The following is a 72,089-nucleotide window of genomic DNA, read 5'->3' as shown; positions in this document are numbered from 1 at the left end:
AACTCCTCCTAAAATGAGTGGACCATCTTGGAATGTTTTACATTGTATCCAGCAGAATGCGCTACGATCACAGTTTCAAATGTTTTCTATTTTAATTCCAGAATTTTCCTGACAGTTTGTGCTGCTATCAAATATGTGTGTTGTTTTGTAACATCGTGTAATTATTGTGTGAGTGCTAATTGTAATATTACATTGATAGAGATTGAAGATGTTTGAAGTATATAAAAAAAACTATAGTTATATATTGAAGTTATTGAACTAATTTTGAAAATTTATTGAACGAAGTGAGTATATTGGTCGCATAACCTAAGTAGCATACAAATCAAAAGGTTGTGTTTCTATGTGTGAATAACTATTGTTTAACAGTTTGGTCACATAAGTTCAAATAAGTAGCATATAAATCACATGATTGAATAACTATTCGTCCTCTTCCACGAAGACGTGGCATTTTTCTGTAAAAATAAAATTCTGTATAATAGTACACAATGAATATAAGTACCTTATTGAATATGTAATTTAATTAAGTAACTTCTAGATAAAAATGTATAACAACGTAGACTACGGTATCTAAAATACTAAATAAGTATTCCCTATAGGTCTGAAGTACAATAAGTGGCCACCATCACAATCGAATTATTGATATATCTGAATAGCCTATCTAAACTACTAAAATGACGATCCGAATTAGATTATAGTTATTTAAAGGCTGAAGTATAATAAGCGGCCACCATCACAATCAACTTATTGATATTTCTGATTAGTCTATCTAAACTATCTGAATTACATTATAGTTTTTTACAATTACAGTATAGTACCGAAACTGGCCAACATAATTTAATTTATCTAATATACTAAATAAGTATTCCCTATAGGTCTGAAGTACAAACTACTGAATTTCATTATAGTTACTTTAAATTACAGTATAGTATCAGAACTGGCCAACAGAATTTAATTTAAAACCAATTCCTACATTATTAACAATAGTTATTGACACATGTGATTCTCTATTAATTTAATATTTACAATAAGCACTCACACAATAATTATACGATGATACAAAACAACACACAAATTTGATAGCAGCACAAACTGTCGGGAAAACCTGGAATTAAAATAGAAAAACATTTGAAACTGCGATCGTAGCAAATTCTGCTGGATCCAATTTAAAACATACCAAGAAAAAAAACAATTTATTTATAAACAAAAAAATTAACTGATCAATCGCTGCACACTTAATATTTACGAATTTCAGTTAAAAGTGTATTTTACTAAAACTGCCAATTTTACATCTGGATAACCTCTATTGATATTCCTGATTAGCCTATCTAAACTACCGAATTTCATTATAGTTATTTAAAATTACAGTATAGTATCAGAACTGGCCAACAGAATTTAATTTAAAACCAATTCCTACACTATTAACAATAGTTATTCACACATGTGATTTGTATGCTACTTAATTTGAACTTATCTGACCAATTTTGACTGCAGATTAAAAATGTAAATTACAACAAATTATTTTAAATCCATTAGTTTTAAAACTTGATTATCTAAAATGTTAACAATAGTTATTCACACATAGGAAACACAACCCTTTGATTTGTATGCTACTTAGGTTATTTGAGGTAATGCGACCAATAATCTCTATTAATGTACTATTTAATTTTAGCACTCACACAATAATTACACGATGTTTAATTTTTTATTTTCTTCTTTTTTTGCCTGTTGGCTTTTATAAACTTATAACGCGGCCACGTAGTACACTTTTTATAACTTCATTCTATTATATTTTAATGTTATTTGCCGTATTTACTTTTGAAACATGAACCTTACAAAACAACACACACACATTGATAGCAGCACAAACTGTCAATTTCTGTTAAAAGCTAAAACTTCCAATTTTATATCTGGATAATCTCTATCCTCCAAAGTGAGTACAGGAATATATTGAAATAAGAAGTGGTGTTATTTGTATATGTTTATGCTTACTCTATGCTTTTCAATACTATTATTGATTAAACTGTGTTGTAATATTATAATGTTTACATAGAACAATTGGTGAAAATTTAACTTTGCAATCTGCATTTAGACTACTGATCAAGCACTTTATAATAATGTAATCTAAATGTAAACAAATGTTTCTGCCTCTTTGGTGAACTTCAGCTGAAAATATTCACAGCTGTTAAGTATCCAGTTCACTTTGTATTACGTGTCGTAGCGCAGTCTGTCGTATCCAATATAAAACACTCCAACATCAACAACAATTTATAATTAAAAATTTAATTATATTTGACCGAATAAATAACTATAATGAAATTCAGTAGTTTTGGATAGGCTATTCAGAAATATCATTAATTCGATTGTGATGGTGGCTGCTTATTATACTTCAGCCTTTAAATAACTATAATCCAATTCGGATAGTAGTTTGGATAGGCTATCAGAAATATCAATAATTCGATTGTGATGGAGGCCCACTTATTATACTTCAGCCCTATCGGAAAACCATCTAATTTGTTTTATGTACATTCCTGAAGGATTAACAAAAAATATTGTACATTCAATAGCATTACGATAAATTAAGTTGTAAATTAAAAAATATACTTGTTATAAAATTAGTAATTTAAAATTACAGTATAATATCGAACTGGCCAACCGAATTTAATTTAAAAACCAATTGCTACACTATTAACAATAAGTAGTTATTCACACACAGAAACACAACCTTTTGATTTGTATGCTACTAGGTTATTTGAGGTAGGCCTATGCGGCCAATATAATCACTTCAATAAATTTGCAAAATGAGTTAAATAACTTTAATAAATAACTATAGTTTTGTATGCACTTCAAACATCTTCAATCTCTATTAATGTATTATAACAATTACACTCACACAATAATTATAGAATGTTACAAAACAACGCACAAATTTGATAGCAGCACAAAACTGTCGGCTGGAATTAAAATAGAAAAACATTATGGCTGTGTTGTAATATTATAATGTTTACGTAAAACAAATTGGTGAAACTTCATCTTTGCAATCTGCATTACACTACTGATCAAGCACTTTACAAATTTAAAATATGAACTTTCTAAATTTTAAATGTGAACAAATGTTTTCTGCCTCTTTGATGAACTTCAGCTGAAAATATTCACAGTATTGTTAAGTAACAGTTCACTTTGTATTACGTGTCGTGGCGCAGTCCTTGCGGATCCAATGTAAAACACTCCACCATCAACAACAATTTATTATTAAAAAATTAATTAAATAAACTATTAAAATTGGACCGAATTATGAATCTAAACCATTCTCGGATCCAACTGAAGACACACAAAAAGTTTTTCATTAAAATCGGTCCACCCGTTTAGGAGGAGTTCATTAACATACACACGCACACAAGAAATATATATATAAAGATATATATATATATATATATGACGAATCCAATAAGGGCAAACACATTTGAGTTGATCGAAGTACATTATTACCACAGAATCTGCAAGTATACAGTGAATTGAGGGAATTTAATGATAAGAGCCATGTAAACTGATTAGGTTCGCATCCACTTCTGTTGCTGACAAACAATTTGTCCTGGTACACTATCTGATACAAGACGGACAAAGACATACAACGCGGAGGGTGAGGCTGGAGTGGGCTGAACTTGGTAATCATAAGAGTAACTTAGTAGAACTCCTAGAACTTGGAACTGTAAACTGATTAGGTTTGCGTTCACTGCCTCTTTTGTTAAAAGAAAAACCTTCTTACTTCAGGTAAACCCAATTGAGAACCCCTTCTTATATACAACATGGTGCAATAGGTTTTAGGTTGGATTAATTTTTATAACGTTGAAGAAAAATTTAGACACATACCTCCAAGATACAGTTTTTGAAGACAGTTAAAATATAGAAGTTTTTTTATTACTTCACTAAGAGTGAAAGATATTTGAAGCAGAATTTGAAACATATTATAAGCAGGTTTAAAGATGATATGAACTTTGTAAAATAGTACATATTAGATGACTGGATGGAGTAGTGACATGTTATTTTAAAATATTGTTTTAAGAAAATGCTATCAAACAGAAATTTAGCTTTATTAAATGTATAAAAACGTTTAGACTCTTTTTCTCTTCTTGGAAGTTATCTTAAAGAGTTATATGGCAGTTGTACCCAAAAATGTTGTTATTAAACAGTTTAACCATATAAATTCTTATAAGATTGATTGAAAACCCTATGACTGTCATTGCGTAGTTTTAAATGTTTTATTTTAGTTTTATTTCATTACAGATTTCTAGTGGTTCTACTCATAACGTAGCTATCTTAGGAAGGGTTGATTCAATGTGACTGCTCTCCCGTTCATATTTCTGTCAGTGCAGCATGTGGGATCTGACGTTTTGACAGACTTGACTCATGAAATCTGGAGTCAATTTCGTCTGAAGAGATCCATAAAAGTTGACGAAGAAGAAACTGAAAATGAACTATTTACTTAATTTCTATATCAGAGACACCTAGTCTACAAATTATAGTGTAAGCTAGGTGAAGAGGTACTCTCATTGTCTCATCAGCTGCAAAATTGAAAACTACGATGTTATAGACACGACCTTAAAGCATGGTGGAGCAACCGAGTTTTCCACATATAACGTAGCTATGGTGGGAAGAGTTGATTCAATGTGAATATTGAGTTTAGCTTCAGTTCAATTCCTCGTAGGGAAGTATCTGGTACCTGATCGATATAAGTCGGCCAGGAAGAAGCTCAAAATAAACTATTTTCTTCGTTCCAAATTCAGACACACCTAAATACAACAGGAAGAGTAATATAGGCGAAGAGGTATCAAGAGACTCCAATTTGTGCAATTAAACTGGATCCGGAGCAATTAAAACGCTTTCAAAAATTTATATTATTTACATGTGATCTGTTTGTGCGGCAGTGCTTTGTATTAAATCAGACATAACAGTATAAAATTATGATGCAATAGCTTAAGATTTGGCCAAAAAGGTAAGCTGTAAGAAAACCACTGCTTATGTAAGATAAAGGTAATTTTGTTAATTCAAAGAAAGAAATTTCAATTGAAAACAGTTTTTCATTTGTGAGTTGAACTATTGTTATTGTAATAATATAAATATTAATGTTTTGTGGCAGTAATAAAATGTACATTGTGCTGAAAGCGTCTTTACATTAAAGATATCAGAATCTGCTTCGTATACAAATTTCTTGTTACATTCAATCATTCATGATGATACCATCCAATCATTCATTACACTAATATCCAGATTTGATGTATACTCTTAGTTGTACCAGGGGAGCATCACCTCAAAATAAAAACACGACACCAAAATGCGTTTTAAACTATTTTTGAATTGAGTAAAAGTTTGAATGGTTTTAAGCATCAGAATATGACTCTCTAAAATATAATCCTCTCTAATCCTAAAATTACTTTAATGGCTTTCGTATAAAGTTCAAACAAACTCAATATTAATAAATATTTTAAACCAAACACTTCAATAATATACTTTTTATTTTTGTAGTGTTTGTTTTCAAAGTTACTAAAAATTCAAACAAGGAAAGAGCTTCTAGAATGTACTCTAAATCTATGTTCTTCAGAGCTACTTCCTCAGACATAAGTTGCATATAAAAAATGAGAGTGAATACATCCAAATAGGCAATTACTAAGACTTCGATAGGGCATGGTTTTGAAAAATTCGCAGTGCGTGTGTTACCTTTGAACAAACATTGTCAAGATGGTTCTTCTAAATAAAACTAGGTACATTCCCAACAATGTAAAAGAGCCTGTCATTTTAATAAGTACCTCGTCGGAAAATATACTAGGGTGGCTATACGCTTTCATGCTGGCTAAGGAAAAATTCCTTACAATTAATTTGGATTTTTTTGTTTAAAATGCATCTCAAAAAAGAGTTCTGTTCGAAAAAAGATTTAATTTACACAAATCTAAAGAGTTTTTTTGAGAAAATACAAAATTATTTCATCGGCATACTGGACCATTTGTTCATATAAGGAATATAAATCGTTTACATATTATTAGAAAAAAGGCTGGACTGAGAATAGATCCCTGAGGGGACCGTAGCGCAGACTAACTTTACTTAACATGACAGATCTGAACACTCGGGCCTCTGTTTTTCTCAGATCCAGATCCATATATGTGGCAGGCAATGTATACCATGTGGTTCCAACTTTTACAACAGTGTTTTGCGATGCAAATAGTGGAAAGCTTAAGACAGCTAAAGATGAATTTGGTCTTCCTAAATCCAAGTTTTTTCAGGACCTTGGATTTTAAAGTTTTCCAAAAACTTCATAAGATTGTCTAGAAAAACATTTTCTTAAACCTTACAAGAAACTAAAAGTATTTAAATCTGACGATAATTTCTTGGCTGCAACGGATTGACATTTTAAAAAATTTGAATGACTTTAAAAATGGAATGGCTAAAAATTTAATGTTAAAATTTATGGAAAAAATTATTGGTTGTATGATGGAAAATACAAGTTGATCAGTTTTGTCAGTGGTGTTACAATATGCTTGAAACAACTCTGTAGCAACCGCATGTACATAACATTGATGTCACTAAATCTTTTCGCATTCAGTCCACCTCCTAACCGGACCTCGCTAACAGGAGTCAGCACCATGGATGACACAAGGCCTCGTCCATAAGAAGTGACAATATTTAAAAGACGGATCAGGCAAAGCTACCGATTTTAAAAGCGCTTTCACCGGTTAAATCATCATCAGTGCCTTAACCTGTGAAAGCGCCTTTAAAATAAATTTAATGTGGAAGAATGAAAAATGTATTTTGACTTAAAACCTACTCACTTCCATCAAGAATACAAGCAGAATACAACAGAAAGCGACCGATGACAAAAATTGAGTTAACTCGTGTGTTACTTCCTTCGGTTGTTATTTGGCTTAAATAGTTTTGTCATTATGGTCAATTTTTATTTTAGACTTTTGTGAGTTTTTAGTTAGGATATTAATAATATTCCAAGTTGTTTTGGGAAAAACTGTCTGTTTTTTTTTCAGATTGATTTCATAAGCCTTCACGGCATTAATGACGTTTCTCTATATTTGTCGCAAGATTTTACATTATTTTTAAATTTACTTGTTACTTATAATAAAAAATATGACAAAACACCATTTTTTTTTTTTTTTTTAAGAACACCGCAAATGAGCTGAATTGAATGAATTGTTTTACGTGTAATTCCCTTACACAAAGATGAGAAATGTCCAAATAAAGTTCCAAACAGTCAATTAACATTGTTTTTAACCATGGCATCAAATAAGTGTTCTTGTTAATCTTATAGAAATAGTCCTAAACTCAAAAGTCTTATCATAATTCCATGAACAGTGAATTATTGACCAAATATTAATACAGTTTATAGAAAACCTCGAAGTAAAAAATACGGGGGTGGCTGGTAAATGAATGAAATGGCTCGAAAGAGTGGGGGCGGTAAACAACTGATGACTTAGGGCGCATAATTACTAAATAAGGGCATGATTCTATTGCTCATCGTATAAATAATGACAAAAACGTAGCGTTAAATCATTATACTAATGCTTTTTTATTGAGTTCATAACAAAGGATTCTCATAGAGTTTTAAGCTGTAGATTGCTTCAAATAATAGACAGTTTACCTATGGTGAGTAAAATAATTATATTTACAGTACACTTCTGAATATTGACTTCCCGACGCTGAGCCAACAAAACGGAGGGCGGAGACCGACAAAACGGGTTTGCAATATTGGTTTGGTAAGATGGAATAGCGTTAATAACTGACTGTCAACCAATGTCGAACAAAAAAATTTTAATGTACCCCATTTTGAGTCAGCAGGGCACGTAAAGAGATAAAGTTGCACAAAGAGCGACGCCGGCTCCATCGATCCGGGTCCCTATATGTGACGAGACGGTCTATTATCCAACTTCCACAGCCAACTCCGACAAGTAAACGAGAATTGTATGTTTTCTTTTGAATTACCTCAATAATATACGTAGACCTGATATAACACTTGTATAACTGGGTAATGTTGCAACATGTCGTTTCAGAAACGGTTGGAACAATTTTGTATAAATACGAGTATACTATATTAACTCCATACATGCCTAAACATATGATGACAAAAATGCTAAAATATGCGTACGTGTGTTTATGTTTTAATATAATTATTTATTTGAACTGGTAGTAGTTTCGCTAAGCAAGTGAGAAACACGGGTTCGGACCCCGGCGGAGCGAGTATTTTATGTTCATCACTCTTTATTGATATTAAAGTAAGCTTTTGCCACAAAATTTAATTAGCTAACAACTGATAGGGTAATCCTTTTTATTTTAAAGTCTTTTAAACTCCACTGAGTTTCAAATTGTTTGTTACAAATATTTTATTACAGAGTTTAATACTTATGTATTGTTCTCTGAGTTAAAACAGTTTAGTAGTTTTCTGTATGTTAGCAAGGCAAATCCTACAAATCTGTATATAAATCTTAAAATGCTTGTAAATAACTAATCGTTAAAGAAGCATCTTATAATATTTTTTAGTTTGTTTCCTTATCTTATTTGTAAGGAGAAATAAACTGTTATTCAGTTAATTCACTATCCCTACATTAACGGATGAATATTTGATAATAATTTAAAATATAGCATTATATGTAACAAAATTGAGGTTGACTACAAAATATTTTAACAAATACAAAATCCTAAAAATTGTATTTGTTTTAGTATTCAATAACATATTTCGGATATAAGGTATAAATAAACTTATATATATATATATATATTCTACCACTTCCGATGCTTTATTAACTCATGTACTGTTCTCTATGGACGAGTCTTGCAGAGTGTGTTTCCTTGTCAATTCCACGTCAAGTGTTCTTTGTTTTCAGACAACTCTATTCCACATGGGAGAGCTTCTGACAGGTTTGAAGTCGACTTTTGGTTAGTTAGTTGCATATAAAGTTTCTCTTAAACAGTTTTGGATGTGTAAACCTTTCATAGAAATTTCTAACTGGAATAATTTAACTCACTCACAGAAGTCAATTAGCTTGAAATTAAACAATGTTATTTAAAAAATTTCACACAAGTTTATTTATGAGTGAATATAATATTTTTCTTCCAAGAAGCATGGTTTTCTCTATTTGGAATTTATCTTTTAATATGTAAGGACATATTCTATTAATAATATTGTTGTTAATGAAGAATCCTACTGATTTTACGAATGTGCAAGTTTGTGATGAATTATGTTTGGATGTTTTTACATATTTGATACTCAATCATACAAAACTCTAGTGAAAAAATCTGAACGGTAATATGATTTAAGTATTTGCTCTTTGACTATAATTTGATAAAACAAACCCACAGTGAATCCATGACCATTCCAAATGGAATCACAAAGCCATAGAACAGATGCAACATGCAATGTTTAAGGTAGTAACCCACAATGGTGGGGGAGGTGAGTTCGATTCGTGATTCTGATTAGGTATCTACAAATGTGTGTAACTCCTAGACTAAACCAAGAAAATATGTAGATGTAATGCATAGAGAACGGAAAGTAAGCAAAGTGTAGCAATGAAGTGATACCGAGGTTACAAGCAAACAAGGAGCCGAATGGCCCTTAAAGCTGGCAATTTTCAACAACATACAAGTCGTTAACTTATATATGATAATATACCTAATTCAAGCCATAAATTTTCATAAACGTGTAAATTAAATCAAGTAGCGATTTCGCTTATGCTCTGATCCTATTGAACATAAGCATTGGAATAATATCAACTGCATACATGCCTATTTCAGTTTCAAAGTCTTCTTAAGGTTGCATCATATTTCAATTGCTTTCACCAAAAATACTACGAAGTTCAATATTTCTCTACACTGGCTTAAAATAATTAGAATATTAATGACATCATTGGAGCAATTCTATCAACTATCATGTAGTGTTGCAAATTTGATTTACATCATAAACACTTATAAGAACTGTTTCACTCTTGTCTTAGAAGTCTCAAATAATGTTTCTTAAACTTAAAATTCAGTCATGCGAAAAAGGAGTAAGATATGCATTGTCTTCTATTGACCATAACTTATCGCAAGAGTGTTAAGTGTGTCATTAGAGTGGTAATGCCCATAATGACACAGCCATCCAGCAGGAAATTACATGCGAAGCAGTGTAACTGCTTGCACTTGATATTTTTATTAATTAAAAATATTGTGTACAGATGTTATGTATGGTTTTTCCACATTATATTGTGTATTAAGTTTTATAGTTTTCGTCAAAGGTTTTATATATCAGATGCTGTATCAATTTTAGAGATTTACCAAATATAACCAATTTAAAAAAATAGCTTTTCATTTGCATTATGGTAACACTAGTTAATACAACTATTGTCTTTTCCACAAAAAAGGTTAGAAAAGTATAACATGAGTCAATAAACAAACAGTATTTGTAACTAATATTAGCACTCACTTAGCAATTTATGTTGTATTGCACGAAGTTACAATAGAAATTATTAAATAACAATACAATGTTTTGATACAGAAGATGAGCTGCTGGAATTGGAAAATTAAAAACAAAACTAACATAAACTTACAGATATGGATCGATGGATCCAGACCATCTAGAACCATGAGGTAGAGAGATATTTAAAACGTATATTCATCACAGCAGCTATTTGAATTTAATAAAGCTCACATCGAACAACACGTGGTCTAAGCGAATCGATGTAGCGGAATGTCTTACTTAGCTCTCGTATCTCCTCTATTGCTCTCAAGGAAATCCTGTGTAGACAGATATTGTAAATGTATTATATGCATCGTGGCAGCTATTTGTATTCAATAAAGCTCAAATCGAAAACAGGTGGTCTAAGCGGATTGATGTAGCGGAATGTACAGGTACACATTTATACACGACTCATATCTCCTGTAGTGTTCTCAAGGTAATCTTGTGTAGACAGATATTGTAAAACGTATATACACTACGGTAGCTATTTTAATTTAATAAGCTCATTCAAAAACGCTTGGCCATGCTGATTGATGTAGCAGAGTATATAGGTATATATTTATACACCACTCATCCTTACTCTAGTCTAATCATGTCCTACCAAAACACATATTGGTAAACGTTTATCCATCGCAGTAGCTATTTTAAATGATTCATAAAATACTTTTGCACTCTTTTGTTACGAAAAAAACATCCAATAACTTCTAAACATTGCCGTGTGAAGTGCATATCTAAATCTATAATAAATTCACGTAATTTCAAGCACTTTATACATTTTTAGAAAATACAGGCCTAAATGTTCATAATATTCGTGTTTATTTGATGTAATCAATAATAAAAATTACCTTGACAGTGATTTTAAATAAATAATATATGTATTTTACGAGGTCATGAAATGTTTACAAAAGATGTTGAATAAATGGCGAATTCCTCTCAACAACATAAAAGCTGTCTGCTCCCACTCAAGCGTTCCACTTCAGTACTGTAGCAGACTCCGTTGCTGCCAGCTCCGCTCCTCTAGTCTTTTCCAACTGGACAAATTACCATATTCCAGATATATTGTTCCTATATGTGTGAACATTTTTTAACATATATGCACATTATTCTCAAAAGAAAAATACAACTTCTCTTGTCCACCATAAGTGGCACAACAGTTTTTCTGAAGTTCTATGCAAAATGTAGAGTCTATAGCTATAATATCGTATGATTGTACACAGTGTGTTTTAAATATATGTTTGCTTTTCAATTTTGTTGATATCATAGTTATCAATATGACCAAATCTGGATGGCACTGAATGTTGCTTAATGAAATGAAGCTTCCTGCAGTTTGTTCTTAAGATAACGAGCTGATAGAGAGAGACGGTTATACGGAAATAACATTTTTCCAGCTGCTTGAATGATAGGCTTTACTGACGCTCTGCCAGTAAAGTAAAATCCCAATTCACCCCATAACAGATTCATTGTACAAATTTATTTTGTAAATCAACCTCAACATACTCCTACCACTTATAGTAATACCAATGTTATCTTAATTATTTTAATTTTATTATTAAATTTAGTTTTTTGGCATGTATATACGTATTGTTTTTTTTCGGACACATGATGTTTCACAGTCACAAACTGTGATAACACTAGCCTATTGCTTAATAATGTTTCATTTAACGATGGTAATATTCGAAATTTATTTTTGAAAATGGAAGGATTGTAAATAGAACACGATCTTCTGGACATTAGCCACCGTTCATGTAAAACAAAATAAGTAACTCGTAACGTGTCCACCTTGATTTTGATATACAATTATAGGATGAACATAATATATTATTTTTCACTGTTGCCTCTATATCTGTGCTATAGTCATGATTGAAGGTAGGAATATGAGATATGCCTTTAAATGTAAAAGAACAACCAGAAAAGTGAAAAAAACTTTCTTTTTCCTTTAATGCGAAAATAACTGATTTGATCTGTTCAGTCTAAGTATTCTTAATAAATGAACTTGTTTAATGAAAATTTTTTTAGTTTTAGCAAGAAGCAAATGCTATATTAAACTACTTTTAAAAATTATATAAATACGAGTAATAAACCAATAATTTAAAAACATAATAGTTGCTTAATATATAACGCTGGAGTAGATATTGAAGTGTAATTACTAATTATAGGAAGTCAATATTAATCTTCTTATTAGAATTTGAAAAATATAAACACATTTTATTAATATTTCTTTAATTATTACTCAAAACTTAACTAAGCTATTAGTACTATACTGACCCGTACGCACAGCTGTGTACTAGTGTGCCGCGCGGTAATTTCAGGCGCTTCGCCCCACAGCCAACCTTGCGAATTGTTTATCCTAGCAATGGAGTTATTTGTGTTCAGTAATGTGGCAATATTCAATATTGTGTTAGTCAGTAAGGTATCAATGTTAAATTTTATATACATAAAAGCACTACATTTACATTATACATATATGAACATTAGTAATTGTTATATTAACAATAAAAAAAAATCTTCAATTTCAGCAATTCATTCCTTTAATTATTGTTTGTTTACAACCACTGTAGAGCCTAATTATTAGAATTTATTACAAACATAAATTTTGCTCAATTTTAATTGATCAAAACAGTACCGTCATTTAAATTATCTTATAAAACATAACAGTTAGGCCGCAAATCAATCAAAACAGTGAAACAATAATGGAATTACGAAACTAGGCGCGGCAACATACTAGTGTAGCGCCTGCAATTTTCAGATAGGCCAGAATCCAGCTCTCTTTTTTTCTTCGCCATCAGTATTACATATCTTTTTATATGTAGCTGACATAGTTAAGCAAGTTTCTAGTCTCTTTGTCGTAACAATGCCATATACATTATTCATAACACCTCAATATATAACTCATTGACTAAATATCAGATTCAGTAGGCCCAATTAGATCTATGTGATTGTTAAGTATACATACAATACATTGAAACTCTCTATCGGTATCATACAGATTCAGACAGGCTAAGTCAATGTGTGTACTTATAGTATACAGATACAACATTGAAACTCTCTATCGGTATCATACAGATTCAGACAGGCTAAGTCAGAGATGTGTGTACTTATAGTATACAGATACAGAAACTCTCTATCGGTATCATACAGATTCAGACAGGCTAAGTCAAAGATGTGTGTACTTATAGTATACAGATACAACATTGAAACTCTCTATCGGTATCATACAGATTCAGACAGGCTAAGTCAGAGATGTGTGTACTTATAGTATACAGATACAACATTGAAACTCTCTATCGGTATCATACAGATTCAGACAGGCTAAGTCAAAGATGTGTGAACCTACAGTATACAGATACAACATTGAAACTCTCTATTCGTATCATACAGATTCAGACAGGCTAAGTCAGAGATGTTTGTATTTATAGTATACAGATACAACATTGAAACTCTCTATCCGTATCATACAGATTCAGACAGGCTAAGTCAGAGATGTGTGTACTTATAGTATACAGATACAACATTGAAACTCTTTATTTCAGACAGGATGTCACAGATGTATGTATTTATAGTGTAAAGATACAACTATCTATTAGTATAGTAACTTTCTATTAGTATGGTAATAGTACCAATAATATACGTATTTAACTACTACACTAACTATCATAGAACATACTACTACACGTTATCAAAAGAAGAATATTAAACATATAGGTATACGTTTAATATTTGTACGTGCCTGAAATAAAAATATAAAACCCCAGTTTTGATTGTTAATACAATAAAACTTCTACTGTTACATTTAAATAAACCCAGATGCACTTCCTGAACGTTTACTGACTCACTTTCAAAATTACGAATGTAACACACATAGCCTTGAAAACATAAAAAATTATTTTCTAAAACTGATCTTCAATTGCATGTAATTAATTTCTCCTTAAACGTATAGTACTGTAAAGTTTTGGTATTTAAACAAAAATGTTATATATGAATTATGACATAACGATACGAAAGTACTTTACGTATTTAAAAAATCTTTATTGTAAATTTCGTTGAATCAAAAAACGGCAGGAATTCTAATGGCTGTTGATATTTACTATACTAGGGTAATTAGGGTGAACTGACAGAATAGTTCTTTAATAAGCAAACTGAATGTAATTTATGATACATAACATTGAAATCGGACTTATTTTTTCAAAATTTGCAACCAAAGTTATTAATTAACTGGAACTACTACATGTAGATTTGGTTATTCGATATTGTTATTGAGCTACTTGCACTGGTCGGCTTTATCACAAGATAATTCTACAACGTGATAAGATTGATTCGAGTTATGTCAGTGGCAGATAATAACAGTGGTCTGTGAATGACAACCCACTGCCAACAATTAACGTTTTTATCGTGACGTTTTTGTGTTAAATAGGAACAAATCTTTGTATCGGTATCGGAATAAAGATATAGAAAAATAATCAATCCTTTGCTTGAAATGTATTAAAAAAATTTTGTTAGAAATACTGCATACTTTGTTAGAAATTCACAGATTAAACAAGATATATAAAACGATATTATATCTTTATATATTGATAGAAAACAAAAATTATACAAGCCTTTTTGGATCAACGCTCACGGCGGCATCGAATTGCCAAACCTAGGAACTACCATTGATGAGGCATAACACATCACTAACATATTCTTTTGACTGGAAATAGATTTGTTGTCTGTTCGCTAAGATAACAAGATAAGCTAATCCTTCGTTTAATCTCACAGTTCTAAAAGGACCTTTTGAACTACTTCCACAGTTACAGGATATTCAGGATGGAGGTAGAGGCCACATCCGTCATAATCAGCCATGTCACATAGCAAGAAGGAGAGCCTAACTCTGTTGCAGCCTCCCAGTCAAAGCAGGTAAGGGAAGTTACACTTGGTGTTTAAAAAAAAAAAAAAGGCTTAAAAAATCCTTTTAGATTAAGGGCGTCTCACATACTCGAGTAGTCGCCCTCAGCAGCAAACTAGACCCATCCAACAGACCTTTATATCTAATTATTTCGCCGTTGGCGCTTAGTGATGTGACAATCCTAGACATCCATTGGGTATCCCATAGAAAGTAACACATCGGTTTTTCTTGTAAGTTCTACTGACAGATGTATACCAGCCAGAAACGAACCCTCCTGGGATTCTAACCCTAGTTAATAAGATTAGTGAGACTTTGAATTATCTTTGCCATTGACTCTCGTATCCAACATATCCAATCTCGTTAGACAACTCTCAATCAGGGTCAGTGGCAGGTTTCAAGAAGATAGAAGAAAGAGTACGTAATTCCGTCGTGTTTTGGTTTGTCTAAACCCATTTCTGGCCGACTATTAGAAATATATATCGAAGTATTCTTTATCACAAGCAGTACAGGTCACTATGGCATATTTGAAAAACAATCTTCTTGGTTTTTGTTTACATAAAGCACATTAAAACTAAAGTATGTGAGAGATTTTTGTACAAAAAGAAGTGTTTAAAAATACATTAGGCTACGAGGCTATACGTTAGTATAGGTTGCAATTATTATTGCCCTAAATTCGAATTCAGTTAACTGGTGATTAATATTGAATTCAAAAAACTATATTTTTTTAAATTCATTAAAATTAATTAATGTATGATATGGAGAGTTACTATATTGTATATTTTTTACAATAAACATAACAATGATACATAAATTGGAATACTCGACAAAAAATAATGCATGGTTATACGCTTGAAATAGAAACATAACGCTGTCTAAGTTACATAAGAGAACGGGAACTTTTTAAACTGAATATGTTAATCATAATATTTCTGTCTAGCCGAGAAACGTCTGTTAGGAGCATGAAATACCACAGCCATTTGACTCGCTCACAAACAGAGAGTGTTGTAGTTTCTAAAACAACACACAGACATTCGGATCAAACGGTAGTAATTTTGGCCACAAAGGAAACCATCAACAGTCAGGTTCAGGAACATGGGTTACCATTGTGCCGCGATCTTACCGTCCGGATACGTAGCATTACGAGTGGATATGTTCGTATATAACATGTTTACAAATTTTCTGAACGGTTATTATTTATAACATGAAATAATACACGTTGCATAAAAAAACACTTTCAAATATTCCCCATTTTATGGCAAACAAATAGAATAGGAATGTCTTATTTACTGAAAGGAGGAAAATTTGTCTCTTTTGTGTCTTTATCAATTTCGTTATTTTGCTATAGGAACTATCAATTGTATAGTAAACAATAGAGGTTCTTTTAATTTATGGTGCATTCTGGTTCTATGTTTTTTTTTTCATTATTCCTTCACGTTTTTGTTTTTCCATTAAAAAAGAAAAAAAATATTTTTGTATTCTAAAAGGAAAATACTCCTGGTGATAAGAATATGCATTTTTATGTATTTATAGAAAGAGAATTATATACAAAAGATACAATATCCTTAAAATTGCTCAAAACAAAATCTATCAAACGTAATTTTATCAGTGATACAATTTTTTTTCAAACTATCAGTTACATTGAAAAGTGTAATATCTTGCAAACTACCACTTCCATTTTTCATATATACTGTAGAAGTTAATATCCTAATATATATTAGGCCTTTATCCTTGAGCTTCGTTAAAATGCTTCTTAATTAGCTACATTGATATTACTGATCCTATAAATTTCCTATTTGAGCGATAAAAATATTTATGTTTCTCTAGTCATCAGGGATGATATCTTAACAGGCTACTACTATAAAACTTCCATAAATAATCTAATTGAAAACCGATTGAACCACTATTATCTTAATTTAAATGTATTATTTGTGTTCCATGTTCTTTACAATTTATTAAAACTCGAGTTTTCCCTGAAAATATTATGTAACATACTATTATTATTTTTAGAGATTGCTTGAAGAGTGGTAAAAATTATAATAGTTTATTCAGAATAAAATACATAAATTATTCTATGACTGTTCAGGGATGATGTGTATAATGTACTGTCAAACGTGTGTATATAAGCAAGTTTTATGAAAACCGTTTGAAGGGTTCAACAACGTTGTTGGAAGGCTTACTTCCATACGTACAGAAGACTTATTTCAAAATGAGTTTCTTAATTTAAAATACAGGGAAATTCAAAATAGCGTAAATTTTATTATAGTAAGTTAGAATTATGAATGCAATTTTAACGCCTATGAATTTACTATTTTATATTATACATTTACAAGGCAAATTTTCTACTACGTATATCAGAAAACTATAACATTGTAACAACGTGAGATGGGTGATGAATACAAATTTAAACCATTAAAGGTCTACCTTTATACCAATATAAAACCAATGGCACTACCTTTATATCTCTCTCCTTTATTGCTTCAGTAGTCCAGCTGGTATTCTTCATATCCTTATTGGATAAATAATAACTATTGCTTCTTATCAGATTAAAGCCGTAATTTAATAGACAATTAAATTAAGTCATTGAACTTAATTTTAAAGATAAATTAAATAATCGTATACGTACCTTTGAAAAATAAAATGACGTTAAACTGTCACATGTAAACCATGTAGATTCCATTATTAATTTCTCTAATAATATACTACTCATACTAATAAATAAACCAATAAATAATATATCAGTATTCAACAGTACCTGCAGTAGTTAAAGAGTAGTGTAACTTGAAACCAACCCACGTATTTCCACAACACGTGTATCTAGATCTCACAAAATGATGATCCTCCTCAAGATCCTATACATTATGTATTGTATTGCAGCCAACAAAAACGTTTTTATGTTTTTGAATTAACAGTATTTATGCATTTCAGAAAAAAATACCATGTAGAAATAATTTTAATTTATCAAGACCACTATTTTTATGTTATTTAAATATAGAACATAGTATACAGCCCAGAACTCCCGTTCTTCTTACGAAATTTAAAACAGTAAACCTGTGTACTGGTTTTTTAACGTTAAGAAGAATTTCCCTTCTCTAAAGGAAAACAATTTTAGTCTCCACTGATATCACAAAAAGGTATACAACCAAAGTTTGTTACTTATTACATCAATATTGTACCACAATCTTTACTCATATGGGTTTCGTGTTGTTAAATACGTTATCACCCTATATTTTATAAAAAAACAAAGAGATTCTTTTTACACAATATCTTTTTTTTTCTTGGTTTTAAATCAGGAAAATGTGTAATTAAATTAATTTTTTGGAACGACAAGAAGTGATAACTTTATTGAAAACATAATAATAAGATAATAATACCAATAGAAAAAAGTCTGCAGCAGATAATTTCATTCCGAATGACATTCGTCAAATTCAGGGGCTATCTGTAAATAAGGATAGTTTTGAGACTGTTTTATGTGTTTATTAAAGCTTTCAACACTTTATTCTTAATTGATCATCGCATTATTCGGAAAAACTTAAAATGTAAGTCATACAGGAAATGGTTCTTTTATGTTTAAGATCTTATCTGCAACATCGCATTCAGCGTGGTTTAAGATGGAACTTACTTTTGTTCTGAATTATACCCCGTCTAACTGTTGTGCCCAAACTGCAGTTTTTTTCATTCTTGGTTCTCTACTATTTCTTCAATCTATGTCAATAATGTGCCTATTTTCACCTTAGTCTATTTAAATCTAAATTCTGCACCAATATGTAACTTTGCCGATACAAAAGATTCATCTTCGCCACATAAACAACACAGTTCCGACACATAAATTTGTATGACAATTCAAATTTCCGTAGACTTTAAAGAAAATTACAAACGACCTCTCCCTTGGTTGCATCGAACATCGATTTTTATATTTTGTTGTGTTCGAGGCTTGCTTTTAATCTTCTATACAGCAGACAGCCTAAAAAGTGTTTGGGTAGCTTACATGGACGCCCTCTTGTTCTATAGTATCACATACCGGTTGAGAATAAACTGGAATTTTGAATAAATCTGAGGTTATTGCGATGATACTTTATTTAATATAGTCTTTGTTCTTCAGAAGAGGTCTTACTGTAATACGGGGAGAGACACATTTTTGGATGAATCTATTACACCCTTCTGTTTTTAATATACAATAGTTTTTTTAATGAGGACCTGTTACACTTCTTTGATAATAAAAGTGACACAGATGAATAACTATGGCTATCATTGAAAATTTCATAAGGTAACTCATTTTCAAAGTTTAATATTCTCTTACAGCCCAAAACGACTAATTATCTTCCAAACATAATGAAGATAATATCGATTAAGAGAATAGAAAATGTGTAATAGGCTACCTAGCCAAGAGAATTTTCTATTGTCTTAGTGAGGATCTTATTTGCCTTAGATAACATGTTTCAGACATGTAAATACTTAATAAATTTATACTTATTCATAACACTTTCATCACCAAAAACCTAATAAATAAAAAAGTGCTTACTTTTATTGCGACGAGCACAAAACCAAAATATTACATATGTCTAATAAACATCATTGTTTATTATCAAATCATTAATCATTCAGTCACTTAATAATGAAACAAGACTTGGAAAAATATTCGCGTATAACAAAGAATAAAAACAAGCATAGGTATGAAGAATGTATCAAATAGTCATTGCCATTGGAATATAATACCACATATCATGGCTTCTCCGCTATCCCCGTTTATTTGTTTCAAGTGACTTTGCGGCATCGATCACTTTCCACCACCTGAGACCTTTCCTTCTCTTTACTTTCAGCACATTCCATTAGTTTTGACTCCAACCATTTCATTTATCCGTTATAATACAATTGTGCATTCCACATCCGTCTCTAGTCGCCCTTCTAAAGCTACAAACAGTTATTTGTTATTTTATTTTCCTTTTGGCATACTAACATTTTTACTCCTCCTTTTAGGGCGTCCATGATTTCAGTCTATGTAGTTCAAAAAGCCTTTTGATTTAAGATATTAAATGCACAGTAATTTATATCCCAGGTACAAGGTCCTACGCAAAAGAGTATTGTTTCCTTTTTATTCGGTGTTAAAATTATAGAATATAATATAGATTTGTTTGTGATAGATTTGTATAGATGTAGATGTGTGATAAACTACATAATTTGAAACATTTATTTAATTTGTAAGAGTGAACATATTTCATTAGTTATGTGTCTATTTCATTAATTTTACATCCATTTTTTAGAATATTTTTATAGATTTACAATAGAATTTTCTAAATACATCTTACTCAAAACAAAATTTATATTCATTCAAGACAGAATTTGTATTCGTGATTTACATACAAAACATTTGTTTTAAGACTTAAACATTTTATACTTATTTTTAGTTAGATATCAAAAATTTGTTTTACACTTTTTACCACCGGGTTTAGCGTACTTCCTTTTAGAATGTTCAATGTTATCTAACTATGCCAGTGTAATCTAACTTAGACCCTAATTTTGCTGAAATCCAGTGTCCTATATTGATATTATTTTCTGTTTGTTTAGCATAAAATCAACCATCCCGAAACAAAAATTATAAAATAAAATACTATAAATAGCCATCCACATGAAACTGGGCTTCATAATGAAGTTATCATTGAACTCTTAATGATCATATTAAGCTTTACTATGATCTATGTGACTTGGTGATTCCCAACGTATCCTGTCCTGAATGAGACAAGACCTGTCTTCCGTAAATACTATTTGGTCTGTTTATGTAGCTTTAAAGTTTGTGTTTCAAACCCACTCATTCACTCCCTCTTGTGTTACTTTTTGGCTAAATTTATAAATACAAAACGTTGATGGGAAGTATAAAATAAATCCAGTAAGATCACCTCCACAACCTTTACCATATGGAACAACCTTTTAGACGGAATGATCAGTTTCACTAATTCTTATTTAATATGCTAGTTTTTATTTCATTATGTAATATACATAAGTAAAGAAACATAAATTCAATAATTTAGATTACTTTCTTTTTATTTCTTCATGAAATTTAACATTTAATTAACTAAATTAAATTAACTAAAAATTAATTAACTAAAAAACTATACATTACAACTATTTAAAATTAGCTTATGTACGCCACTACACTACATAATACAATCTTCGAAAACTGAGATTTGTGACCGATTTTAAGTGTAATATAAAGAACAGTAGGCTGATTATAAAGAGGAACTCATATAATGCATGTCTATCCTGGATAAAATATGTTTCACTTAGTCGAATTTTTATAAGTTATTTAAAAATAAAATTATGATACTCCAAATTTTGATTAATCTATCCTTCCTACTTTTCTCTTATTTATCTTTATTCCTTTACCTTTGTTACGAGTAAAATAGCCAAGGACTCATAATACTTAATCTTTCACCAACATCCTGTAAAAAATACCTGGAACCATGCAATTACATAATATTGTATCTATTACAAGAGCTAATATAAGCCATATATTTAAAAATCAATAATAACTATTTGCACATAACCCTATTATCTTCACTCAAAGGTGTCTAGGTGAGAACGTATTGTATTAAGAAAAAATATATAGGACCAGAAAAATAAAATATGCAGCCACTTAATTGATATTATACGTATTAAATTTTAAACAGGTAGGCTATTATATCCTAGCCATAGGCTATACTAACGATAATTTTCATGAAGAATATTAAAAGAACAGGAAAAGTTAATGATTTTTGGGCTTAAGCATTGAAGAGGGAAAACCTCTCGTGGCAATTTTATTTTATTTTTAGTCTGTTGTACTTTTACTAATTACTAAATACAGATGAATTAATAACGTACGTACATTTAACTCAAATTCATAATTTGTAAAAGGCATGATAGTAAATTGATTTTACACATACATTACTATAGAATGATAATTAACTTTAACTTAAGTTAGTCCTTAAAACTGCTAGAGTAAATGGGACCTTAAACATTTATTTCAAAAATAAATTGAATGAAGAAAGTAATTCGAAATCCATCTTCCTGAAATTTTATCTTACGGTCTAGCCAGAGGATTATATATAGTAGTGCTCCAAGTATAACAGAACCTCGCTGAGGCTTAGCATTCTCGAACGCGCACTCAAAATCCAAATTTTTATATTTTATAGAAATAATCGTCTCTGTTTTAGACGGAATGACCAGTTTCACTAATTCTTATTTAATATGCTAGTTTTTATTTCATTATGTAATATACATAAGTAAAGAAACATAAATTCAATAATTTAGATTACTTTCTTTTTATTTCTTCATGAAATTTAACATTTAATTAACTAAATTAAATTAACTAAAAATTAATTAACTAGAAACGATACATTACAACTATTTAAAATTAGCTTACGTACGCCACTTACAGCAGCCAGATAGTAAGATTGCAGGACGGTGTCCGGTCAAATGTGTTATAGATGGTAAGTGTGCGAAGTGGTAAGAATACAGCTCCTTCAGTAATCACGGCCCTTCAGAGGAACTATATGAGTTTTTAGGCCTTTTAAATAAATTAGTATAATCCTTTACTCCAGACAGCTCAGGATTCAACTCTTCTATTCAATTGTTTTTTTCAGTATTTGTCATAAGTGAGAATATTACAACATTAGGGTGAAACACACCTTATATATTCATACTTGTACATATATTTTATATAATGTGAATTAAGAATCATGTAAAGAAAAATGTGTTGGATGTTAAGATCTCCTCCGTGATAGATTTTTGTTTCGTATGAGTCTCGATGTCCGAGAGGTGTAAGACTTCGGACTTTGAATCTGAGTTTAAAGATAGCTCAGTTTCAATAATTGCTGTCTGTGACCGTTATACTTTTATCAGGACTATCAACATTGTATTGTACGACTTTACCCTTATTCTGTTTGATAAGGCTCTCGCATACGTTACTGGCTTGTGAGGACAGGCTGAATAAGCCTTAAAAGGGGTTCGGCCTCTCTTAAAAAAATAGAAATACGGAACTATTTATACTAGTGAAACAGTAAATAACGTAGACAAGTAGACGATACCTGAACGAAACCTGACAAATACATGAATAATATATATATATATATATATATATATATATATATATATATATATATTTCGTAAAATGATACAACTCTGAACCTTTAGTAAATTTAATAATATAGGGGTCAAATAAATGTATTTCAAATATTTAAAAGCGGCAACGGTAATTTAAAATAATGCATCGATTTATGACGATTGATATTAAACTGGGTTTTTATATACAGGTATGTGAGAGCAAGTCACAGCGCCTGGTGTTGAGAATGCTCCAGAATGACGAGTGCTAGAGAGTGAGTTGGAGAGACTCTCACCGTGATGAGTGTAACACTGATGGACTGAATTGTTACACAAGAGCACCGAACAGTGAATGCATAAAGTGGTGATGTAAAGTATTATTCAATCAGCTGTAATATTAGTTCTCGTTTATTTAGCTAAAATGGGCGGAAAAAACAATTAAGCAGTAAATCTATTCAATTAATACGTTTCTGGGACATTTGGGAAAATAACTTGATTACGAGTAATGGGTCAATTCATTTATATTTTACAAAATTAGTTGCAAGTAATAAAATCTAGAGTAAAACAATATATTTATGGTTTTAAATAGAAGCTATTATTATCAAAGATTATAAATAGTTTTTTTTTTTATTCAGTAAACTATTTATGTAATTTAGTAGATTTTACATAAATACTTTTACCATGGTAAGTTAAATTAAACTTTTACATCACAAATGGAAAATTGAAATACTGTCTAAAAAGCAGCAGTGTACAGTATATATTTATTAATATGGAATATCTACTATGGACTGCTGATGGAAACTTCTTACGATTTCCACTCGATCGCATATGTTTAAAGTATTCACAACAAGGTATTCTACTACTCCTTGTGGCAATCAAATAATGTGTTGCGTACCCATTTATATTACAGGTACAGCAACATTCTTTAAACTTAGAAACTAGCCATAAAGTCATAACATAGTCGTAAGTTACGACGTTTGCATTCATAGCAAAACATTCTGCTGGACAGTTCATAACAAAATTAACTGACTGAGAAAGGCAAGATTCAGTTTGGTTCTGGCATTAAAAATCCGTTCCATGTAGCTCCTAGTTATCTAGGATCTGTAGCATTAATTGGATTTTAAAGTTGATTCAAGTTTATGTCCAGCAGACTCTGTCACACCTCAGTTGACTGAAGGTCACGTGAGAAAGCGTCTTGGATTGATTTTTCTCTTTTAAACTTCTCCTTACAATCACATCCTGAACCCGTATTAGCCCAAATAATAAAGTAAGATATGACAAATTTGTAGGAATACTCAACATATCCATATACACTACACTGTTACTGTTTATAATCTGATGTACTAGCTAGTTTAAGCTACTAACTTTTAATATTCAAATATCTAGTAAAGTTTATTTTTTACCTAACCTTTGACGTACGTAATCGAGTCGTGCAAATACATATTATTCTGGTATTACATAAAAATGGACAATTGTTGAGCATGGTTTTAGGTGCTATAACCATAGTTGTAATAATCATAATGTTAACAAGCTATAAAGAACTACAGTTAGAAACATCTATTGAAAGTAAGGGTTTCGGGAATATTTATTTACAAAGATTTGTTTCCATTTATTGGTAAAATTTTTTAAAACTACTTTATTTAGAGTATTTCTTATGTTTCTCTTAAAAAAGGAATTATTATAAATGTTTAAGTCTACGCGTACTCTTAATGTAAAGATTTGTTATAAGATAAACTTTAAATGCTCTGTAAATGTTCCTATGAAAATGTAATGGAAATTCCGGAAATGTTAATCAAAACATCATAATAATTTTTTTGTATTTATGTTTTGATTGAATAATTATTATATTTGAATCCTATTTTGTGATTGCTATATACTTATAACTAATTGTACTGACTTACGTTCCACTTATTCTTACGTTGAAAATAGTTTGAATTAATAAATTGAACACAGGTCGAAGATTGTGGAGAGGGGAGTGGGTAGACCTGATAACGGTTCTACTGTTAACGTCGCTGTGGATACTTTTAAAAGACGCGATCGTGCAGAAACTGCAAGAAGGTTCCGTACATTGTTAAAGATCGTGGCTGATATTCTTTATGGAGAGGTATAGAAAAGTTACCCTACCTTACAGTGTGTTTGTATTGTCTATTACTTGTGATATTTTATTTTTATTTTTAACCACTGACTATATGTTTCCTTACATAATTTAAAACAATATTAACAGATGAAAATCATTTGTCTATTTCCTTTTTTTAATGAAATAGACAAATGAGTTTCATTTTTTTAAATAAAATATAAAAAAATTTGTTTAATGAAATAAGGTATTTAAATAATACCTTTATTTAAAATATATTATAATACCTTTTAGGTTACATTTACTTTTATTTATTTTTAAATAAATGTAACCTCTGTTTGTATATGCATCAAACAGAGTATGTTTACTATTTGTTATTTTTAGTTATTTTTAAATCATACAATTTTAATTTTGTTCTAATATTTACATTATATATTAGTATTATTGTGATTGCAAACTCGAGTGAAGATGGACTCGGTTCTCACACACAGGCTTTTGCCCATGTGGGTACCTTCTCGTGTATATTATTATCATAATTATGTTTGTATTATATGTAAATGAGATAAATAAATGAAAAATGAATTAATGAATGATTATTAATAAACCTAATATTTTATACATCTAATTAATTGGACTTTATTATTGAAAATTAATCGAAGTTTTCTTCTTCGTAACAATGTTAATTTTATAGGCTATTGGGTTTAGGAGGCAAATATGTTTTGTACCATCCATCACTACACGATTGACTAAATAAACGAAAACTACATTACAGCCGATTGAAGATTTACATTGCCACTTTTACATTCACAGCTCAGTGCACTTGTGTAACAATCAGTCCATCAGTGTTACACTCATCACGGTGAGAGCTCTCCTACTCTCTCTAGCACTCGTCACTGTGAAGCATTCTCAACACTAGCTGTGTAACACTCTCATATAACGTTAGGCAATTACAATATTCTAAACATTTTTTACTTTGATAACGTTGCTGAAACAGGACCTTATTTAAACTTTTAGGAGAAATATATTAATTAAGGAAGCTTTGTTTGTCCCATTTGGTTAGGGACTGGTGATGCCATATATCTGATCATCCGGGTTAGCTATAAGTCAGAGGGAGGTCGGTGGCTCCCCTGATTCTGCACAGCTACTCTCTTCATTCTCTTAAGCAGGCAGAAGTTACTCCTAAATTCATAAAAAAGTGGGTTTTTCAAAAGAGAGTTTCCCAGTAATTGTTGTATCGTAGTACTCGGTGGTTCCATATACATTCAGCTGCCGCTGAAACGGTGTCCCATCTTTGACATAATATGGTGTTTAAACGTATGAATGCCAAGACAATCTAAGTATTGGTGAAGTAATAACTTTGGCTATAGCTTTAAAACACTATTAATATTTAAGAAATTGACATTAAATTTATTGTTTTAAACAACATTATAACGACCAAAATAAAGAACTTGACAATTTTAAGAGTGCAATAATTTGAAAGAGCGGAAGTTTGTTTTTAATTTCACAACCAAATCCATTTATTTTGTTACAATTTGCTTTATAATAAACAAATTCAGTTGGGGATACTTAATTAGAAGGAACGGTTCAGAAAATTAAATCTTTAATATTTGATTACCTAATATTATATATACTTATAACTACTCATATGTGGGCTATAACGTATTGTCCGTAATGTTTTTCAGTAACATTCCAATCTTCTAAACCCCTTTTTTGGGGTTATCAGAGGTATTCGTAGTCGGGAACGGTTTCGGTGGTGGTAGTTAAGCACCATCTGTTTCGGGCCTCATCGGGTTGACGATTCCTTGGCATTAGGTACGGGGGATGACTTTCTATGAGTGATGGTGGGTGAATTTATGTGTTTCTTTCCAGTTTTGTTCAATTTTTTTATTTCATGAAGAAAATTCTTTTCATTATATTACTTTATATTTGGATTATAATTTTTGAATGTACAACTTAATGTAGACTATTGTGGCTCTGTTGTAAACTAAAAGTGTCGTTTGTAAATTTATGGTTAGGTGTATGAGAAGACTTAATAGTCCTAACTTCGCAAATTGAATATGTTTTTCTTTGTGTTCAATAAAGACAACTTTAAAGACATTTTTAGTGTTGTCGATTTCAGTTGTTAAGTAAATGTTATTTCATTGTTATGAACTTTGGATCCCTTCAGACGAACATGACTCCAGATATCAGGAGGCAAGTTTACAACAGCATCAGATATCTATAGCTATAACGAACATATGCATTGAACCAACAATTACCACAATAGTGGTGTAGAAGTCTTATGTGTAGAAGACTCTGATGCTCCACCATTCTTTGAGATCGTTTCAGTTAACATCGTAGTGCACTAAATTAATTTTATAATAAATATTAATGTTGTTCAGGCACGCTTTCTTAGCGTTATTAAAATGGATCACCTCGCTACACCATCGTCCCGGAAGAGTAAGTGAATGAAGCTTTCCCTTTAACTTTGCTAAGAAACAACTAACAAAGTTGACTTTTGCCTCTCCTCTTAAGTATATTGACTTCGTAAAACTACTTGCAAATACAATCAGTGCTCTTAATATAGATTCCGGAGTATTGATATTTAATTACAATTTGTAATTCTATTTCACCTATTAATGCAAGTAACTACGGTGTATATTGCCAACTTTCCTTCTGGGTAAACGGTACATTATATGGAGGTAAATTAGGTAATATCCCTAAATTAAAAGAACAGTCCAATGTTCTTACCTTGGAAAATGTTAATTTAATTAGGAATTTCAGGCATACGTTGGCATAAATAATATCGCTTAATTTAAGTGTCTCTGAATATTTAAATCAACAAAATACTAAAACTAAAAATACTCTAGCAATTTGGCCACTTACTTTCCTAGTGCATAACTTGTACGCCAAGCATATTGTAATGACGTATTAAACTTATTCTAATTGGCTGAGCGTTAATAAAGATTATCACTCGATGGGCTGGAACCATTTTATTTCTATCTATCTGTTTGACCTCACATTTCGAGAACGAACTGACCTACAAACTTGAAATTGTGCATTAGTCTCCATTTCCGTACAAGGAATATCAAGTTTGATGATAGTGGATTTCCCTCCGCGATAATAAACATTTTACATACATCTTGTTGGTAACCATGACGGAACGAGATAATTAATTATAGAATAAACTAATGTTTGAACTGACTTTAATGCAGGCATGAGATACGTGTTATTTGGTGGATTGGTTGGTAAAATTTTCGTAACATTCTATCGGATTTTATAATACTCCACTGTATCAGTTTATGAGTAGAACAAGATAGAGTTCACTGATGCTACATGTCCATTCATGGGATTTGGTTTAGTGTTAGCAAAGCCTATAATTGAGCGTGATATATCAAGAATGAACTGAGGTATAAACTTGAAACTTTGTGTATTCATTTAGCTATATTCATTCATTATGAGCACAATTCCGTATTGTTTGTCTGGCTCTCTATTTGCATGTGTGTCTGTTTTCTGCTCGATATCCCAAATCGAATAGACTAATGAATTTGAAATTTCGCTTGTGATGTATATACGTTGATTAACCTTTAAAATAACCCTTTTATTTATTAAGTTTAAATTCGATCCTTTATTCTTAAGATGTTTTGAAATGTAACAATTATAATTCATATTTTTTTCAAAAGTCTTATCCTGGTGTGAAAAGAACTCAATACACTTTACTTCAAGTATGATTTGAAGAGCTGTAGTTAGTTGTACCTTCTGTATAAGGTGGTTTGAGTAAAAGGTAGTGATTTTATAGTATAGTAGGTCGGGTGCGTGAGAGATGGCGGATGTGCAGTATTTAGCTACTAAAGACTGTAGTCTCTGTCTCTACCCCACTCTAACAATAAAACGTGTAATCCCTCTGTAATTAGGGATAAAACGGCTTCTTTTTTAATTACGTTTCTTTGCTTGCTACCATTGCAGGGACGGTTCTAGGCCATTATTGTTTTCAGATTAAACGTAAGAAAAGCATTATCTAAATGCTTAATATCGTTATATTCTCTTAATAAATATAGAATATATAAATCAATATATTCACTGCGTTTGGTTCCGTTAAATGTTTGTTATAATACGTATGAATATAAACACCGCATGTTCCAAATTTTACGAACACTGAACGAATCTAGGAAACCATAAGAGATGCAGCGAAGATTAACTGAACAAGCTTGCATATACTAATATGAAGACCAACAAATCAATGCGGTTAAGATAATTTATTATTGGTTGCATCCTTCAATCGCTGCGCTATAAAACTTTTTTAGTAAAAATCATCACAGTTCCCTTATTCGTACATATACTGTTACGTATTTTACATACAATCTGGATGAAATTTCTTGTAAATTTTTAAAATATGCAGTGATAAAGTTTTTTTAGATAATGAAGCACGGGGTTAGGGTTCGAGTAAATGTTTTAATGCTACTATCCATTTTTCTTAACTAAAAGAAAGAAGATATTTTACTATTTTCAAACATCTCACATATGTTATACTTTCCTTGTGGTTTTCATAAAATAAATAATAAAAGCCCGTTCTATATATGGTTGTTTGAAAATAAATCTTATTCTATTACTCAGATGATTGGTAAACCTACGTGATAACATGATATTTCTCTGGTCTTATTGTTAGAATCAGCTGTTACCAAATACCCCATTCATTTTTAATAAAAGGGATTTTTTCATTCCAATCATTGTAGGGTTGGTAAACTTGTTACGTTTCATGACCAGCTGTTTAACAACGTATAAATATCATGTGATCAGTCAGGTGTACCAATTATCCTATGAATAGAATAAATTTTCTCTTCAAACAACCATATTAAAAACAGGATTTTATTATTTATTTAAACACAAGGAAAGTATAACATATTATATGGTATTTTTGAAATCAGTATAAATTCTACTTTCTTTTACTTAAGTAAAAAATGTGTGGGTGAACGACGCAATAAATAATTAACGTAACCTACTTGATTTGTCGGTCTTATTATTATGCACAACACTTTGCTGTTCCATCTTTGCTATATCTCTGGTGTCCAAGGACCCTTCTGTGCATAAAATTTGAAGTTATCTGTCTCAAATTAACGATTATTTTATGATTTGAATGTCACTATATCTAGTTTTGAGAAATAAATACTGAATAAAATTGTAATAATATTGTAGAGTTTGATATGAAATCTAATTTAAAACGCCATAAGCCATGGGATACAGACAGGCAACTGTGAGTAACTCATTCACCCCAGAGTATAGCGTCATCGTCTACATTGAAATATATTACACCAGTCCGATGTTCATTCCTATACTCTGAAACAAACTAAATTTTCGTACTAACACAGAATTATTGCATTTTTGTAAGCTTCAGATTACCTCATACTTTGAGGGTTGCCGTATAGAATCTACTAATTAAAGAAAGTATAGTAAAATAGGGGCATGTATTAAAATCAATAAATATCATATATTAGTATTAAAGTCTTGAAGGCAGCTGAAATAAACCCGTCAGACTCATACAGTTACGGAGTCAGGATTTTCAAAACGGGTAACTGGAAGTTTATAGCTATATACAATGCAATGTAATGTTATAACTATATACCTCCAAAGAATTCAATTTGTATCATGGAGTATAATTTTGTTGGTTGGTAAGATTTTGCTAAATATAGATAGCGGTAGGCCAATAATTTTAATTTTTGTTAGTCACTCTTATCCGTATATACATATTTTGATGTTGTATGTATGTGTTACTTTAAATTTTTAACTTTTGACAACCCCATATTGGAGCTTTATCACCTCTTTAGTAACTTGATGATGGAACTTTTGTTCCAAAACATGTATTGGATACGTACATTTTGAACTGTTTTAAGAAGGTGTTGCAAAGAGTATTTTAAATCAGGGATGGCACTCAGTAAAACCCTACTATTCCGTTACTACTTGTCGCAGCAAACTAACTTGGCATCAAAATGTTCATATGACAGTAAACCATCCTGGTGAATACCAATCCTTGTTAATCTTTCATAAATCCTCCCGTTTTTTAGTTATTACAGTGTGAAAATTTTGGACGGCTGCCATTTTTAAACCTGTATCATACTTTTTTGTAACTCTTTAACCTTATTTACAATTAACAGTTTTCAACTTTATATATATATATATATATATATATATATATAAGTATATATTCATATTAAGTATGCTCAAAATGTATATACACGAGGAAATATATATATATGCATATATATATATATATATATATATATATATATATATATATAAAGGCCTCTGTGGTGTAGTGGTACCGCACACACGTGGCGAGTGAAAGATCCGGTTTCGAGACTCGATTGACACATATATATAATGTCAATGCACATTGTATTGTATCACAAAACTTACTTGCTCCACTCCACCGGGACTCGAAACCGGATCTTTCACTTGCCACGTGTGTGCGGTACCACTACACCACAGAGGCCTTACTTTTTACGATTGAATTATTGTGTATTTGGCTGTTTCTGTCACATAAAAACGCCAATATTTATATGGAAACGCTAACAACCTGACTTTATTTCCATAAAGATTGAATCATAAAAAATACTGAATCACGATGCAGAAAGACATGCAGAAAAGAAAAAGAAATTCAGTTACATTTTCTAAACAATATATACAAAATTACGGATAAATAACTATTATTTGCACATATAACATCATTCATTTAGTACCTAACTGAAAAGTTTTAAATGCATTTCAATATTTTAAGTCAATTCTAGTATCTTCCATTATGCAATCATAATATTTGAAAATTTCCTGTTAGATTTAGGTTCAATTAAATTCATTACACTCCATTCTAAGGTTATTTCTTGAATTTAACATACAAATGTATTTAAATCAATATATTATGAATATATATATATATATATATTGCAAAACGATAAAATTATATATATATATATATATATATATATATATATATATATATATATATATATATCATTGTCCACAAGTATAATACTCGTCATTTAAACAGAGAAAAAAAATGACACAGTGGATATACCACGATCAAATATTTTTGTTCGTATTACTATCTGTGCATGAAAAAATGAGTCAGAAATATACAAACAAGCTGAAAACGATTTATTTTTATAATAAACAATTAAAATTGCGTATTTTTTACCCTGAAGTCTTTTAAGACTGTTTTACATAAATAATTATTAGATACCATGTCTTTCAAAAAGTTATTTTCTGTTTGTAAGATTTTAAAATATAAAGAGAAAGGAATAAGACAAATGTCATACACATGTATTTATTGGTTGGTAAAATTTATTATCTTAACGGGTGAAATGAGCTTTTAAATAGACTTATTATTTTATCGTTTTGCAATATTCTTTAACTCTTATAACTCCCAAAAGCTACAAACGCTATATTGTGTATGTCTAAATTGTGGACGTTCGATTGTGGTCTGAAAAGTTTCTGAACTAACAAAGATACAAGATATATTTTCTGATTAAAAAAGGTTTTTAAACGTAGTCTCCTTGAAACTCTACACACCTTTCCTATCGATGCTCCCATCTCTGTAATCTGTCCAAATAGTACTCGACATTTTTCTTACAAATAATTATTTACTCTCTGTCCCCGAGCGCAACTTTTAGATGAGGAAACAAAAAGAAGGCACTTGGAGCTAGATCTGGTGAGTTAGGCGGATAGTTAAGCAGTTCAAACCGTAATTCGTGGATTTTCGCCATGGTAATCGCTGAGGTGTAAGATGGTTCTTTGTCTTGATGAAAGAGAATTTTCTTTTTCTCCAAATGTTACCGTGCTCCAAACGTTCTGCGTTCATCTTCTCATGTAATGATGCATAGTATGCTCCTGTAATTGTGTTTCATTTTTGAAGATAATCGATTAAAATAACCCCATATGACTATTCCAAAAGAAAATTCACTTTCCCAGCCGCTTTTTACTCTATTGGAGCCGGCTTCCACCTTTGTCGTCCACCGTTTCGATTGTATTTTTATTTCGGTTATGTAATGGTGTATCCAAGTTTCATCTACAGTAATTATTCGGCGCCAAAAATTCGGATTTATTTCGTAAAACCTGCTAAAATAGTGTTGGAATGTTCATTCGAAACATTTTGGTCTAACGTAAACAAACGCGGCACCTAACGCGCGTACTGCTTTCTCATGCCTAAATGTTAATTAAATATATAACAAACACGTTCTTTAGACATGTTCTTAATCTCTGCTATCTATCTCACTTTAGTTCGGCGGTCTTAGTAGTGCCATTTGGTGAACTTTGGTGATGATTTTGTTGGTAGTTGCAGTTTCTGAACGTCCCGAAAGTTCAAAGTCTCCCAGCTCTTACGGCCACGTTTAAATACAGTAGCCCAAACGTTCATTGTTTTAAATGAGGGTGCAGAGTCCCCATACACAGAATCCAATTAATCTTTGATTTGCAAAGGCGTATTAACTAAAAAAAAACATATATTTAATGACAGCTCGATACTTGATTTTGTCCATAAAAAAAAAAAAAACTCATATTATCAATTCACTCAGAAGACTGTTACTTATCAACTGGGCGTTCAAAACGGCTGAAACTTTATTGAGAAACTGTCAACGGATAAACAACAGAATTCAGTAACTTTTGTTTACGAGTGATGCCATCTTAAGTTGAGGTCGGCAACTTTTCAGACCACTCCAGTATTATGATTGAACAAATATCTTCACATTCAACAAAATATATAATAGACGATGAAAAATTCCTTATTTAAGTTTATTGGATTTCCATCAAAATTTCCATCGTTTTGAAGCCATGAAAACTTTTGTAGTAGTATATAAACTAATATCTCTTGTGATATAACTTTTTGTAGTAACATAATAACAATCCTCAAGAGCACAGTAATTGAAGCTATGTTAATAAGTATTAACATAAATTGAAACTGTATCTATTTAAAATTATTTCCTCCTATAAATAATTTGCCTCATGTTAAACAACTTATTTTGCTTGACATTGAAGAATTTGTCATCTTTTTAAATGGGAATATGTGTGCTCGAAACACGAAGTAAAGCGATTTGAGGCTCAAATAATCCGCACCCAACATAAAAGTTGTCTGCTCCCACTTATACGGTCCATTTACTGCCGTACCCTCTGCCAGCTCGGCGTCATTGGCTCCATTTGTTTTAGGATACAAGCGAGTCTCACATGGTTGTGACTATCAAATAGTTAATGCAGTGTTGTATAAAGAACACAATTCGTAAATAAATAATATAATTTGCAATGACTTTGTGATCTGTTTGTAATAAGGTAACTCATTATTAAAAAATACTGAGCGTACTCGTAGATACTATGTTATATGATTCTCCAGGAGAGTTTACTTCCGGGTAATATATAACCATGTATATCTAGTCAATTTTCAATTCTACATGGAAGTACTTCGTAAAATTTATTTGAAAGTTACTCTATAAATTGGCTTCTATGTATATATAATTTCAGAGATCCGGGTTCGACTATCGGCGGAGCAAGTACTTTTTGTGATTCAATGTTTATTGAAATTAAATAAGGCTATTGCCATTTATACAGTTTAATGTAAATAAAAGTCGTTTGACAGGTATTTGGTCTTCCGATCATATGTTAGTTTGCTTATTTAAACGCATACGTGACAGATACGGCCAAATACAAAATAATTGAATCGGAAAAAGTAAGCGCTCTGTGGTGTAATGGTAGCACATTCACCCGGCAAGTGAGAGATCCGGGTTCGACTCCCGGCGGAGCAAGTACTTTTTGTGATTCAATGTTTATTGAAATTAAATAAGGCTATTGCCAGTTTATACAGTTTAATGTATATATACATATATATATATATATATATATATATATATATATATATATAATATTTTTCAATATAAAAATTAAAATATTATTGATTTTTTTCTACACTAATAATAAATTATAAAATTAACAAATATTTAATTTATTTGACAGCTAATCTCTCTTATCCTACTTACTCTTGCATTCACGTTCATAAACTGACCTTTAAATTTATTTTTCTCAATATTAATATTTGACTTACATTGGCTAGTATCATGAAGGTCATCTAGTTTCAATAAAGAATATAGAATCAAATTATAAAAAAGCCGGCAGCTTTGTTAAAAAATCCATACTGACTGCTGTTTGGTAGTATTGGTCATTGATTGGTTAAACTTTAGCCAATTACGACATGTATCAGTCCAAACACAACTTTATAAGTGGGTGTGTAGTACTAGAAGATTCGGTTTAACGTATTAACTGAATTTGACTTATCACAATGAGGTCGAAATATTTCAAGATTTGAATTTTATTACAGCGAGACAGATGTCTGTCTCCGTATGTAAAAATGGTCTATGTTTAATGTACCTTTCTTTAAAAAGTAAAATTCTGAATTTGTTTTTATATGAAAAGCCTAATTTTAATCTATAACTTAAATGAGTGTTAGATTGGAATAAGTAATTTCGTTTTTCTTATAACCTTTTATAATTCTTTATTGTCAAAAAATCTAAGAGCTAATTAACCATATAGCTATAAAATATATCAATATCTCATCCGCTTGATTACAGAGGTTTGTTAGCCAAACAAAAAACTTATCCAGATATTTCCAGTGGTTGTTGAGAAAAGGTAATATTGAAACTTAAAATGCAGTTCTCAGTAAACGCAATTCAAACCAATTTAATGCAACTCTTAAACAGTGTATTTCTGGTCCATAAGAGGGATTGTCTGGGTCCTCATCTTCCTCAAACTATTCTCCAGCTCTTTGTTTTACCAATTTTTTATTCAGACTGCTTTGATTTCTCCTGCGTTATTGATATATCAGCGGTTTTAATCCTTACACGATCAGCAAATTCTAGCAGTTAAATGCATATATATCAATATAATAGATGCTCAACCTTTCACAATACTACCCTTATTGTATCTAGGTATGACTTCACATAATATCAAATTCTACTGTTTCTCTCACAATTAAGTCGAATTTGTTAGGCAGGACCAACAGACACGGCTTTAGTGATTCACTTGCGTTCTGCGTACCGCCGTGTTTGCACTTTAAAAGTAACTGAGGATTTGGCAAGTACTGAAATATTCAGTAAAAATATAAATACAAAATTTATAATAATAATAACTTAGTATAATGATGATTATACTACAACCAATTAAACAGTGAGAAGGAGTTATCGCGTCCCTAAAACGGGTGAAGCAGAATGTGAATGTGCAATCTAAGAAATTCACATGTATGAAAGTAATGGTTAGAAATAAATAAGATTATCCTTAAAATCAATCGTAAATCACTTAGAATTATTTTTAAGATATAACCTGGAAGATTATGTTTATTAAAGATTTTAGACAACCAACAACCCTTGAAAATGGTTAGTCATGGTATTTTCATATTTTCTTTCTTTAACATTTAATATCTACTTCAAAATAAAAGAAACTCTAATTATGTTCCTCAATTTATTCTTTAAGATTAGTTCAAGCCGTGATTAATTATTTAAACCATCCGTTTAGTTTTTATTGTGCACATATTGCCTACTGTTTTTACGAAACTGCCGGAAGAAACAAAACCCTGGTCAGCGATGAATATAAAATACGTTACAATGCTAGCAATAATCAGGTAAGGGAGTATTATTATAAGTAGAATATGTATAATTACTTCATATGTATTATTTGTAATTCTTCGAAGAATATGACCTGTATAAATCTCAAAGGAATTTTGAAGGTGTATTTCCTTTTAACTAGTAAATTTGTAGCAAAATGAATGCTCATACCCGTACTCAATTATTTACCACAATTTACAGATAACAAACAAATTGTCTAAATGTAATTGTAATTCATTACTGTCATAGTGTGAACTAAAACTTAAATAATAATCATTTTTATAACGTCTATATAATTTTAGATCTTATCCATTACACAGATAAGGACCTAGAACACTTTAAGCATTAAATCAACAAGAGATGGGTGATGAATGCAAATTTTAACCATTAAAGCTCTTATACCCAATACCACTCTCTTTACAGCTCTTTCGTTTATTGTTACAGTACCTTAACTGGTATTCTGCTTACCCTTGAAAGATGCATTTATTGATTATTATTGAATTAACAAATGTAACTACATTATGAGTATACATCTCTTGTATTATTAAATAAGTTGTAAAAGTTACATAATAGATCATGCAGTTTGAATAAAAAAATTGCAAGATAGATATTACAATATCAGAAATTCAACAGTAGATGGAAGTAAATCGTGTAATTTAAAACAGTCCTCTTATATATTTCGAACTCACGTGTTTCTCGCTAAATTATTTTTCATAAAAAAGTTTTGTGAATGATTTCGTCCAACAGATATATTTTAAGCACTTTAATAAAATTTCTATACTTATATACTCACTATATAATAAATAATTGCCTGACCGTTAACGAATCCTATCACTCGTGTAACCGAAGAAATTGCATTTCTCTCTTCATTCCGCACGTTTATCAGTCCGCACGATATAATGTCTTCGATTATGGTGTCATTCCATTGGATTTAGCTGAACCTTAAAAAATATATTTACATTGGTCTTATGGGTATATAGGTAACGAGAAAAGGCAGAAAACATTTATTCAAACAACCTGATCACAAAAGATATTAAGAGATTTTAAATTATTACATTGTTAATACATTAAAAAGAAGAATACACACTAGTCACTGTTAAAGGTTAGCTGTAATACTCTCCCTACCTTTTATTATAGATTTTATTATCCAAACACCAAATCATGTATATACTGGATGTAACAAATATTACTTACTACCTACTAAAATCTAATTCTAAGAAGAAAACCCGGCTTGGATAAGCGTATAGCTCAGTAATATAAAATAAAACATTTACTGACTGAACATTAGCTAAGCCAATCACTGGAAGGACTGGAAAATTTCGTTTCTGTCAGTCTGTCTATTCGCACGATATCTCGAAACCAAACTGATCTGCAACAAGCTTCATTTATACATAGTCAGCACCGAATTCAATGAAGTTCCATATCACGTCATAAGATTTGGCTGAGGGTTACCGAATATGGGTAACCATAAAGCTACGAAAAATAGTAAAATAGACAAATGTGTAAAACAAACTGAGTTCACTCATATGGGATTTGATCAAGTGACTTTTTATTCATAGAGTAAAATGAAAAATAATGTAGTGGAAATTTGATATTAAATGTAGGTGAAAATATTTTATTACAGTGCATAATATCCACCCTAGCTGACCGGAACCGTTATTAAAGCTATGACACCTAACTTATTATAAATTATTAATCTATCTATTAATTATGTGTATTTATCGTATTTTAAAATATTTCACTCAGTAGGCAATTTCTCTTTTGTCTGCTTTTGTACTCCTACATTGTTTCATTGTATGCTCATTATATGTATTCTTATGTTGGTTCATGAGTATTTTACAGTACAACCTTATATCCTCTCCGGATTTTAAATAATTAGTCAAGTCTACTTAGCGCACCAAGTATGTATTTTCATTACTACTTTAATGTAAATTAGGTTCCACCACTAGGTCAAAAATTGCCTAATACAAGTTTATTTGTTACTCAACATTATGTGCATGGATTATATGCTGTAAAATACCTTAGTGACCTTTGTCTTTATTTATACCAAAAAGGATTTTCATTAAACGAATTTCCCCCTTGGTCAGAACGTAATAAAATTATGTATTTAAAATAGTTTGTTTCAATGACAAATGCAAATTTCCTGCCTTGTTTTTTCCTTGCCACAAACACAATTTTTACATCCACAAAAATACCTTGCTGTCTCAACAGCACTCCCAACAGCACTTGAAATAAGTAAATTAACACCATAATCAATATATTTGGATAAAAGTCTACAAAGCATGTTAAAAGAATACAAAAATATCATTAAAAATAAGACATCTTTATAATATATTTTAAATGTATGAATACGTATTATGGATGCCGGAAATTTTCACAACTGAACTCGTACTTTTTTATACTCAAGTTGACAAAGGATACAAAACCGATTTCACTAGCATTTGAATCTAATTACAATGGTAATTACAAAAAAGGTATATAGCTAATATGGTGAAATTATTTAACAATATTATTAATGCTGTAATAATAATTATTAATATTAATACAATATTACAATACAATAAACACAATTATATCTAAAACTATAAATTTTATAGTTCGTATTTATATAATTAATATTTATGCAATTTTCACTTATATGCGACTTATCTGAAACTATTCTGTCTCTAGCAAAACTCAAATTCCCATGACGCGACGATGCTCGCGTAAATGTGCACATGCTATGTCAAAATGTTCTCAAGATTTCGGTATTTTTATTGGTTAAGCGGTAGCGAAACCTATCAATTGTGAGGATGTAACATTTTCATTCTGTCTGTCTATCTGTTTCTCTGTCCATACGATATCTCGAAAACGATTTAACTTATAGACTTAAAGTTTTTTTATACATCTCTAATTCTACACAAAGAACACTAAGTTCTATAATTATGTCAGTTCATGGGATATGACTAAGCGTTAGGATATAATTTTAAATTAATCTTATGAGTAACTAACGAGAAAGTAAGCGAATGAATAAAATTTAAGACAAGGTTAGTAGAATTATATTATATTTTAACATATGGCATTTCAACACGTGTAGTTTTATTCACACAGTAAAGTTATAACATAATGCAAGGGAAAGCTAAATTGATAATTTAAAGATTTTTAATTTGTGACAATATTAGGTTTCAGCGTGTTTTTAATATTTAAACACTGCTATGAAACTTGAATCCAAACACCAATGAGATTGCATCATAACATAAAATACATAAACTGTGGCATATCACCATTGCTACATTGAGGAAGAAGGAGTTTTATAAAGGTGCATGTTCAACCATGTAATTTGGCTGAGCATCATTAGATGTTGTCCTTTAGTAGGCTGACAAAATTTTGCTTTTATCTGCCAGGACGATGTAAAAGTTTCATTTCTATATTTTGAAAGCCTGTTTATATCCCCAGGACAACTACTTTTTAGTGAATTTCCAGTGCTTGTAAAACCCTGATAAAACCACGTTACATGAATTGAGTGTGGATAATGCTCTCTTATTTTATAACAAATATATAATATATAAATTTAACTGTGAACTGCTCAAATTTATAATGAATAAAAAAGTGGTATTTTAAATTGTTAACTTATCAAAATCATGGATGAAAAATTTAAAACTCGACTGAGCAGCATTTAAATATTAACTCTTGTTATTAAAATAAAGGTATTAGACATAAAATAAATATGAATGTACTCAAATTAATTGAACCATAAATCTATTTTTTAAATGTACAATTTAAAGTTAATCCTATAATTATATTAACTCTGACTTTCAGTTCTTTGGCCTCCTCTCTACACGCAGACATGTCATCTTTGTAGACGGCATTATTCTTTAATACAGTACATGTAACTGTTGTGCAACTTGTTCATTTTGGATGTAGGGATATGAGCTATATTGTATGCCACTTCAGAGAAGCCTGTTTCTCGACACGTGGTGTGGCGTACTTCTACCTCCAATAATATACAACATGTTTATAAGATTCTTTCCAATTAGAAATTAAACGGGTCTCAGATCATGTGGGGAAATGAGGCAGGAAACTGATAACGGACCAACTGTTAACATCGCTTAGAAACCGTTGAACAAAGGCGATCGTGCAGAAACTGCAAGAAGCCTCTGTACATTCTTTAATAACAATCATTTTTATTTGTAGTATTGATCAGTAAGAAAATAATTTAAAGTAAACTCACTGCCCTTGCGAAAATATCTATGCAATATACCTGAGATAATATACAACGTTCTACAGTATGAATATCATTATTCTATGTTAAATGGAAACGAATCTGACCTCAAAAATACAATTTGTTGAACTAATGAATCTACGTTTAATTAGTTGTTATTTTTTGGATTAAAAAATAAATTGATGCATTGTTTAGGATAAAGACAAGTTAATTGGATGGTTATTAGGTTTGCTAGGTAATTATGTCCTGTACCGCCAAACACTTATCTGATTTAACTAAATAAACAAGAAACAACTACTGCATCCGGATTTGAGGAGCTGATTTTTCAATTTATACATTCAGAGCTTTATAGTCTTATGTAACAATTCAGTCCATCAGTGTTACACTTATTACAGTAACAAACACTCTCTGGAGTATTTTAAGCACCAGCTGATTTGACTCTTGCTCACATCTCAAACACAGTCTAAAATAATTCGCTACTCAGTTGTTCTTGTGTAACAATTCCCTCCATCAATGTTACACTCATCACGGTGAGAGTCTCTCCAACTCACTCTCTAGCACTCGTCATTCTATAGCACTCTCAACACCAGCTGCTGTGACACTTAATATCACCTATAGATAAATCCAGTCTAATAATAGCAAACATAAGATGAATACAGTATTATGTATTATAGTATTATGTATATAATTTAAATGGCACTCTACTTTATTTTATCATAGAACGATTTTCAATTTGAAACTTTAAAAAACTACGCATTTTGATTTAAGAAGAACTGGTTATTGATAAAATGTGGTTTTGTTGTTAAGTTCAATTACTAATGTTGTAGTAAATAATTTCAAACTTACATGACATATCCCTCTTTATATTAAATAGGAAGTCTGTATAATGCTTTTCGGAATAACATGAATAAAATACTCCCGTCCAGTCTTCCTAATAGAAAGAAATGCATATTGGCTGTACAATTTATGTAATGACTATACACTTACAATTTAAGAATGATTGAATGTAATGGTAAATTTTTTAAGCATATGTAATATTTTTTGACTAGTTATACACCTTATATATATATATATATATATAAGTAGATAGTAATATGGGGTTCCTGGCGCACTTTCGGAGCCGACCGAAAAGCAATGTAAAATACTGTTCAATGTACCATAAAGGAAGCTGAGAAATAACACAGCAAATCTCAATGAAAAATTAACCGAATCTACAGTCGTTCGTCTCCAAAAGCGATCCAGGATCGGTTCATTACTATCTACTCTGAGGAATGAAAAATTAACCAAATCTACAGCTGTTTGCTTCTACTTTCTTAAGCTGTGCTTTGTAAAATGTTGTCAAATCTGCTACGAATAAAGGAAAAATCTTCGAAATCTTAATAAAATTTAATCAATTTAAAACATTTTTACTAAAAACATACTGTACTTTAATAAAAAACTTTTCTACTAAATAAAACAACATGAACTTCACCAAGCTCTCTTCAGTTTCTAGCATTAAAACAGTGCAACAAAGATGAATTCAGTGAATTGCCGGTTTATTCTCAACAACAGTTGATACCGTCTTTAAATGAAACAGAATTAAAAGAACTTGTAGAGTCTTTTGCAGAAAGAACGAAAAACTGCACACGTGTACACACAAAAAACGAAAAAAATAAGGGATTATATATTTAATATAATTACGAAAGATATTGAAAAGAAAGTAAAAAATAAACAAACAGAGAGTTTTCATCGTTTTTTTTTATGACATTTTTTCCCATATTATACGTCCCTTTCAAGATAATCAAGACTTAATTGATGAATTTCTTAGGAATTTTTGTGAGTATCAAGATTTATCAACACAATTCATTAAAGAGCATTATAGAATTTTTCTTATAGAATATAGCCACATTTTTGTGTGAAACAAAAGGTATTACTGTAGATAATATTCCATGTGATTCCAATGAAGAAAGACACCAACTATGGTTATCAAAACAGTACTATGACGTGGGGAGGGACTGCAAGTTTTAGAGTTAAGACTTTATTCTACTACAAAGTTAATTGTTATAATTTCTTTATCTTTAATAGTCTTCTTTCCAGTAACAATCAAGTGTAATTTTTTCATTTTTGTTTAATTCTTTAATCTTTTTTTTCATCCAAAACAGTCAAAAATCTGTTCGGTAAGTGTACTTTACAATCTTCCAACTCGGCAATTATTGTAAACCCGGCGCAATCGTTGGTTTACAAGCACCATTTAGTTAAATAAATTTTTTCTATCTAAATGGAGCGCGATAAAATATCATGTCCGTTTCTGCAAAATAGAAATTTTAAGAAAAAACTATGATCGCCATATAATTCTAAAAGTCATGAAAAAAAACAAGCAAATTTACAATAATGAACTAAATTATTTAAGACAGTGGGCTAGAGAAAATAAAATTGCCGATCACGAAAACATGTTTAATATTGAGGAAATTACGTGAATTAAAGAGAAATTTCAAAGTTGAAAAGAAAAAATCTCGACCTATTTAATGATGAAAAACTTCATTCAATAGCTGAAAAGTTGGCTATCGGTACTAACGATAAAACCAAGTCTGAAATGATCGAAGAAATTGATAAAACTCTTAAAGTAAAATCCGAAAATATCATTGATGTAGAAGTTTTATCCTCAATACACGGTCTTTTCAAGCAATACATTTTAACAAACTTGAACGACAATTCCATGTCAATTTACAAATATCTTTCAATTATGCGGTCAGAAATTAAAAGTTTTAATCGAGAAATTTCAAGAAAATGTTAAAAATATGAAGGGCTATCTCTCTTTCGAATGTGAATACGAACGAACTTTAGTGAATGGTGAACCGCAAACATGTCTAATGTATTTTACTATCAAAGCAGACGAAATCTTTGACGTAAACGACTTTATTACTAAGCAATTTAATAAATTAACACATCGAGAACAAACGAATAATCCAAATAAAGGTTCCGGATGGACATTTAAAAGTTGTAAACAACTAGTTTTGAGCCTTAACAAACACGAAATGATGAATGCAGGATCATACATCGATTTACCAAAGAATATCAAAGATAAAAAAGCTTGTATAAATATAAAAAATAGAGATGATTTTTGCTTTATTTACTCAATAAGATGTGCTATTGAAAAACCAGAAAGAGACTGTGAACGTGTAAAGCAATACGAAAAATTTGTGAATGACGAAATATTTTCAGGTTTTGAGTATCCAATGTCTCTGAAAGATATACAAATATTTGAAAAAAAAAAAACGAAGCTACAATTCCAAGTATAAGTATCCAACAATGTCTATCAATGTCTACAGTTTTGATGAAAATATTAACATTGTTCCGTTACAAATTTCTGAAAAATATGACGCTGAAACAAACATTGATTTATTGTATGTTAAACAAGATGATAAATCTCATTATGTTTTGATAACCGATTTAAATAAGCTTGTTTCTTCGCAGTTGTCTAAACATAAAGAAAGAAAATTTTTGTGTAGAAGATGTTTAAGCCATTTTTACAAATCTGGAGATTTAACAGATCACTTAGAAATTTGTAAAAATCATGAAGTTTGTAAGCCAATTATGCCATTTCCAGGTCAAACAACTAAATTTACTAATTATCAAAAGAAATTTAACCATCCGTACGTAATTTATATGGACTTTGAGAGCATATTAGAAAAAATTCCGACATGCAAGAACAATCCACAAAGATCGACTACAACCAAGATTCAGAGGCACATTCCTTATGGTTTTACTCTATATTTAGTGTCGAATGTGACCAATCGCATGTACAAACCGATATGTTATCGAGCCAAAAATGAAGAAGATTTGAAAAACGTCCCGACAAAATTGTTTGAAGAACTCAATAAATTATCGAAATACATAGCGAAAAAATATAATTCTAAGAACATGAAACCTATGAAATTGACAGAAGAAGAAGAAATTTCGTATCAAAATTCAAACGTTTGTCATATCTGTGAATGGTCTGCTTATGATGTTGGGTCAATTCAGTATGGTTTTACTCCTGATAGTTGGAAAGATAAGAGTTATAATAAAGTGAGAGATCATTGTCATTTAACCGGCAAGTTTCGAGGCGCAGCTCATGCATGTTGCAATCTAAATTTGAAATTTCCTCAGAATATTCCCGTTTTCTGCCACAATATGTCGAATTACGATACTCATTTGTACATAAAAGAATTGGCTAAACAGTACGGTAATGTTGATTTGATTGCAAACACCGATGAAAAATATATAAATTATTCTGTAAATTCTGGATATGGCTATGAATTCGAAGGTGATAAGCCAAGAAAATTCATCAAGTTTTCGTTTGTAGACACGTTCAGATTCATGGCCTCGTCTATAGAAAAGTTAGCTAAAAATCTAAAGAGAGAAGACTTCAAACATACAAATCATTTTATACAAGATGGACTGAATGAGATAATAGAAAGACAGCCAAATGACGAAGAAGAAATCTTTAAAATTCTATCTGGAAAAGGCATATTTCCCTATGAATTTATCGACAGTATTGAAAAACTTGATTACACAGAAGAATTGAGAATTCAAGATTTCTATTCACTTTTGACAGACGAGAGCATATCTGAGAAAGATTTTCAAAACTACTTAAATGTTTGGAACAAATTAAAAGAGAAAAATCTAGGAAATTACTCTGATTTGTACAACATTCAAGATGTTTTATTGCTTGCTGATATATTCGAAAATTTCAGAAATATTTGTTTGAATTGCTATAAACTCGATCCGGCACACTATCTAACAGCTCCCAGTCTCGCATGGGACGCAATGTTAAAATTAACGAAAATTGAGCTTCAGCTAATTAACGATTATAATATGTATTTGATGATTGAAAAAGGTATTCGCGGAGGCATTTCTCAGTGTATTAAACGATATGTGAAAGCAAATAACAAATATTTAAAAGATTTTGATAAGACAAAGCCCGAAAACTATTTACTCTATCTCGATGCTAATAACCTTTATGGGTATGGCCTCATGCAAAGTTTACCATACGGCGATATCAAGTGGATGGATCCTAAAACGTATACAAAAGAAGAGTGGCAAGAAACAATTTTAGAACTCACTGGCGACGAAGATTATGGCTATATTCTCGAAGTTGATCTTGGATATCCAACGAATTTACACGAACATCACAAGGATTTACCTCTTGCTCCAGAACATTTTAAAAACAAACTTTGCACAACTCTACTGGATAAAACTGAATACGTTGTTCATTCGAGAAATTTGAAGTTCTATTTGGAACAAGGTATGATTTTGAAACATGTGAATAGAGTTATTGCATTCGATCAGAAGCCTTTTATGAAAGAGTACATTGATTTTAACACAAACATGAGAACCAAAGCTACAAGCGACTTTGAAAAGGACTTTTATAAGCTGATGAACAACTCAGTTTTTGGAAAAAGTATGGAAAATGTGAGAAACAGATGTGATATTAAGCTTGGAAATGAAGAATTTTCAATGAAACAGGCCAAGAAAACGAACTTCAAAAGCTTCACTATCTTTGACGACAACTGTATAGCGAGTCACATGTATAAACAAAAGGTTAAATTTAACAAACCGATCTACATAGGATTTTCAGTTCTTGACCTATCAAAATTGCTAATGTACGAGTTTTATTATAACAAATTAAAGAAGTTTGATCCAGATTTGAATCTGTGTTACATGGATACAGACAGTTATTTTCTAGAATTGAAACGAGATCCTTTTAAAATTATTAAAGAAAATATAGATGACTTTGATACAAGTGATTATCCAAAAGATCATGAATGTTTCACTACTAAAAATAAGAAGGTAATAGGGAAATTCAAAGATGAGTTAAATAGCGAAGTTTTAGAAGAATTTTGTGGTTTAAGGTCTAAGATGTACTCGTACAAATATCTAGATAAAAACCCAGTTAGGTGTAAAGGAATTAAGAGAAGCGTTGTAAATAAAACAATAAATATCGAAAACTTGAAGAGATGTTTGTTCGAAGATAAAGAAGAATTTAGGGAGATGACAGTCATCAAAAGTTATAAACATGAGTTGTACACTGTTACCATAAACAAGCTGGCACTGAACGCTAAAGATGATAAGAGAATTGTCCTAGAAAATAAGATCGATACAGTACCGTATGGCTATAAAGCAAAATCTGATATATTAGACGAATTAAATAAACTTGGAAACTTTGATATGTAAATGGAAGATGATTTAATTCACTGTCACAAGTGTAAAAAGAAAACGAAAAATATAGATTCTAAGATTGTTCAAACTCAAAACGGATTGTATAGAATTGCAGCAAAATGTTCAAAATGTAAGACAAATAAGAGTAAATTTATAAAGAATCCTTATGAAAAACAAGTAAAGAAAGAATCTAAGAATAAGGAAGAAATCGAGATTGAAGCTAGAGAAATTCATGCACCGGTACGAAAGAAGTTTAAAAAGAGAAAAATTATAACATTAGGAATTGACGATTTATGGGCAGCAGATTTAGTTATAATGTCTAACTATTCAGAACAAAATGATGGATTTAAGTATATGTTAAATGTTATTGATACTTTCTCAAAATATGCTTGGTCAAGAGCTATCAAAAGAAAAAACTGTAAAGATGTTTCAAAAGCCTTCGAAGATATAGTAAAAGACGCGATAAAGATCAATCACAAACCACCAAATCTACTTCATACAGATAAGGGTTTAGAGTTTAAAAATAAAGAATTTAACGAAGTTTTGAGAAAATACAACATTAAGATTTATCATACTGAAAACGAAGAGAAATCAAGTATTGTAGAGAGATATAACAGAACTCAAAATGAAAGAATGAAGGTTCTTTTTGAGATTAATAAAAACTTTAAATGGATCGATATTCTTCAAGAAATCGTAAAGAAATATAACGATACTGTTCATAGCACAATCAAAATGAAGCCTAAAGACGTAGATAAAGATGCAGAAAAAGAGTTATTAGAGTCGGTTTTTAAGTATGTTCCACCAGAAATTCACACGAAAACTAAATTTAAAGTCAATGATCATGTAAGAATTGTTAGTAAAAAACAAACATTTTCGAACAAATATAAGAACAATTGGTCAAGAGAAATCTTTGTGATTTATCAAATTAATAACACAGATCCTGTAACTTATAGTATAAAAGATTTAAATAATGAAGAAATAACCGGAAAGTTTTATGAATATGAATTGAAGAAGTCAAAACTGTAATATAAATTTTCTATATATAAATGGCGCATCAAAAGAAATGTACAAAGTGCAAAGAATTTAAAGATTTAAATGAATTTTATAAAGATAAAAATAGGAAAGATGGAATGCATTATAATTGCAAAGATTGTGAAAGGGAATATCATAAAGAATTATATGATAAAATAGAAAAATTAACTTTGGAAGATAAAGAATGTCTTAAATGTAAAGAAACTAAAAAAAATTTCAGAGTTTAATAGTGATCACTATAGTAGAGATAAGAAAGACTCATATTGTAAAGATTGTGTAAAGAAGAATCACCATAGATTATATTATGAAGATACTCAATGTGAATGTGGAAGAACTATAAAATGGTTAAATAATTATCAAAAACATTTACAAACAAAATATCATAATTCAAGAGTTTAACATTTTCATCGTGTAATAATTTTTTCTATATAAATGGAGTCTCAAAAGAAATGTACAAAGTGTCAAGAAGAGAATAGAAAAGACTGTTATTGTAAGGAATTATACGTTAAAATGGACAAATTAACTTTAGAAGAAAAAAATTGTTACTTTTGTAAAGAAATTAAAAATATTTCTGAATTTAATAACTGGCAGTATAGTAAAGATAGAAAAGATGCTTTTTGCAAAGATTGTGCTAAAAAAATTTTCAGCGAAAGTTATAAAAACGAAATGCCTTGTGAATATGAAAAAAGAATTCTACAATGGTTACCTAGTTATGCTAAACATTTACAAACAAAATATAATAAATCGAGAGTTTTTAGTAAAATTTAGAAACATTTTCATCGTGTAATTTAGATATTCTATAAATCAGTCGAGATTCTGCCATATTTGTAGTAAAATGATTTCCGTTGTATAAAATATTCAAAGATTCTTTCATTTGGTTATACAGATTGATAGAATTTGGTTCGTCATCAATGAACAAAATCTCTAATTCAGGATAATTTATTTTTAGATGTTTTAATCGGTTTGGTATTTCTCGTTTCTGAGCTCTGATAACATAATAAGGCCATTCCCACATGTGATTCTTCTTAATTAATACAAAAACATGGTGTTTTTTCTTATCAAAATCTTTACATACCATATCTCTCTTCATTAATTCCATTCGCAATTCTTGATTCTCTATTTTCAATGATTTCATTTCATCTTTAATTTGTAACTGTTTTATTTCATCTTTTAACTGCTTATTTTCGTTTTCAAGTTTGTACTCGCCATATTTTCTAATACTCGGTAAAACTTCTTCTAAAACCCAATTTTGAAACGTTTCTGCAATCTTCATTTTAGATTTCAGTATTAAAGAATATATGCCTGGTTCATTGATGAAAATAGTGTCTGGATGTAATTTTTGTAAGAGTCGCGATTCGATACCCTTGTCAGAATCTATGTTTTCAAAGCTTTTTTTGTATTTTTCTTTAACATGATCTATGATAGCTTGTCTCGTATTTTTAAATTCCAATATTTCTGCAACATCTTTAACCTTAAACCAAAATTCATTATTTTCGTCAACAATTGTAAAGATATGTTTGCTTTTAAATCTAAGTTGATTATTGAGTAGGTCTACAACTGACTCCATTTAGATAGAAAAGAAATTTAACTAGTAATTTTTATTTTGAGAATGAAGGCCAGATTCATTGATAAAAACAGTGTCAGGATGAAGATTGTTAAGGGGCCATTCGAATAGACCCTTGTTTTTTAAGTAAAAATATTGAATTTTGTCATCATCATCAACTCATTTTTATTCCTTTTTCAATCTTAAATATATTGTTGTTTTACTCTCATTATTTAATAAATTTCCCTCAGAGTCTTGAATAGTCAGAACGATTTTTTGAATTCTTTTAATATTTTTTCTAATTGGAATATAATCGATTTCATTTGGTTTTTCACTGATTTTTTGATCCATAAGCAACATTTGGGAAAAAAGTGTACAAAATTTCAGATTCTTTGTGTAAATGTTCGGTATGATTTTCAAAACTAGGTTCAACGAGATTGCAGTGCACTTCAATTACATCGAACGGTCTAAATTTTGGCGTTTTATTTCCTAAATATACCTGATTTGGCTCAATAGTTTCTTGAACAAACCCTAACAAATCTACAATAATTGCTGAAAACATTATTCTTACTGGTGATTTTATTTGAATTTTATTAGAGAGATAATTTTTTTGCATTTCAAACTTGTTTTCGTCAAAGTTTAAAGATTTATCTGATTGTTTGAATGTTTTTAGATAATTTTTAAGGGAATTTTTTTATTTGATCGAAGGTATAATATCCTTTGTTTAAACCATAATATTTTGTTATGTTCTTCTCACTAAATCCTATACAATAAGGAGAACTTTCACTAATATTTATTACAAAATTGTCAGAATAAAAAACCGCTTAAACCGATAAAATAATTTGATTCTTCCTCTAAGTGTATAGGATGTTCCAAGTTTAAAACTAATTTAGAGCTTTCTGAAGTCAACTTGAACAGCTTCATTTTCGCAAGCGTTGCTTCAAGATGAAAATCTTCTATTTAAATGGAGAAATTTTTAAAGCAAAAAGATCAGATAAAACTTCAAACGTTTGAAGAAAATAAGAAAGATCAACCAATCAGATTGTTAATTGTTGGTTCAAGTGGATGTGGAAAAACAACTTTATTATTGAATTTCATCTACAATAGGTTGATTCCTTATTCCAATTTGTACGTCTTTAGCAAGTCTTTGGAACAAGACGCCTATAAAAAATTACAAGAAAGATTTGAAAATATTGAGAAAAACTTAAACAAAAAAATATCATATTTTTATAATGCTTCTGAGGACATAGTTCCGTTAAGCGAATGTAAACCCAATTCGTTAATCGTTTTTGATGATTGTATTTTGGAAAATCAGGACGTTATTAAGGAATATTTCGTAATGTCTCGTCACAAAAACATATCTTGTATCTATCTTTCCCAATGCTTTTCAAAGGTTGATAAACAAGTTATAAGAAATAACCTGAATATGTTGTGTATTTTTAAGCAAGATGATCACTATTCGAGAAAGATTTATAACAATTATGTGGGATCTGATATGAGTTTTAAACACTTTATTGAGTTCTGTGATAAAATTTGGAAGGAAGACTACGGATTTTTAACTATTAATCTAACTTTGAAGCCTAAAAATGGTAAATATTTGAATAAATTTTCCAATATAAACGTGTGATAATCTAGTTGTTTTCATGATTTTACGTTCACGTTTACGTTTCGTGTTCTCGTTTTTACGTTCCACGTTCACGTTCCACGTTCACGTTCATGTTTCACGTTCATGTTTCACGTTTTTACGTTCCACGTTCACGTTCCACGTTCACGTTCATGTTTCACGTTCATGTTTCACGTTCATGTTTCACGTTCGTGTTTACGTTTCACGTTCATGTTTCACGTTCGTGTTTCACGTTCCACGTTCACGTTTTACGTTCCGTGTTCACGTTTCGTGTTCACGTTTCCACGTTCCACGTTTACGTTTCAAAATTTTCCTAAATAAATGGCGAACGTAACTTCTGAAGAAGCGAAAAAACTTGATCAAATAGAAAAGAAATTAATCAAAGAATTTAAAGAACAGATTCGAATTGATGAAAAAGAACAAGAATTTATTCAAAAAATTAATCAACCTGTAACATCTGCAATAAAAAATGTTGAGGGCAAAATTGAAAATGTTTTAAGCGATAATCAAAATTTGATGAATTTGGTTCCAGTTGTACGACAATTTGCTGATATTTCGATACCAGAATCTGAGTTTGAATTGCCAAAATTACCATCTTCAACACCATTTAGACCTCGAATCATTGAAGACTCTACCATAGTTGAACCAATAAGTCCTGGAACAACGGATATAATAATTGGTGAAATTGGTAAAAAATTTCTTCCTAGAGCAAAGGATGATAAATTTGGTTTGTATTGGGACAGAAAAAAGAAAAGTTTTATGATTGGAAATTTGCCCGTGAATTTTGAGCATAATGATATCATTATTAATGAAAAAACATATGAAGGAACTCAAGGTTTATGGAGATTATTAACAGGCACTGATGTTCCAAAAGACGGTTTATATTCTGAAGAAGACTTGAAAAAGTATACTGAAATTTTATGGAAATCTGATTCAATTTACAAAAATAATGATCCATCAACTAAGAAACCAAAGTCAAGTAAAGGTAAAAAATATCTCAATTTGATTAAACCAATTTGGGAAAAACGAATCGAAGGATCAGGTGTGAGAAAATACAGTGATAATAAGATTGAGTACAGATATATCGACGATTTGACAAAACTCGATGGAATTATTAATTATATTTATGCTCAAGAGAAGGCTGGAAACAACAATTTTTTGAACGAAAAGAAAGCGATTAAAGATTTTATTTCGAACAAACTTGATGAAATGATTGAAAAACCTGATGGAATTAAATATTTAAAACGAGTTTTGCCGGCAATAAGTTCATCTATGATTGAGGGTAGTGGACTTTTGAATGATTTTATCAACAATTTACCTTTTGAATTACACGTACCAACTTATCAGTATCTGGGGCCTGGCACAAAACTCGAAAAAAGACTAAAAAGAGGAGATCCTGGTATAAATAAATTAGATCAAGCTGCTATGGAACACGATATTTTTTATGCAAAACATAGAGACACAAATTCCAGACATATAGCAGATAAACTTTTGCAAGATAAGGCAATGGATAGATTTTTATCAAAAGATGCTAGTTTAGGTGAAAGATTTGTTGCGCTTCCAACAGCTGGAGCAATGTTTTTGAAGAGAAAACTAGGAATGGGAATCGAAGAGAACTTGAAATTTTAACTATATAAATGGAGGTGAATGTAAATTTCAGCAAAAATCAGAAAGAAAAAATAAAATCCGCTTTTAAGAAGAAAATACCCGTTAATATTCAATTTAAAATAGATCAACTAAAAAATGGCGAAGATAAGATATTTTTAACAAATAGACAATACAATAAACTCGAAAAACATAAGAAAAACAATAAAGGAACCAGAATAGAATTTTCTTATAATCAGTTGAAAGAACTTAAAAATGGTGGACTTTTGAAAGATTTATTAGATTTTGGAGAAAATATTCCAGTTGTTAAAAATGTTGTTCCTTATGTTCGTAAAGCTGCTCCAATCGTTAAAAAAGATGTGATTCCTATTGTTCGAAACATTTTAAATTGGTTAGATAAAGAGTTGGAAGATGTTACAGGATCTGGATTAGATGAAAAAACTTTGAATTACGTGAAATCAAACATTGAAAAAAAAATTTAAACCTTTAACATTCGGAGAATTGGAAGAAATCTGCAAAAATATTAAACATTTTAGAGGAATCTTCATGAGAGATACATTACCTGAAAAAGTTAAGAAATTTGAATGTGGAATTGTGAATTTAGACTCGATTATGGGAAGTGGAACACATTGGATTTGCTATTATAAAAATGATAAGATTGCGTTTTATTTTGATTCGTATGGAAGAATTGAGGACAAACCACCTATAGAATTGATTAAATATTTGAAAAAATCAAGCGTTTACTACAATGATTCTCAGATTCAAGACTATAAAGATCCCCCAATTTGTGGTCATTTATGTGTTTTTGTGTTGAATGAACTGAGTAATGGTAAAGATTTTAAAGAAGTTGTTAACAAATTATTGCTTAATAAATATGGATTCACAAAATATTTTTGACGTATTTGGTACACAAATTATTCAAAATGTAGATAATAGTTTCAATTTTGATAGTTTGAGAAATGAGTTTGATAACAAGTTAGAAAATTTATTACAAACCCTTCCAGATTCAGATATGTTTGCTGTCGAGATTGAAGATTTTAAAGCAGAATATGATAACAAACTTGCAAATTTCATGAGTTCAAATGAAGTTGCTGATAAAATAAAAACATTGGAAAAAGAAGTTGATGATGGTGTAAAAAAATTATTTACCAATTTAATGTCTCACATCGAAAAAGCTGATGAAATTACTGAAGCGATCAAAGTTGAAAAGAATTATGTTAGTTTAGCTAATAAAAAAAGAATTGTCGGTGTTCGACCTGGTATTGACAAACATGATGTTGTTGTTAAAGAACAAATTTTAAAACCTCTAAAATTATCAGAAAACATCGATATTGTTGATTTACATGATCCGAATGTTAAAAATGCCTTAGATTTTAAAGGAAAAAGAATTAGCGGTGTTAGTAAAGGAATTAATCCATTTGATGTTGTTGTAATGATTCAATTAGAAGATCATATTAAAATGTTTAATGAACTAAACAAAAATTACGAGAATCATAAACAGCATGTTAAAGATTTTACAACAGAAGTCTATGACAAGTTAGAAGCCAGAAATAGAAGATCAGTAGACGATGTTGGTGAATTACTTGATAAAGTAAATAAACTAGAAGAAAACTTTAATACATATAAAAATAGTGTTAATGTATTAGTTGGTGAAGTAATTAACAAAATTCTGGAAGATTTTGATACACATTTCAATGAGAAAATAAACTTTTTTGAAGATTTTTGTACACGTTTAAATGAGCAAATAACACATAATAATGAATTACTTAAAAGTATAGATGATCGATACTCTTTATATCTCGATAAAGTAAATAAACTAGAAGAAAACTTTAATAAATTTAAAGAAGATGTTAATAAAACTTTTGAAAATATTGATAACAGATTTAATGGATTAGGTGGTTACGATGACTAATTTTCCTTATATAAATGGCGCTCATATATTGTGTGAGATGTAAAGAAAAAACTGCAACAAACGATATAAAATACTATGCAAACATTAACGGAGTTAAAAGAATTTCGGGAAAATGTGCTGAATGTAACTCAAAAAAGAGTCAATTTATAAAAACTTGATTTTGAAATTTTTTCTTAATAAATAGAGATGGCGGGACATTACAGTGCTTTCGATCTTTTTATCATGCAACACGAAAGAGATTTGAAAAAAGAACATTGGGATGACATTTCTCAAAAATATGAATTATCCGAAGATATGATGAGATTATACGTAAACAAATTGAATTGGTATAACATTGCTAAATATCAAACTTTATCATCAGAGTTCATTCAAGAAAATATACATTATCAATTAAAAGATCATATGTCTGTTCTTTGTCTCTATCAACACTTGAGTATAAAGTTTTTGGATGAAAATAAAGATACAGTTGATTGGAACAATATTATAGATAGCGGTTACTATCCTGTGCAGATTTTATTGAAATATGTGACCGAGATCGCAAAATTTAAGGAAGAGAATCCTGAATATGACGAAGTAGATCATTAAAAATGACTCTAATCTTTTTAATTATTTTACTAAAATTTATATCTTTTCTTATAAAAACGTACATTAGATCGATGAAAAAATGATACACGATGTTTAAAATTTCTAAATTTTCTCTTATTAAATGGCGGACTACAGAAAATATGCTAGTGATATTGAAAGGGCGGAGTTTAAAAATTTCTATCCAATTAGTAAACAACATTTGAATGAACCGAATAAAAGAACTGAGTTTAATATTGATTTTGGAGATAACTTTTGCTCGTCTAACTTCCAGTTTTATATTTCTGGAACTTTAACAAAACAAGATGGTCAAGCATATCTTGGAACTGATAATGTTAGATTAATCGATAATTTTATACCGTTTTTATTTTCTAAGATTGAAGTAAGAAAACACAATAAATTGATAGAAGAAGTCGAAAACTGTGGCCAATTAAGCACAATTAAAGGAACTATTTCGTATTCAAAAAGTGATGTTATTTCTCAAACTTCTAATGGCTTTGAATCAGATTTTAAATTTGGTGTTTTTGAAGCAGCTGGAAATTTATCTCATTTTGGATTAGGATTTTTTGAAAATGTTACTATTCCGATCTATAAAGGAGGATTTTATCTAAGTTTTATAAGAGCAGAAGACGATGATGTGATTCTGAAGACTGCAACTGGAAATGTTATGCCTGTTGATGGAAAAATAACAATTACAGATTTTTTTATTAGAGTTCCAATGATTGATTATAAAATCACGAGTAAAATAAGGTTGATTGATGAAATTACAAAAAGTCAAAACATTATGTTTAATTTTCTAGATTGGCAATGTATTGAACAAAAAGGTATTTCCGGAACAACTTATTCGTTCGATATTACAAACATTTATAGAAATATCTTCAATCCCAAGTTCGTTATCATTGGTTTTCAAACAGGTAGACAGAATAATCAAGAAAAAAATCCTTCAAAGTTTGATAGTTTGGATGTAAAAAATATCAGAGTAAAATTGAACGGTTCTTATTATCCAGATGAATTACAAAACTTAAACATTTCAGGAGGTCTTTTCAGAATCATGTATCAGATGTATCAAGATTTTAAGAAAGTTTACTGTAATAATAAGGAAATGTATTACAATCCTAAAGAATTTTTAGCGAATAGACCTATTTATGTCATTGATACAACAAAGAGTATGACAAATATTTCTGGTTCAAAGAACGATATAATTATCAATATGGATTTTCAAAAAGCTGTTACAAACTCGACATGTTATGTGGTTGTGGTTTCTGAGAAATTTTTAGCCTATGATGTGATTAAGAACGATATTAGAGAAATTCAGTAAAATTCACGTTATTTTCACTATTATTCATCGGATAATTTTAAAACTTTACAGAATTGTTAAAGACATTGATATAAGTATTCATTTTTAATTTCAAAAGAATATCTTAAAAAATGGGGATGATATTAACAAAAAACTATTCCAAGGTCATCTTAAGGGTTGGACCGGAAGTTATGATTTTAAAAGATACTTTAATATTTACTGATCCTATATACCAAATTTCAGCAAAAAAGCTCCAATAGTTCTCGAGATATAAGAGTTTTAAGATAAGGGATGATTGGGGTAGTTTTTGAAAATTTTGTTATTTTCATGAAATTTTAAGTTGAACTCGCTTGTTTTTGAAGTTTCAGATTTTTCTGATAATTTTTTTTATTTTTTTATGAATATTAAGAAATAGGGGATGATTTCACCCTTATGGATAAGTTAAGTCGAAAGAGTTAAGTATTTACTATATGTGTACCAAATTTCATTAAAATCGGTTGAGTGGTTTTTGAAATATAAAATTATTAATAAATTTGTAAACTAGCAATCCTAATTGAACAACTTATATAGCAGAGATATAGCTTATAACTTTCGAGACTCTCCGTAGCTCAGTTGGTAAGACGCTTGCCTTCAAAGCCTGAGGTTCTGGGTTCAAATCCCAGAGCTTCAGGCGCGCTTTTTATTGAGGAAGACATGGTTGTCGTTCAGTGGTTGGGGACAAGTCTTTACACGAGTGGCCATAGTGTAATGACTATAGAACAAGCCGAGTAATGACAACTGTGGTTGGCGCGCCATTTGCTTCCTCACCTTTCCACTTCATTCCTTAATTCCTTCTCTTCCTTAATTCGTACATTCCTTCTCTTCCTTAATTCGTTCATTACATTCATCATTCACATCATTCATTAATACAACATTACACTTACAAAACACCCGACACAAATTCCCTAATTGTATCTCTCCATCAACTTCTACACAGTAGTTACCAAAGAAAAATGAGACTTGGGAACAAAAAAATTCCAGAGTCTAAGACCCGAATTACAGCTCCTAGCCATTAACTTGGTTGGACAGTAGCAGTGCAGGGCCAAGTCTCTAAACAATAGACACCGTAGAAGTTGAATGTGATGTGATTCCCCATAGCGCAAACACGCACACTAACAACACTACACCAAAGACACAATCATTCATTTTGTCTTTTACAATAATTGATGATGTTCATATTATTCTCTTTCATTCCTTCTAAAACTTCAAAAATATACTCTTTCGCTGATGAAAAATCTCGATTTCTTCCGGAATAATCTTTGTAATCGTACACATAATATCCTAAATAGTTGTACAATAGAATGAAATTATTTCTATTTATCTCTGTTGTAGAAATGTAAACACAAACATTTGCGCTGAAAAATTTATATCTCGGCAGACTTAGTTCCATAATCTCCATTTATAAAAAAATCTTTTTGTTTAAATGGAAGAGTATAATGCCAACTGTTACAAGTGTTCTAATAGAGGAGAAATTATCGATAAAAGATATTTAGTTTGTAGAGGTTGTAATTTAATTTTGTTAGAAAGACCTAAACCTAAGAAATTTCGAAATAAATTAACACATTTGAATAACCTGCTTACAAAATTGCAATATGGAGACAAGAAGCAAACAAAATTTGTTACAGAATTTAGAAAACAGAATAAAAATTTTTACTTATCTCTTGGAACCATTGACAAAATTATTTTCCTTTTCAAAGAATACATTAGGTTTGTAGGTATCGATACACACGTTTATTATGAAAAGATATTACCTGTATTTTTTCATTATCTGGATGTTGAATTTGTCTACGACTTTAAGCCAGAAATCCTCGATGATTTTATAGTACATTTGGAGAAATTAAACGAAGAACCTCGTGAAAAGAATGCGGTTTTACTCACATTCTCCCCGACTTCTCGAGTGATTGTTAGCAAATTTCATTTTTTCCGTCTTTAAATTTTTTCTATTTAAATGGAGTTCTTGAAGGAGTTAAATGATATTGGAGAATGTAAGTTTAAAGAGTATAAGAAGTTAAATGAATTGGAAGAAAGGAAGAAACATAGAATCTTGAATTTGGAGAAAATGAAGGATAAATTCGGGTTTACAATAATTGCCGAGTTGGAAGATTGTAAAGTACACTTGCCGAACAGATTTTTGACTGTTTTGGATGAATAAAAGATTAAAGAATTAAACAAAAATGAAAAATTACACTTGATTGTTACTGGAAAGAAGACTATTAAAGATAAAGAAATTATAACAATTAACTTTGTAGAATAAAGTCTTAACTCTAAAACTTGCAGTCCCTCCCCACGTCATAGTACTGTTTTGATAACCATAGTTGGTGTCTTTCTTCATTGGAATCACATGGAATATTATCTACAGTAATACCTTTTGTTTCACACAAAATGTGGCTATATTCTATAAGAAAAATTCTATAATGCTCTTTAATGAATTGTGTTGATAAATCTTGATACTCACAAAAATTCCTAAGAAATTCATCAATTAAGTCTTGATTATCTTGAAAGGACGTATAATATGGGAAAAATGTCATAAAAAAACGATGAAAACTCTCTGTTTGTTTATTTTTTACTTTCTTTTCAATATCTTTCGTAATTATATTAAATATATAATCCCTTATTTTTTTCGTTTTTTGTGTGTACACGTGTGCAGTTTTCGTTCTTTCTGCAAAAGACTCTACAAGTTCTTTTAATTCTGTTTCATTTAAAGACGGTATCAACTGTTGTTGAGAATAAACCGGCAATTCACTGAATTCATCTTTGTTGCACTGTTTTAATGCTAGAAACTGAAGAGAGCTTGGTGAGTTCATGTTGTTTATTTAGTAGAAAAGTTTTTTATTAAAGTACAGTATGTTTTTAGTAAAAATGTTTTAAATTGATTAAATTTTATTAAGATTTCGAAGATTTTTCCTTTATTCGTAGCAGATTTGACAACATTTTACAAAGCACAGCTTAAGAAAGTAGAAGCAAACAGCTGTAGATTTGGTTAATTTTTCATTCCTCAGAGTAGATAGTAATGAACCGATCCTGGATCGCTTTTGGAGACGAACGACTGTAGATTCGGTTAATTTTTCATTGAGATTTGCTGTGTTATTTCTCAGCTTCCTTTATGGTACATTGAACAGTATTTTACATTGCTTTTCGGTCGGCTCCGAAAGTGCGCCAGGAACCCCATATTACTATCTACTTATATATATATATATATATATATATATATATTATATATATATATATATATACACACCATTTATTAATTTTGCAATATTATATTGTATATGGTTTTTAATATGTTCGTTAATGAACGATACTGAAGCTCGATATATCCGTTGGTATTGGAATCTCTCACTAATGATACAAAGGCGTTCCAGGATACAAACAGAAATTTCAGTGTTGTTACAATTAGGAAGTCAATTTAATTAGTAGCTAATTCGTCACACAAGTGCCATTCTTTGAACCTTGCCTCCTTCTAATGTGCTTGTTTGTTCAAATTGTCTTCAATTATCTTGCATAAATAATTGAGTATACATGACAAATTATGAAGCCATGTCATTTTAAGGCGGGACCTTACAGATTTTGAACAAAGTATATAACTTTTCTACTACGCTACGTTCAATTGGTTCTTAAAAACACTTTTCATGGTTCAAAGTATAAAATACCCAAACAAATGTTTACTTAAATAATTCTGAGAGATCTGGCTTGAATACATAAATTATATTAATTTAGTATTATACTCAATAATAAAAAATTATTTGTTTATATTTTGAATCAATACACAATTAAACATATAAAAGGAATTTCTTGCCTTTCCCATCTCCTTCCAGTAATGCATCACTTCTAAATATTCTTTTTTGCCTCTATACTACAAGTCCCTAGCGCCATGCAGTAGAGGCAGGTTGTTCATTGGTACTCGCAGCATACGTCCATCTAATTTTATTTGATATAGATTATTTTGGTACCTTACTGATGTAAATTTTTTATGTAATTAGTTTACAGCTAAAACAGCTTTTGATAATTAATCTGGGTATCATTTTTATCAGTTTAACATTTTAAAATTGTTTAATTAAGCGTATTGAAATAGTCTTAATAACTTTGGTGTACTTTCAAGAGACCCATAGTCAACTTAAAACATATAATAAACATCAATAGTAACATCTGATAGTTTCATATTATACAGATTGTTAACATCACTACTCCAAATATCTAGGATAGTGTCTGATGTATAAAAAACTTATTACCACAAGAAGGTTATATTTAGATATTAATTGTAACATTTTCCATGAATGTTAAAAGAACTGGAAACGTGTTATATGTGTAATATGTACTATATTTTAGGAAATTTAAATGCTTTTCCGTATTTAGCATTATCTCTAAATATTATAATATTTACAAATATTACTACTGCAACATTACAAGGTTCAATTGAGCATCGATTTTGATTACTAATGTAGGACGTTTTCACATTATACTGTGACAGGTCATCTCACTAAACCAATTGCTCTGTATGTGGTGTATAACGTATATTTTTGGAAAGTCAAATGCTTTTCTACATTAGCACTATCTCTGAATATTACAATATTTACAAATATTACTACTGCAACAATATAAGCTAACAACAATAGAGCATCAAGTTTAATTACTATTATATAGCGTTATCTCGTTTTGCTATAACAGTTCATCGCACTAAACAAATTAAATAGCACTATCTATAAATATTCTAAGTGTAGTATCAAATTTTAAAAAGACATATTTCATTGATGCAGAAATAACAATTTCGTTTAAATCGAAACCAACAACATTGGTACCCACTATAACCTACAAAACTAAAATATCTACATTACGTAACAAAATTACTGCAGAAATTTTAAATTAGCTTTAAAGCTTAGTATAGTTACTACCTAAATTTGCAATGTCCCAAGCACCCCGTACGTTATAACTTCGCGTTTATATTCAATTATCCTAGTTATGCCTTTACTACCATTAAACAACAGGTTAATTTTAAATACTACTTTAATCTCTGTTTAAAGCTGTCAAAAAGGGATTTTTTACACAAAAATTAAACGTTTTCAACCCGTTTATTCGTAGTCGGTAAACTGAATTCGAAATACAAATTTACACGCTTAATAATTACTAAATTACTTTACAAACTTAATGATACTTAATTGTATAGAAACCACACTTTACGCACTTTGGTGACCAACTATTTTCAGAGCGTGTAGATCACGCAGTAATATACTACCAGTGATTTTCAATCATACGTATGAACAGTAATGCTTTGTATTTTTTAACATAATACCTTTTACTACACAACCTTTTAAACAGGAATTTATAATTTCGTGGAAAAATTTATACAACGAGTATAGGCCGATTTCTTGTGTAGTTCTAATATTGCTTGGTTGTTAAAATTAAGGTTTAAGATAGGTTTTCTTATATACTTTATTAAAATCTATAGAGTTCCATAATTTAATCGATGATAAATATATTGTTTTACCATATTATTATCAATAAATTATCGTGGCAACATAATCACGAGTTTCTAAGCCTTTTTGTTTGCTTCACGGCAAAATATTAACTATTAGCATATACCCGCTACTTTGCACGCAATTTCGTAGGTTTTGCACGCAATTTCGTAGGTTTTGCACCTGTTTGAGCACTTCTGGTTCGGGTGCATTATAATTCCGATGCCAATTTGCCTACTTGAAATTATATTGCCTATTGCTTATTGCACATAAGTTTAAAGTTGTAAAATTGCGTGTATCATAAACAAAAAATAATAATAATACTTAACAATAATAAAAATTTGAATAAAATAATAATTACGATTAATACGTAAATGAGAAATTTTAATATAAGAAATTTGATTTTACAGTCAAACCGCCATTCATGACAAGCACCGGTGCCGAAAACTGGTTTTTAATCGTCCCAGCAGCCTTCCATAAACTTATCAACTGAGTAGAATGCCTTTAGACATCAATAAGCGTTTCGGACGATATTTAAACTGGCAGACTTTGGTGAAATTTTTAATACACTCAGGAAGTCCGTTGATAAATCTGGCACCAGCCCGCGATGGCAGACGCTCAAAGGCACCGTTCTGTGCTGTTGTGATCTGTAATTGTCCGTGCACTTGGTCTCATAGTGATGGAAGTCTCCCGATTGTGCCATAACACACTTCGACCAGCAATGAATTAACACCTCACAGATGTAAAGGCAAGGCAAAGTTAGTAACTCAAACTCTAAAACGAGACTCTAAATTTTAGTTTTGAAATTATACGGATAGTTTCTTCTGGAGCCTAAATAATCTGTCTAATTTATATTTAGCACAGCTGCCCCAAACTATAATTCCATAAGAAAGGTGTGCGTAAATGAGCCATTAACAGGCCATTCTTAATATATCAACTGAGCAATATTTAACAAAGTTACGCAAGGCGTAAAGACCCGATGTAACCCTATTGCAGACTTGGCAAGTCTGGTCGCTCCAGGTAAGACCCTATAAAGGATCAGTCCTAGAAAATTTGTGAATTCTGTTCTTCCAGAATAATTGCATCAATTACCTTGGACCGAATAATAATCTCCCTTTGTTGCAGACAAAACTTAATGTATTTAGATTTTTAACTATTTGTTCCAAGATTCTTTTCGGAAAATCCCTGAATACAAGAATTCAAAAGTTTTCATTTCATGTTCTTCCTTTAATTTTGCTTGAAAACAATTATCGTGTCGTCTGCATACTGAATCATCTTTCTATCCTGAATCAAAGACTTCATATTATTTACATACAATAAAAACAAAACAGCCCCAAGAATTGATCCCTGTGGGCCTCTATAGGTAATTTTTAAGATACAACATCCGCAATCTGTACATACTGGCCTCTTTCCTTAAGGAAAGACGTAATCCATCGGTGCGGTAAACCGCGGATGCCATCCGCCTCTAACTGGTGCAGCAATGATGCACACAGTGAAAAGCCTTAGAAAAGTCGAGAAATACGGTGAGCACATCTCGTGCCTCTCAATACCATTGAGAACTGTTTCCACGAAATATTTTATGGCACCAATCGTTGATTTATTCTTTCGAAATCCGAACTGTTCACAGTTCAGAATGTTAAATCTGTCTAGACCATTCATAAAGTTTCAAGGAATTTTTTTTATGTACCTTAATAAAAACTGGCAAAATTTATATTGAACTATATTTTCTCATTTTTAAAACGGGTCAATACCTTCAATAAATTTAAAAAAATGAAATTTTCGAAAGAGTGATTTGTCAATTTTGTGAGTGGTGGTAATATATGCCTGTAGCAGCGTTTCAGTAACCACACAAACATGCCATTAATATCACATGACATATTTCGGTTTGAGTTTCTGAATGACGGTGGGCAATTCAACCTCATCAACAGATCAGGAGACAGCATCATGGAGACCTCCGGAGTTCATTTAAAGCTTATACGATTGGATACATCAATAATCATTTGTCCAGTCAGAGCCGTAAATAGCAATAACACTATCAAAATTACTTTCAGCTTCAGAGGTATTTTAAATTAATATGTCATCTATTTTAATTTGTGGTGTACTATTGGAAGTATAAAGCGTTCTATTAATTATAATATTAATGGTATTGCAGGCTGTCTTGGAAATGTTTTCACTAGTTTTCTAGGAATTTTAAATATGCAAAGACTTACGCGGCTCTAATGACTTTACAATGAAATTTCGTAACACATACTTTTAGTGTTTATTTACGTTTATTTAATTTTTAACAAATTTATTATTTGTTGTTTTGATAATATTATGATAAAATTTTATGTTTCTCTAGATTTAATATACCACGACTTGTCCACGTGTCTTTGGAGATTGGTTTTTCTTTGAAAGCTTAGAATAGGCATGTTATATTAAGATTATGAGCGAAATTATCATTGAAAGCCTCAAAAATCACATCCACATCCCATATTCCTTCTAAATACCTCCAGTTTTCTTGTTTTAAGCTATTGTTCAGAGGCTTAAAGTTGTATTGGCGAGTAACTCTTTTAACTTTATCCCTTCGTGGTATAGGCTCCAGTATACATCATCAATCTCCTGAGCGAAGTGGTCAGATATGGCCGTGTTGTGACACATGTTTGTTACGATGTTTGTCAATGGCTATGCTCGTACTGGCAGTCACTCTATTTGGCGAGTCCACAGACCAAGACAGACAAAAGATTTTTATATTTTTTAATCCACTGGGTAAAGGGGCCAGTGTTGCAGAGTACAGTATTGAAGTCGCCAATTATGAGAAAATCTTTATTCTTTAGCTTAAATAATGTAATAAGAATTCAAACCTCTCGAAAAACATATCACCATGACCATTTTGTGGTCTATATAAACCAGCAATAGCCACTTTTTTGTTATGCTTTAAGAGAATATTGACTTCACTGGTTTCAAAGTCTATTTCTACATTTTAGTTTAATTTGAAAGCCCGGAACTTTATTTTATTTTTAACCAGAACTACCACTTCTCCTTCCTTATATAGGTTTATTTGAAAGGAATTTTCCAATATATAATTTAGAATTTGGAAAGAACTTAATGCTTCGGATCTAAAACCGTGCTCAGATATCATAAAAACGTCTGGTTGTAGCTCCTCACACATGAGCGTTAACACCTAAATTTTGTTAGTTTCTGATTGAGTGTTAAGATGAACAATTTTATTTTTCCTGATTTTTAATTTTTTAATTTATAAAATCTATATGGAATTTCATTATCGGCACTGGAGGTGTTACATAGTTGCACCTCTAAAGTGCTGTCTATATTAGACTTTGACAGCGTCAGTATATAAAGAATAACAACATCCACAAAATATTTAAACATTAAAAACTAAGAAATAGTCATAAGAAGGGCATGCGTAAAAACTATTTTACTCGTATATGATATTTGAGACATTTTATGATAAAAAGGCTTATATATTATAATTGGTAGTTTTAAAAGATAGTTCGGGAGCTGAGAATCGGTACATGGATATTTTATAAGGTTGAATAAAACAAGATATGAAAAATAGCTGTGCCCATAATTGACAGTTGATTTAACAAAATATAGAGGAAGTGCGTAGGTTGATTGATAGAAAACTGAGTGCTTGGAAAATTGCTGTCGTACACCGGTTTTCTGTAGACGTTCGAATGCATTAACATTCGAGGATGGATTTTGAATGAGGCGGAAGGTGGGAAAATGGTTGATTTTATTGAAGGTCGAGTGCGTGAGAGACATTTAGCGTACAGTATTTAGCTAGTAAGGCTGTAGCCTCTCGCAATAAGGCTCGTAATCCCTCTGTAATTAGGGATAAACGGCTTCTTTCTTAATTACTTCTTTTTACTCGGTAGGCTACAGTTTAAGTTCATTGTTGTTTTTATACTAATCGAAATTGATAAGTTATCACGATGCATTATATCGCTATATTCTCTTCATACTCGCTAAAATTAACAATTAATTAACCTATTGCATGCCTTTAACCATATTCAATTACATCAAAATAGGATCAATAATTATTGCCATATAGGTTGTTAGAGCTTACGTCTTATCATTTGTGTAAGATAAACAGACAAAATAAAAAAGCGTCATTTAAACATCGCCGAACACAACATATACCAGTTTATCTTAGAAAGGAGAACCTAATCGTTTAGTTTTGGGTATTTCTTTAGGAATTCAATAACTTATAAACTACTTAGCTAATTTAAACCAACGTTGGTTTGGGAATAATATAAATAAATACAGGATGTTTCGCAAGGGCTTGGCACAACTTGTGAATGTAGAGAGATAGTAGACACAACAAAATAAAAATTCATATGAACATATGTCCTATCTCGCTTAGTTTAGTGTCTGTCTGTCCATGTTTTTTGTATTGTAGCTCAGAACCCGAGGGAAAAATAACATAAAACTTGGCTGTTATCTTAAGTTAATTAAAGAGAAAATTATATACATTGAATACCTATTATCACTTTCCGTTACAAAACGGCGGGATTTATAAGTGTTCAAACTGTAATATCCCAACTTTAGATCCCACGTTAAAAATAGTATAATTATTTGTTTCACATGTAATAATAAAACCAAAAATAAAAATTTTTTTAAATCGGTTGATAAATAAAATAATTACATCAATTTTAGGTGGTGGCCTTCTTACATGTTAAAGTATATTTTTAAGTACAAGTTCTAATTGTTTGTTATTTATTGGTCTTCACATCATTAACAACTGTTTTATAGCTAATAGTAAAAAATTTGAATTATATTTTTAACAACAGTATTAAATATGGTTTCATTTCAAGGCTATAACGTATTGTAAGCATTCTTTCAAATTTGGTTTTGATTGGCGTTAATTAAAAAGAATCAATGCTACCTTACTTAATCATAGGTACACTCAATTACAAACAGAGTTGTACGAAACAGAGATTCCTAAGGTACAATAATTGCTTCATGTGCAACTAGGATGTAACAGCATCATGGATAGTCTTTGAAAGACCAAGAAATCCCTTAATCCACCGAACTGAAGCATGCATTCTTGAAAGAGGGTATTGAGCATTATTTGTAACTTTAAATCTGAATGTGAATTATATATAAAAAAAAATAAAATTTCTTATCCACATACCTGTATATATATAATAGTCTTCGACGCCGCAATGCAGTTAAAGATCAGCTTAATTCAATAGAAGCTTGCTTGCATGATTGAGACCGTTTGAATATGTGAAACTTTATATCTCGGCTGATTATTAAACCTTATTATTTATGTAATCAAGGATAGCCACATAAAGATGTTAGAAGAATACGTACAGCAAAAATATCTGTAAATACAGTAGGTACCATAATTTTGTTCTTAATGTATTTCAAGCACACTTGGGACGAACTGTAAGTATTAAATGTTCAGATTTCTATGTTCATTAAGTTGAATTATTTAATATAGCAGTCGTTGTCAGTTTTATTTTAGGTTCACTAAACCATTCATTTCCTATGGTGTTAATTCCCGTTGTCATTGCGCAGTGTGGCGAGTACAGGCGAGTACTCACTAGATACGTGAGTCAAGTGACTGATTGGATGAGTAACCGCTGAGCGTTCCTGTCTTTGCAATCCGCATGCCCGGTCAATTGTGGTGGTTCGGACGCTTGGTGGAATAAGACATTCTTTTTATTTTTTCAATTGTATTGAAAGCTGCACAAAATCTAGGTTTCGATCTACTACAAAAACATATTTCCACTAAAACATATTTTGAAAGCTACTTTTTAACAGTGTATACGATCTTCTATATTGTAAGGGAATAAACTCATAGCAGAACTTTCAACTAGCTGGTATTTCACAGATATAACAATTATGCATGATGGTTTTATCCAAGAAGGTCCTGAGGAATATGTAATTAAAGAATATAAAGTAAATCTAAGAATAAAAAGTTTCGAAATGTCAACAATATTAAAATTTATAGTTGTTAACTGGATCAAGACTGGATGTTAACCTTGAACACAAATATACTTTTTCATGATTGCTGTAAACATGAAGCCAAACTATTTGTGGGCTCACATAATTCGCTCGCACCATAAAAGTTGTCTGCTCCCACTTATACGACCCATTTACTGCCATACCCTCTGTCAGCTCGGCGTCCGTGGCTCCTTTTGTTTTAGGATAACAGCGAGTCTCATTTTGTTGCGTTTTTGTCGAAATTGTTGACTGTTTGTTATAGTGTCCACAACGACTACATAATTAGTAGAATATGCAGTAACAATTTATTTGGAATGATTGATTACATAACTGTATTATTTCAATATTTTCTTACTCTTTAAAGTTCCACTTTAAATAAAATTATTTACATGGTTAAGCACAAAGGAAGGTATTTAGATATGTGATCTTACAGTGTTAGCAATGAGGTTGACAGTCAGAGCGTCAACTTAATTACTTTGACTTAAAATTAATATTTACTAAGTAGCTCTTTCATCGTCTCTGCTGTGTAATGATAAGTTATTCAGAGTACTTTTTCTGTGTAGGTACATCGTGGGTACCCTCAATGAATCGGTTACCCTCGACCTCATGTTATGGACATGAGAGTGTGTACCTCGAATGACTACGAACCTAATTTTGTTATAGACCTAACGGTTGGTTTTTTGTAGCGAAACTTTGTTGTTACCTGCAAATTTGGTGAGTTGATCGCCACAAGCTATAGTTTTACTTGTTTTGCACGCTTAATCTTAAGGTTTTATGTACACTTGAAGAAGATGACAGTTCCCAATCCTCGAATAACGAGGCCAAACATCCGTAAATCTGTAACCAACTCATGATTTCCATCAATCAAAGATAAACTTTAAACAAAAGATCGTAAAGTATGTTATCGTGTAAAGCAGTCATGGATCTCTTTACATAACGTGTATCTATTTAATTGCTTAACAAATTCTCTTTATACAGCAGAGTTGAAGTCAGTCATCCTTTTATATTTGTCAAAATTTCATATAAAATAGGCAATCTTTTACTAGCAAGTATACTTGTTTTGACCTACAAATGCAATTTTATGATGCTGTCTCTTCGAATATAAAGTTCAATAATGCCAAGTTTTCTGGGATACGAGTTAATTGCATTTCGACACCAAATATTTCCTAGGAATTATACTTTTCATATGCCTAGATAAAAATATTGTCGTACAAGCAAACAAACATAGCTCAGTGTAAGGATACTGTAGAATATAACGAGAAGGAGTACGACGGACCACATGTCGCGTAAAAGGCAGCGCTGAAGTTGAATGCTATAAACTTCAATTTTTTCTAGATATTCTGTAGACAGACAGACATTCAGATAAATATCTTTACAGTTTATAGGCAGACAGAAGAAAAATTATGTCAGCCTAGTAAGGCTGCAATACCTCACGGCTAATCCCATGGATTCGATACCACCGCCGTCATGAAGAATTTCAAGTCCATAGTTCATTTAATTCTCGAGATATCCGGTGAGAAATGGAAACATTCACACACAGAGAAATAGACATACAGAAAAGACATTCTGCCGTAACTTTTGTAATATACAGAAACGAAGTTTTCGGATATATAGCTTAATCCATTCCCACATTATCGCCCTGAGTTACAGTCTAAGCTTATCCAAAGCCCACATAGAGGCATGAAAAATCATAGGACTCCCATATACTACTAACCTGATATAACGGCACATCTAGGGAACCAACAGAATGTATAGTCTTACTAACCCATTTAACAAAGTAACCTCATTACATTTTTGATATGTTAGTTATTTCAACTGGCATATGATTGTACTCAGCTTGTTTGAACATCTCTTCGTCTACTATTTTCTCATTACAAGTATGATCACCCACAACACCAATGCAAAATATTTCGCTATTAATAGAGAGACATGCACCATTATATAACTCGATGTTGCCTATGGTACAATGGGGATGTTGCCAATGGGATGCCAGTGATGGAAAATGACCGATTTTGCTGATGGCTTCGGGCAAAACTTCAAGTCTACATGTCAGTTCGTTTTTGAGATACCACACGGATAGAAAGACAGAAGAGAAACGTTTCTTGCCTTCCTTTACTAAAGCTCAATGAATAATATTACGTAGTAGTATTTAAGTTGCTAAATTAATAAGTATCGATAACGGAAAAGTATTGTTAATGATATGACGAGAACTGATTGCCATTTAGTATCGTACTAATAAGACTCTCGCTATGGAACAACCTACCTGATTTAGTATCTAAGCTATTATAATAAGGTACTCTATTTATCTCTCGTACCATACATTTTCTGAGAATAAAAAATATTATTGCTCTAAAGACAGGATTGAGAAAATTACAGTATTACATGGATTGATTTCTGAAATGGTGAGAGTGAGACAATTAACATTCGAGTACTTTTTTACAATTATTTCCTCTCGCCACAGGCCTACTAATATAACACTTCTATAACTCTCTTTACAAGTTTGAGAGTATACGTTCTCTCATCACCAGTTTCATGAGTTCATACACTTACGTTTACTAGTTAGTGGGTTTATGGCAGAGCAGAGGCAAAAATTTCCGCTGTTATAAGTCGCAAAATAAATGTGCTTAGTCCTTGAACTGGAAAGCTAATTGCTTTAGACAAAATGTATTGATCTGAATGTTCATATTTCATACTGTTTTGCTTCAATTCCAAAGACTAATTATTTGCTACATTTTGTGTGGAAAAACGCTCTCTGAGATAAATAGAATAAATGGGTCGTGTTGTGTGTTTTATTTTATACATACTACTAGCTGACCCGGCGAACTTTGTCCCGCCTTAAAGGCAATATCACATGATCACATTTTTTACTTTTTAAATTAGGATAATTGTAAATAAAAAAATATAATTATTCAATGATTCTTTATTTTCCATTTATTGTAGCATCTTGTGATAAACTACATTTTTTGTTTTTTTTATTAGGCGCGAAAACAAATAACGCGGATGGTCTTCCGACCGTGGACATGCCACATTTAATTGGCCATGGGAAAAACATAGATGTTTGAGATTAAGACCACAAACTTTCAACGATTGGCCTTGTGACTTATTTACAGTCATGACGGATCGGAAATTGAAACCGTTTAAACTCAAATGGCATGTCGGGTGGGATCATCGGGATCCTCGGAATGAGAATTTCCTCACCTTTGAGTATTGTGGTGTAAATCAAATTGTTCATCAATTTACTTACCACCAAACTTGTTCCGTTGCACAGTTTTGGTTGGTTAAGTTTCGAAGCATGATTACTACAGAACCAATATTTAGTTGTAAATTGTGCCAGGTACATCCAAGGAGTTTAAACATTCAATTGGATAGTTGGTGGCATCATCTTCATTTGCTACACAGTCAACAGATTTAAAAGAATGCAGTGTACCAATGATCTCATTCTGAATTATGTAGTTTAAGTCATCTACATCTTTATTCTTAGCTGCCTAAATTGCTCGCTCACTCAACCATTCATTATTTTTGAGGTTAGTAATGATGTTTGGGAATACTTTATTGAT

The sequence above is a fragment of the Homalodisca vitripennis genome, chromosome 4 (genome assembly GCF_021130785.1).
Source record: "Homalodisca vitripennis isolate AUS2020 chromosome 4, UT_GWSS_2.1, whole genome shotgun sequence".
NCBI lineage: Eukaryota > Metazoa > Arthropoda > Insecta > Hemiptera > Cicadellidae > Homalodisca > Homalodisca vitripennis.
This window is presented reverse-complemented; position numbering follows the sequence as displayed.